At 52.7% G+C, this 67,668-nt stretch overlaps 5 protein-coding genes across 8 annotated transcripts in view; 3 read left to right on the forward strand and 2 right to left on the reverse strand.

The window, feature by feature from the left end:
* Positions 1–2,677: 2,677 nt before the first annotated feature.
* Positions 2,678–34,100, forward strand: BAHD1 (bromo adjacent homology domain containing 1). Of its 2 annotated transcripts, XM_027696371.1 has the most exons (7): positions 2,678–2,893; positions 19,574–21,205; positions 24,199–24,560; positions 26,376–26,535; positions 27,493–27,569; positions 29,503–29,594; positions 30,965–31,154. In XM_027696371.1, exons 2-7 carry the CDS (start codon positions 19,591–19,593, stop codon positions 31,152–31,154), a joined length of 2,496 nt encoding a protein of 831 aa, XP_027552172.1. In that variant the 5' UTR covers positions 2,678–2,893; positions 19,574–19,590. The 2 variants fall into 2 exon arrangements, with proteins under 2 accessions (XP_027552172.1, XP_027552171.1); XM_027696370.1 differs by lacking the exon at positions 2,678–2,893 and having other exon boundaries at positions 19,591–21,205; positions 30,965–34,100.
* Positions 34,101–45,029: 10,929 nt separating this feature from the next.
* Positions 45,030–47,159, forward strand: CHST14 (carbohydrate sulfotransferase 14). Its single transcript, XM_027696313.1, has one exon. It carries the CDS (start codon positions 45,030–45,032, stop codon positions 46,092–46,094), a length of 1,065 nt encoding a protein of 354 aa, XP_027552114.1. The 3' UTR covers positions 46,095–47,159.
* Positions 47,160–57,247: 10,088 nt separating this feature from the next.
* On the reverse strand, positions 57,248–58,540 carry LOC113973831 (prolactin-releasing peptide receptor-like). Its single transcript, XM_027696401.1, has one exon. It carries the CDS (start codon positions 58,421–58,423, stop codon positions 57,251–57,253), a length of 1,173 nt encoding a protein of 390 aa, XP_027552202.1. The 5' UTR covers positions 58,424–58,540; the 3' UTR covers positions 57,248–57,250.
* A 4,313-nt stretch (positions 58,541–62,853) lies between these two features.
* Positions 62,854–67,135, reverse strand: CCDC32 (coiled-coil domain containing 32). 3 transcript variants are annotated; one of them, XM_027696429.1, is made up of 4 exons: positions 67,072–67,135; positions 66,522–66,759; positions 65,626–65,782; positions 62,854–64,102 (listed from the first exon to the last, which is right to left on the reverse strand). In XM_027696429.1, the coding sequence occupies exons 2-4, from the start codon at positions 66,748–66,750 to the stop codon at positions 63,964–63,966; spliced, it is 525 nt and encodes a 174-aa protein (XP_027552230.1). In that variant the 5' UTR covers positions 66,751–66,759; positions 67,072–67,135; the 3' UTR covers positions 62,854–63,963. The 3 variants fall into 3 exon arrangements, with proteins under 3 accessions (XP_027552230.1, XP_027552231.1, XP_027552232.1); XM_027696430.1 differs by lacking the exon at positions 67,072–67,135 and adding an exon at positions 66,876–67,003 and having other exon boundaries at positions 63,694–64,102; XM_027696431.1 differs by lacking the exon at positions 67,072–67,135 and adding an exon at positions 66,843–66,995 and having other exon boundaries at positions 63,694–64,102.
* Positions 67,136–67,243: 108 nt separating this feature from the next.
* Positions 67,244–67,668, forward strand: part of LOC113973841 (protein-L-isoaspartate(D-aspartate) O-methyltransferase-like) — a 4,682-nt gene continuing 4,257 nt past the window's right edge. The window contains exons 1-2 of the mRNA XM_027696418.1: positions 67,244–67,271; positions 67,366–67,500. Of these exons, the coding sequence (XP_027552219.1) occupies positions 67,386–67,500 (115 nt within the window). The 5' untranslated portion in view covers positions 67,244–67,271; positions 67,366–67,385. The remainder of the gene's footprint in view (positions 67,272–67,365; positions 67,501–67,668) is intronic.

Genomic DNA, 67,668 nt, shown 5'->3' on the forward strand with positions numbered 1-67,668 from the left:
TAATCCCTGCTGGTTCCCGGCCCAGCTCCCCCCACAACCCCTTTTACCAACAGGTACCTCAGCAAGTTGCTGCCACAGCCCAAACTGTGAGGTGGGGACACAGGTCCCTGTGGTGCTGCTGTTCAGGCAATCCACAGCCCTGGATGTTGTCCCTCTCCCGAAAAACAGGCCAGGCTTTGGGGATCGTGTCGGGGCTTTGGTGTTTGTTCTTCCCAGTTAATGAGGGGAGGAAAAGCCCAACTGGCGCAGCACTGCCAGGCTGGAGCCCGGCAGACACAGCCATATTGTTCTGGAATCAGCAATTAGCTTCCCATTTTTCTCCCTCATCCCTCCGAGAAAGGGACGAGGAAAGGCCCCACTTCAGAATAAATTAGTTTCTCAAAAGAGAGGGAGCTCTGCAGATGGCTCCCTTGTGCTTCCCACCCTTGTGCAGCTCTGGAGGTACACACAGTGCCCCATCCTCAACCTGCCCGTGCTCCAGATGTTCTCCCATTCCAAACACCTGGAACAGGGAGGGTGGCCTCACCTCCACCTCCTTTCCCCAAAAAGCAGAATATTTATCATTAAACTTCTGCATGAATTTTGCCCAAGCGTTTCCCTCCAGAACACTATGGGTATATTGCTGAAGTTGTGGGGTGGATTTAGAACTTCAGGATTCCCACATTCTTCATTTTCCTGCTACAGATGTCACTCTGTTTAGCAATGGGAGTCCAAGGGGTAGACTTTGGAAATCACTTCTAATAACTGGAGCGAGTGTGCTCTGTGTTACACCAGAATTGAGCTCGCTCTGGTCTCAGCAGCGCTGTGGTTTCCCTCCCATTCCTGTGGCTCAGAGCAGAGGGAAGAACTCCCATAAAATATAATTTTTAGGGAGCACTTTGGCAGCAATATAAGCTGCCTTTGCTTTTCAGGTGGGGAGCAGCTCTGGTCTGAGGAGAGACAACGTCTGTGCTCGTGGAACAGCCCTTGGCGATGCTCGACTGCCTTAAATGGAGCCTGGATAAGTCTCATCCAAAGGTGGCATTTCTGAAGGGAAGCAGTGAAATGGGGCAATCACAGGATATCCTCAGGTGGAAGGGACCCACAAGGATCATCCAAGTCCAACTCCTACACAATATCAGGGTGTTTTTAAGGAGAGTTGCCCTACTGCACCTTGAGGGCTTCCAGGGGTGTCACCGTTAAGGATATTTATTTTTCCCTGCTGCTTCACCAGTGACTGGTATTTCTCTGGGGAATCACTATCTCCAAATAGCTGAAGTTTCATTCTGTCTTTCCCTGTGTAGCATCTGGATCCTGCAAAAATCATACCAGTGTTTGATCCTGCTCTCTTTGCAAGATCCTGATGGACCGAGGACCACCAGAATAAGGCAGGAAGTATTTCAGCTTCCTGGGTTTCCTGCAGTTTAGTTGGATTTCAAGCAGACCCTCAGGGTCTCACCCTCACTGTGTGTGCATTTAGCCCCATGGGTTTCTTGTTCCATGTGCCAGTTCCTCCTTGGAGGTTTCCCAGGTTTAAAAGCAATAGGACAAACTGGGTGCTGGAACAGGTTCCCCCTGGCAGTGGTCACAGCCAAAGCTCAGGATGAGTCTGTACAAGGCTCTCAGGACATGGTGGGATGCTGGAGCTGTCCCATGCAGGGCCAGGAGTGGGACTCGTGATCCAACTCAGGAGATTCCACGACTCTATGGAAAAACCCCACTCTACAACTGATGGAGGGGTTTCAGTGGCGAGGGCTGTATTGCTGCCAAACACATATTAAACAACTTCGAGGCTTTTGGGGTCTCCTTTAGGGTTTTAAATCCTTTTTTGAGGAGAATACGGAGATTTCCAGACGTTCTGGTTGGGAAGAAGACACGATCGCTGTCATGTCACACCTCCTGGTGAGACCATGGAGACCACGGTCACGGCGTGTCCCGGTGGGGACGGGCTCTGTGGGGAAACTCTGGGACACCAGAGAACTCCCTGTTGGCTTTTTCTTCCCTAAAACAGAAAGGGGTGTTTCCCCGGTGCCGGGTGACGGGGCCGCTCGGGGGGAGCCACAGCCAAGGGGGGCCCGTGGCCTTTCCAGTGCCCATCCCTGGGTGGGAATGATGGGCGCCCGGCCCCCCGCGCCTCGTGCCTCTCCTCCCCGGCAGCTTCCCGCGGGGCTCCCGCCGAACCGCCGTGACTCCCGACTTCCCCGGAGTTTGGATGCGGGGGCTCGGTTTAAGCGCGGCTGCCCCCGGGATGCTCCGGGCACACCCAGGAGGGGCGAGGGCGTCCCGGGGGGCGGGAGGGGGGTGTCCCTGACAGCGCGCGGGGCCGCCTCACGTCCCCGTCCTGCGAGAGACCCGCGGCCGTCGGGGGCCCCCGGGAGCGCGGCTATCCCGGTGTTCCCGGTTGTCCCGGTGATCCCGAGCCCCGCGCGGGGGGCGCGGGCTGAGGGGCTCCGTGAGGGGTTTGGGGGGGGCGGCCCGGGGGGCGCGGGGCGGGGGCGGGCGCGGCGCTGATTGGGCGGTGGCGGCGCGGGGCGGCGGCGCTGATTGGGCGGCGCGGCGGGGCGAGCGGCGGGCGGCGCGCGGCGATTGGCTGCGGACGAGGAAGCAGGAAGGAGGCCGGAGGCGCTCGCGGCTTGCGGGGAGTTCGCGGCGGCGGCGGCGGCGGCGCCCCCGGTCCCTTCTCCGCCCCCTCCTCCGCCCCCTCCTCTGCCCCTCCCGGCCCCTCCGCCGCCCGCTCCGGCCTCCGCCCGCCCGCTCCGCGACGCCCCGCGGCCAGGGGCGGGCGGCGGCGGCGCTTCGTCCCCATCCCGCAGCCGAGGAGGCGGCGGCGCTGACGCAGCAGCGGCGCGGAGCCCGGGACTCGCGGCGCTCCCGCCGCTGGATTTCTCCCCCCGGGGCCTGCGGCAGCTTCCCGGTGAGTCCCCACGCGGCACCGCGTCGTCCCTCCACCCCCGGGAACTCCGCCGGGCCGGGAGCAGGTGCCGCCGCCGCCGCCCCGGGGGTTGGGGTGGGGGGGGGCGCGGGGCCACCGGGAACTTCCCTGGCGGCGGCGGGGAGGGAGCGCCGGGAGGGCACTGCGGTCTCAGGCCGGGCCGGGCCGCCGTTATCCCGCGCGGTCCCGCCGGTGCGAGGCCGGAGCGGCCCCGCCGAGCCCCCCGGGCCCCCCGCCCCGGCCGCTCGGGGAGCACAAAGGCGGCGGGGGGGGACGCCGAGACTTGCGGGGCTCGTGGCCCCGGGGGCTGCTCACCCCGGCATCGCCGGTGCGGGGTCGATCCCCGGGAGAGCCGCCGCTGCCCGCGGCGCCGCCGGTGTCGGGGCAGAGCCGGCGCTGCCCGGCCGGGAGTTGGCACAGGACGGCCCGGCGGGGGTCGGGGTTTTGGGGGTCCCGGCGGCCGGGCGGGGCCGTGAGCCCCTCGGGCATGTGGTTGGTGGTGGAGCGGGTGAGTCCGTCGAGTTCCCGGTGTTTTCCCGAGGTGATGCCGCGTGAGCCCCGCGTCCCTGTCGGGCAGGTGCCACCGAGCCTCTCCGGGGCTCAGCGGAGCGGGTTTCGTTTCCATCGCGGTTTTCCCCACTTGCCGGGCGCTCCCCGTGGCCCTGGACACCTCTCCTTTCCTGCCGGCAGCCCCGGTGGCCGAGGGCTCGTTTCCTCTTCTCCTTTTGTGTAGCGGTGGCTCCTAATGGAGGCAGCTCCGTTGGCTCCCTCTTTTCCAGCTGCTTCTACGAGGCGCAGGAGCCAGCACATGTGACTGGGCAGAGCTCGGGAAGACGAGCAAGTGCTCCCCGGGCTCTGCTCGGAGCCAGCCCCGGCACAGGGACCCCCACACCCGGCACGGGGAGCCGCGGGGACCCCTCTGCTCCCCGGGAGCAGCCGCGAAAACTTAAAAAATACGAGCGCTCGGGATCCGTTCTGTTCGCCTCTCCCCCTCCCCTCTCTCTTTCCGCGAAATGCTTATCTGAGGGAGGTTGTGGCTGTGTTTTGTTTTAAGGGATCCAGCTGCCCCTCGTGCTCCATCTGAAGTCATCATTGTGAGGAGCAGGCGAAGCTCAAAGCGAGAGGCTCTGCCGGGCTTTTGCTCGCCTGGTTAATTGATCTGCCCATCAGTTCGCCACAATTAGCGAGCGCTTGCTACGCGCCGAGGGGATCTCTGGTGTGCTGGGGGGGCCGAGGGGTTGGTTTGAAGGCTTCCAATCCTCGTGGTTGCGGGAAAGAGTGCCACGAGCTGCGTGATAGACTGATGCTTTTGAAATCTTAATGTGATTTAAATACCAGCACGCCGCTGATCGCTTTAGCAGAGATATCCTGCTCACATATTCATCCCGAGCCATCCTTCACGTTTGGCATGGCCTGGCTACCTGAATCCTTCCCCAGCTTCAGCTGGAACTGTCTAAATATTTGCTGGCGATAGGAAACCGTGTGTCAGTCTGGTTTACCGGGACATTTTGGATTTAAACGTTGATTTCTGTTTGTTTTCCTCATGAATTCAGTGCAGCATTTCCAACAGAGCTTTCCAGCTGCTCTTCTGGAGCAGAGCAGGGAAGTGTAGCATCACTGATAGGTGTAAAACCAGCTGGGAAACAGCAAACCTGCGAGGGAAAATAATTCCCTGAACTTTGGGAGGGTGGATCCTTTCCAGATGCTCTGTTTGCTGGGCGTTGATGGTGGCAGTTGCACAGGACAATAAAATGCCACTTAGAAATGTGGGGTTTGGGGGGAAAACAGTCACGGCTTTGGGTCTTGTAGCAGAAATGTTATTTTGGAGGTCGCTGAGGTTTCTCATCCAACTTGGTAGTTCAGTTTAATGTCAGTGCTCTGTCTTTCCTGCCAGTCATGTCCATCACCTTTCTGTCCCCTCTCTAGCAGCCTTAGTGTTTATTTGCCTTTTTAACCAATGTCACAGAACCACAGGACTGTTAGGGTTGGAAGGGACCTCTGGAGATCATCCCCACCTAGAGCAGGAGACACAGGAACGTGTCCAGGTGGGTTTGGGATGTCTCCAGAGAGGGAGACTCCACAACCTCCCTGGGAGCTGTTCCAGTGCTTTGCCACCCTCCATGGAAAGCTCTTCCTCCTGTTGAGGTGGAACTTGTTGTGTTGGAGGTTTTTGCAGGTTAATTTTGTGTGCTGTGATGGTGTGTCACTCGGGGGCTCCATGGGACATGTGTGCTGGTCCAGCTCGGGGAGATCCGATTTAGGGAGCACCTGGCCAGGATTTGGGGGAAATCCACTCTTCAGCAAATGCTTTCCTAATGCTGCTGCAGCACTGAAAATAAGCCCTTAGCAGCAAAGCTGTCCAAAGTAAACAATTGAAAAATAATTAGGAATGGGAGGCAAAGGCACGTTTGCTGCTTGGCATTGCGTTTGGATCGCAGGGAAATGAGGGAATGACGATACCTGGCACTGCAAAAACAGGAGGGTGTGCCCAGTTGTGCAAATATCACATTCAGAAGGAACTGTGTGGGGCTTTTTTTGCCCCATCTCCCAGCTGGTTGTCCCCATTTGGACATCAGAAGGAGTTTCGTCAGGAAAAGGGTTGTCAGGCAGTGGGAGGGGCTGCCCAGGGAGGTGGTGGAGTCCCCATTCCTGGAACGACTGGATGTGGCACTCAGTGGTCTGGGCTGGGTGACAAGGTGGGGATGGGTCACAGTCTGGATTTGGTCTTGGGATGTCTTTTCCAACCTAAATGATTCTGGGTTTTCAGTTAACCACTTCCATACACCCCATGGAAGCAGGGACAGAACGAGCCCGGCGTCGTGCCCGACCAGCTGAACCAATTAAGTCAAAGCTCTCATGTTATTAATAATAAACAAGCAGTGGTTCAGATAACTGGGAAATACAAAAAAAACCCCAAAACAAAACAAAAACCAAAAAATAAACACCCCAAAGAAGTAATAAACCTAAAATAACTCCAGACACAAGCTGTGGGCTGGCAGGGGCCAGGGTGGCTGGTGTGTGACAGCGAGGGACATGTGGTGGTCCCGGGGGATGTCCCCCATCCAAAGGGCTCTGCTTTGCTCTCCTCCCTCACCTCGCTTTGTATTTACATTCCTGTTTCCAGCAGCTCAGAGGGGAGCTGCAGGTTATATTGGCAGCTGCACATTTGGGCTGTCTTCAGCTATTTCTCCCAGTTGCAAAGGCTGGAAAACGTTGCAGCTTCTGGATGCAAACTGTGTTTAAAGGGAGGGGAAAAAAGGGGTGTTTCGTGGAGGGTGCTCAGGATTTGTGCTCTGTGTTTCAGCACGAGGACTGGAGGCTTTGGGTCCTTCAGCAATGCTCTCTGTCCAGCATGGCAGCTCCTCTTCCATTCACACCAGAGACATGGATTTTAATGGCAAAAAATATTAAAATTCATGGCCAGATTGTTGCTCTGAATGCATGAATTATCTTCAACAAGACCATCACGATTTAACCCTCTTTTGCACTTGTATGGCACCTGATATTCTTTAAATAGGGAAAACACACTTAAATATAATACTACTGGTTTTATCTCTTAAAAGACAGAAGGAAATGTGGTGGTATGGGACAATGCCATAGGCCTTTGTCCAGTTACTGCCCAAATTTGCTATTTTAGCATGAAGCTTTATTATAAATAAGGTAGAGTCACAGTGATATTGCGTGAGAATAAAAAACCCCTTCTGTTAGAAGAACAGGGCACTGGAAAACTTCATCTTGCCATAAAGTAAAATGAGGGACTGGTGTTCTTAAAGAGAGAAACCCAAGGATGACATTAAGAAAAATAAATATAAATCTGATTTAAAAGTAATGTATTTGGCCTCAGTATTTGTGCCATTGGAGCTTAACTGATCTGTTCCATGTTATTTTTTTCTCTTGCTGTGCGGGTGACATCCTTGTAACATCAGGGTATGGAGAGCTGGTGGGGTGTAAGAAGGGCAGTCAGCTGAGGGAACCGGACCCGAACCTCTTTGTAAAATCTCTGATCTCTCAGTATTATCCTTTGGAAATTATGCAGTTGTAGTTTGAGTTAAATCACGGTGGAAGCCTCTCGGTGGGGACAGCAGGTCTGCTCTGCTTCTGCAGAGAAGCAGCTGAAAATGAGGAAAAAACAGCCTGTTTTCCCTTTCATCAGCCAGGTATCTGTGTACATGGAATACATTGTATACATGCTGCATACAGGGTGGGGGGTTATTAACCCACGTGGGTCAAAAATAACACGATGATTTTTGCCTGGTTTCTGAGTAGTGCTTTTTGGCAGTGCTGAGCTCTTGGGGATGGGGAAAGACACGAACGTTTCCTTAAATTAAAAAATTGTGGGAATGAGCCGTGTAACAGCCTGTGAGTCCAGTGGCACCAGGCAGTCCCCCTGGGAGTCCAGCTGAGTGTGCAGCTAAATAAACACCTATTCCCTGGGAGGGATGTGTGTCAGCTCCCCCGGAGCACGGCGTGCTCCAGCACTTTTCCCACGTGGCATGGCCGGGAATGCTGCTTTTATCACCTTTTTATAAAAGCCTTGCCTGAGATCATAGGTGGGTACGTGGTTGGGTCTTATCGAGGGCTTCTTGGAATCGTTTGGTTGGTGTGCCCTTTAAAACTCCCAGTGCCTTTGGGGCAGCCCAGGAATTTGGGGGTTGTTTGCTGTCACACGTGACAGGAGCCTGGTGGATTAGCCGGGTGTCAGAGCATTGGGATCCGTGTGCCTCGTGTCTCTCCTTGCCCTTCCCAGAGGAGGGTGGTGCAGCCCAGGTGGGATTTTCCTGCTGCTGTATTCCCTGGGCACTGTCCTGCCGTGGATGGAAGCGCTCTGGGAAGCGGCACGTGGCGCAGGTGGGATTTGTGTGAAACGTGGCGTGCTCAGGGATGAGATGCTGCTGCCGGGTGCTGCATTCCTCGTGTCCCAGTTCTCCGGAACAAAGGTGTGACTGAAGGCAAGGATGATTTTTAGCCTTTCCCCCTTTGTGAGGCACATCCCAGGAGCGCTCGCTGGCACCCATTGTTCTTCCAGCAGTTTTTCCTCATGCTCGGCTTTGAAACTCTGCAGCTCAGCAGCCTGGGGTTTTTTTTATTTTTTTAAATGAAAGATCTTGGCTTTTAGCAGCTGCCCGTATCTCAATATTTCAAATTATTTACGATGCTCTTAGGAACAAAAAGCAGGCGTTTTCCTGGCAATAATTGGAATAAAGGCCCTTCGCTGGCAGCTGATTTTTCAGTGTCTGGATTATCATCCTTGAAATAAAACCCCGGTGCTGGGGAAGCATCGAGATCCCGGGCATTGCTTCCTCCCTGCACCGTGCCTGGCCTTCTATTGTTCCTGCCTGTGGCCTGTGGGAAGCTGGGGAAATCGGGAGCTCCGGCTGCCTTCCCGCAGCACGGCTTTATCCGCCGCTCGGCTTCATTGTGTCTCCCGGCGCCTGCAGAATACCTGGAACGGGCTTCCATTGGCAGCGGGGAAGGGAAACAGGGAGTCCCAGGGATGGGAGGAAAAGATGGTTGAGTTGAGCTCTGGAGGCTGGAGGGAGCGTGGCTGAGTGGCCGTGGAGCAGGCGGATGCTGCCGGAGCCGGGAGCACCCTTGCATTCCCAATCCTTGGATCCTCGCCGGGGAAATTCGTTACCCAGCGTAGCCCCTGGAACGGAGCAGGATCCACATCCCTGGAATAACTTTGGGATGCTTGCTGTGTTAGGGCAGTGGGTGGGTTGAGTGCATTCTCACTGGCTTAGGGTTGGGAATTCCAGAAAAAAAAGAACAGGATTTGAGCAGGGGTGGAGAGGAGGCATCTGTGGAGGGAGGATGGAGAGCACCTGGGGGCAGTGGGGAACAAGCTGCAATAATCACATATTGATAAACATGGGAGGTTTGGAAGGAGGAGGAAGGTGGGAAGGTGTAGGATTGTGGAGGGAACTAGTGGGGCAGCAGGAGGTTTATTTTTAATTAAGGAAAAACTCCTCAAAAATAGAGGCAAGAGGCATGTTTGGGTTTGTTCCTTTGTTCAGCTCAGCCAAAATCAGTGGAAGGATTCGAGACTAGAGGTGGCTCAGAGTAAGGAGGTCCAGAGCTCTCTCCAAGGTGAGCAGGAATTTTAAAGGAAAAGGACTTGGCAGCTCCAATCACTTGTAGACAGAGAAAAAAGGAGATTTCCCTCAAATGCTGGCTGAACGCCATGTGGCAGAACAGGTATGGAAATCCTGACTTGGACAGGTAAATCCCAAACTGGGAATTCCTGAGATTTCAGCAGATTGCACAAGCAGCAGAAGTGAACCAGGTGTTTTGGGGATTTATTCCTTACAAGTCCCCTGGTAACCCCAACTCTCTGGTAAATCCCTAATTCCCGGGGGTGGTACCTGCAATAACCAAGCACCTGGTGAGGGGGAATGTGCAGTAACTGCTGGCTGCCCCCCTTGTCCCCTGTGAGAGCCCTGTCATCCCATCTTTCCCTTTCTTAAGTACTGGATTTCATCAAAGATCTCTAGGAATGTAGTTATTTGGGGTTTCTCATCCTCCCTGTGTTTTGGTTGGAAAGAGGTGAATCCTTTCCAATCCTGTTAGACAATGTGATTGAGAAGGCACTGTTTAGCCAGCCTTCAAAAAAAAGCCATTTCTATTTCTTCCCACTTCCATTTCTTCCCATATAGTGGAAGAGGAGCCAGGGAGTAATTCCCACTTGAGAAAAAATGATCAGCTTTGCTGGAGGTGCAGTCCTGGCACCTCTGGGGCTGTAAAGGCGTGGTACAAACCCTGTCCCTCTCAAGGGCCCGTGGGTCAGCACCAGTTGTCAGGAATGACTTCAGCCCAGGGATGAAGTTAGGGACGCGAGTGGCTTAATTCCAGTGCGGATGGAGCATCGCTGTCTGTGCTCAGCCCACGTGTGATCTGCAGCAGTTTCTGCTGCCTGAAACCACTAATGAGCTTAAGAACTTCCCTGTTTTCTCAGTGCTTAACAAAAATTAAATCCTTCCCTCCCTCCCGACACAGCTCGTCGCGTGCTCGGCCGGTGCTTTCAGGCAGAACAATGGGTGGGCACTGACCCTCCTGAGGTGCCACCTCGGAGCTCTTACGGAATAATTAGGGGATCCTTAACCTTCCCACGAGGTTTAGGGGGTGGTCTTTTCATTGATAACGTGACGTATCCCAAGACTCGGCCTTGAATTTCAGGCTGTTCCAAACTCCATCTGTCCACTAAGTGAATGTCAATCCAATTTAAGCTTGCGTACGTTTCCAAGGAAACCATGGGAGGCAGTGGGGAGAAGTGGATCGTGGAGGGGCAAAGGGGGAAAGCACAGCAGCAGCACTTTTGACTTTTCACTGCTTAAATATGATTAAACCCCAGTTTGCTGTAATAACCCTGCATAGAGCAGTGCTTGGAGGCCTTGGGGGTCGGACAGTTCCTCTCAGAGCAGCTTCTGTTGTGTGTAAATGAAACAGTAAAATAAAAAAGGGGAAAGTGGTTTCAGGTGCTGCCCCCAAGGTCTCAGTCCAGCTCATAGAGCTTTGCAGTTTCCCACAGAGATCACAGAATCCCAGAATCACTGAGGTTGGAAAGGCCCTCCCAGCCCATGGAGTCCACCCTGTGCCCAATGCCCACCTTGTCACCCAGCCTGGAGCACTGTGAGTGCCACGTCCAGTCGTTCCTTGGACACTTCCAGGGATGGGGACTCCCCCACCTCCCTGGGCAGCCCATTCCAATGCTTAAAATCATGGGTTTGGACAGTGAGGTCCTAATTTTCTATGTGTCAGGCTGGAAAACTCGTGGAGCTGTATGAAAACTTGTGCAGTCCCTCAGCTGAGCAAAGCAAGCTGTGAATGGACCCAGAGGAGTCTTTATATGCATATAAAGAAGTGTTTGGGTAAATTTAAGATCAGACTTAGTGCTTGGTTTCTGTTCAGAAGAAATGAGGATTTCCCCCCCTATTTACAGGAATTCACCTTTAATTGAGAGTTTAAATCCTGCAGAAGCTAAGACTGTAAGTGTGCCTGGCTTTCCAGAGAGAAGTGTATTTCTACCTGTTAATACAACTGTTAAATAAAGTGTTTGTCTTGGTTATTGAAATGAGGAGTAAGGATCTCACTTTGGAGCTCTAAAATGGGATATTATCTGTCATTTTAGTTTAAAGAATGCTGCTGGCTTCAAATGTTTTACTGTGACAAATAGTTGAGCTGGAATTCTGGTATCTGGGGATATCCTGCGTGGATACATCATCTCCTTGTGCATTGTAACTGCAATGTGAGGCACAGACTCCCCAGCTCAGAGTTTTTTGCAGCTGTTGTCCGGCGTCAGATCCTCTTTGATTCAAATCCCCCCAAGATTTGGACCGGCAGCAGGAAAACTGGCTGTGGGGAGGTGTGTGCTGGGCACGGGCACTGGGAATCGTCCTTGGTCCGAGGCTGCGGGATAACAGGGGGGTTCTGGCTGCTGGGGGGGCTCTGCAGCACATTCCTGCTTATCAGCTGTTTACCCTTCCACGCTGGGCACAGCCTGAGAAAGCAGAGCTGGCTGCAGCTTGCTTGGATCTTCCAGCAGCTCCTGGAAACTTCCTACCAGTTCCTCCTCTGTTCGCCCGGTAGCTGCGAGCGGCTCCCGCTGCCACTTTGGCTCTGCTTCAGCTGGCAGCTCGTGCAGCTCAGGAATCCCTCTGGGATCGCCTCTCTGGTCACATTTGCTGTGGTCTGGCTTCACATGTTTTCTCCTTGTACCCCTCTCCTTGGAGCCTGGAGCTCCAAACCATTTGCATCTTTTCCTGTGTGGGTGCCTGGGATGTGTGATTGTTCCCTTCCCCATCCCTCTGCTCCACGTGTTGAACATCTCAGTGTGCAGTTAATGTTCTCCAATCCTGTAGCTGATAATCAAGGGGGTGATTCTGATTGTGTTTTGTTTCTCCACTAGGCAGTGCTAAGAGTTCCTCAAAAGTTTTGCCCTTTTTTTTTTCTGTTAGGAATATTCTTCTTGAAGTTGGAGGAAGCATGTGGTGGTGGTGGGAAGGGTGTTATTGAAGTATCAGAGCATCATTTGCGCAGAACAGCTTCTGTAGCACTTGTAGCAATCTTCTCCCCAGTACTCACCACACCTGGATGTTTTGAAGCCACAGCCTGACTTCCTGAAAATCCAGTTGGAGGCACCCTTGCCATTTCCATAAAACTCTTTAAAAGCTTTGTGGTCCCCAGAAGGGAGCTGTATTTAGGCTCTTTTGCCAGGGATCCGATGGTTTATCCTCTGAAGTTCCCACTGGCTCCATGGTGACCTGCAGTGATGTGAGAATGGAAATGTTTTCAACCCCCCCTGCCCCGAATTCAACCTGGAGCTCTGGGGACTGGGTGCGTGGCTTAGTCATTGTTCTTAACCAGTCCTGATTTTTTCAGTCCATTTTTCCTCCCGGCTGTAGAAGATGGAACAAAATCCAAGCAGTGTTTTGGTGACCTGGAGTTGATGTGGCCCAGCTGATTGAAGGTGTCCCCTCCCTGTGCGAACCGGGTGTGTTTAATCGCTGCCTCTCCGAGCAGCCCAGGGCTGTCACGCATGTGTGGGTCCATTAATGCACCTTAATGAGTGGATATAAACCAAATCACTGCCAGCGTGGGCTGCAAACCCTGTCCAGTCTATTTAAAGGTGATATTTGTTGCCACGACTGATCAAACCCAGGGCACGAGCAAACGTGTGTGTTTAAATACACCTCTAATGATGTGGGGAAGGGATGAAAGAGCTGGGGCAGCTCCTAATGGGAGTTAAATGGGCTCTCCTGGAAGCACTGTTCCAGTGAGCGGGATTCTCCTTGTCAGAGAGAGTAGAGTGGCTGAATTGCCTGTGTTTGGCTTGTGGTTCCTGGTATTTTAATGTGTCACAACATCCAGCTCCTGCCTGAGAGTTTTCTCCCCAGGTTTCTGATGGCAACACCGTGCCTGCTGCTGGTCCCTAGAAATGCTCCTCTGACTCTGCTTAGGACCTTTGGCAACGCCGAGTCCCTCCACTTCCTGGGCTTAAATTATCCAATTTGATCCAAATTTCAGTGATTCTCTGCTTACACCACCTTAGGAATGAAGGAACTTGTTGTCCTTTCAGGCGTCAGCACCATCCCTTGGACTGACCTCACGCATGAAACCAGTCGAGTTGTGACATTTCCAGTGGAACTTCTTTGCTTGCCTTGCGAGTTACGCATTTGTAAATACTGTCTCTGGCATTAATGAGAGGGAGGAAAGGTTTAAAGCAAGTTTAGTTAGGCTTGGCAGTTCTACCTCGGTCATAGCCGTGTCACCAGCAGATGTGTGAATATACATTGTAAGTGTGGTGGTGATTGATGCTGCATTTTGTGAAGGAAAAAAGAATTGTTTATTTTAAAGCCACATCTGGACTTTTATTTCAGAAGTTCCCAACCCATTCTGTGATTCATAGCATGCCAGACTGATTTGGCTTGGAAAGGACTTAAAAATCATCTTTTTCCACCCCCTGCTATGGGCAGGGACACCTTCCACTAGCCCAGGTTGCTCCAAGCCCTGTCCAACCCGTGGACACTTCCAGGGATGGGGCAGCCACAGCTTCTCTGGGCAACCTGTGCCAGGGCATCACCACCCTCACAGGGAGGAATTAGATTTTTTTAATTCTAAGTTCAAATCCAACAAAATTGGCTTCAGATTTAAGCTCTGCTCAGGGTTCAGTGTGGCACTGTGGTTTATGAGGCATGGGGAAAGGAGAGGGTTTGGTTCCAGGGATTCCAGGGGGAATGTGAGAGTTGTGTAAAATCTTTCCTTGACTTGAGTTCTGGGTTGGGATTGAAGCTCTCAAATGGACAAGTGCTCAGCATAAGTCGTCCCGTGTCACCCTTGTCCTCAACCGGGGCCGTGTGGGGTTTTAATTCTGGTGTTTCAAGTGATGGTCAGAAAGTGAGAATAAAGAAGTAGAAAGTCTGTTTTCTTTTGAAATGTCTGTTAAACTTTGAATAGAAAGAGGAATCAAAACTTTTGATGGAGGAAACGTGAAATCCCAGAGAGCTGTTCTGCTGCATGGGCAGCTTGTAACCCAGCTGAGGGTGAAGTGACATGCCACTGCTTTCAAAACCACATAAAAACAAAAGGTATTTGCAGATGAAAGCTGATAGTGCCTGAAGGACTTTATTTTAAAACTGAAAATAATCCAGAGTGCAGTTCTAGTCTGAAAAGGCAGTTCTGGTCAGGATATTTCAGCTGGGAATGAGTCAGAACACAAGAATCCTCGAAAATACGACGTGAACTTGTTCTTTAACAGAGCCTTGTTTTGCCTGCTTGGGCTTAAGGCTCCTTTAAATTCAAGTCGAGGTTATAAACACACATGTTAGTTAAATTTTAAAATCCAGGCTGTCCTCTCAGAGATTATAACTCCTGGAGTCCATACCTGGAACTGCAGTGCCAAGGATTAGGATGCTAAGGTGGGGCACAGGCAGTTTGGAGGGACACTCTGAGGTGGGGAAAATAAGATGAACATTATTTAAAGGAAACAAAAAAAGCCATTGAAGTTGCACTTTGGGTCAGAATTCAGGATGATTAGTGGAATGTTGTATTGAAGGGATGCCTTGCCCTTCCCTGAATTTCCTGCATTGTTTTTTTTCTCCCCTAAAGCCACTTTTGAGCTTGTTGAGTAGGAACATGTTGCCTTTGGATCCCGAGACAGTTCCTACTGGAAAGAGAGCGAAGGGAGCATTTTGTGGGGGGAGATGTACCGGAGAGAGGAGAAGGGAAATCCTGATCCAGGGATAGGATGGCAGTGACAGCTCCATGGCATGGAGAGGAGCTGGCAGGGATGCACCTGCCCTTGGAATTCCCACCGGCAGCACAGTTTGCAGCCACACGTGTAGTACACGGAATCACGGCACAGCCTGAATTATTTAGGCTGAGCAGCTTGGAGGAAGCTCCTAAAGCAGCCGTGGAAGGGTGTGAGTGTAATATATAGAAGAGCTTTAATATTTACTATAGAAAAACCTCACACCTTGTTCTTCAAAATAAAGCCTTGGGAATAATGTGTTATTCCGTTTTGTCTGCAGAACAGGAAGGGTGCCAGAGCTATCTGAGCAAAGTGACATGTGATTGATATTTTACCAGACTCAGCCTTCTGCCGCCGAGGAATCCAGTTTGCATTTTGCATGTATGAAAAATCAGATGAGCAGGGCTCGTGTGGGTTTTGGTTTTGGGGTTTTTTTTAAACCTTGATTAACTTGATTGGCAAAGCTGGTGCTCCTTCTATAAACACGACTGCGAAACCTGTCCCGGAATATTTTCGACTTGTTTTTTCAAATTAGTTGTAGGGATCTTTTAGGCTGTTGTTTGTGTAGCTGTCATGCGGCAGCTTTACACAGAACCTATTTAAACTTGTAACAGGCAATTCTGTGTGAACGGGTGACGCTTAATATATCTGGTATTTTATAGAATCACAGAATCCTGGAATGGTTTGGGTGGGAAGGGACCTTAAAGACCATCTCATTCCAACCCCCTGCCATGGGAAGGGACACCTTCCACTAACCCAGGTTGCTCCAAGCCCCGTCCAACCTGGCGTTGGACACTTCCAGGGATGGGGCAGCTGCAGCTTCTCTGGGCAACTTGTGCCAGGGCCTCCCCACCCTCACAGGGAAGGATTTCTTCCCTGTATCCCATCTAATCCTGCTCTGGTCCAATGGTCAGGGCTGTGGTGATGAGTGAGAGAAACCAGCCCTTTCTGCAGCCTAATGAGCTCTGTATAAACAATTTTCTCCGGAGCGTGTGGATGATGGAGCTTTCGATGGGTCTCCGGAGAAAAATCAGGCTGGACCCAGGGAAGACAAATTGCAGGCTCCAACAATGACAGATTTTCTGAACATTTGAGATGGAAGTGGTGTTTCCACTCTTGGGACGTGCACGGTGTTTGGGTAATTCAGCCGGGGATTCCTGATGCTGCCGAGATTTATCCGGATTTCCCAGAGCTCCTGGGAGGCTTCCTCCGTGCAACACATTCCTGAGAGCACTGGGAATTAGTCTCCTGTAAAAGCAGCAGAGAGAAAGGAGCCAATCCTCCAGATACCCACAGTTGTAGGGCTGTTGTCACAGCCTAAGCTGTTCCAATGGAAGTGGATAGATGGGATTCAAGCACATGGGGCTGGGAGTCGTCGGAGCGGTGCCGTGCACGGAGAGGAGGTTGGTGCTGTCGTAACTCTTTGTGTATCACTGAAGTGCCAAATGGATTAGGAGCTTTAAAAGCTTTAATTTCTGTGCTTTTGGCACCGTCTCCTCGAAACGTGCGTCTCCGTGGTGGAGCTCTGGAGAGGAAATGGGGCTTGAAGGGGTAGTCCCAGACTAGTTCCTTTAATTTCCCTTGCAATCAAGTGCTGGAGAGGGAGAGACAGATGCTGCAGCTGCGTGATTACAGAACGTGCAGCTGTTATCACACTTGCTCCTTTTCCTGCTAATGAGGCATCAACTCTCTCCTGAGTTTGCTGTTTGGGTCGTGGTTTTATTCTAGCAGAAAATTAGAAGTGTTTTTAATTTTTCTTCATCCTGGTCTGCTTTGGGTTCAACAGCTGTCAGAGGCAGTTTTTCAGAACTGTTTGAGGTTTAGTCCAGTTTGAGGAAGGAGTTGCCAGGGGATGGTTGCCCAGAGAAGCTGTGGCTGCCCCTGGATCCCTGGAGGTGTCCAAGGCCAGGTTGGATGGGGCTTGGAGCAACCTGGGATAGTGGAAGGTGTCCCTGCCCATGGCAGGGGTTTGGAATGGGATGAACTTTAAGGTCCCTTCCAGCTCAAACCATGCTGGGATTGTATGATAAGGAGGCAGCAATTCCAACTAGCTTGAAAATTCCTGGTGGGCTTTGGATGCAGCTGCTTGGAACTTTAATTTCCCACAGAGTTACACCTCAGTGTCTTCTCAGCATTAATCCAGCTCCTCAGCCACGAGCAGTAAACGGGTGGTTCTGGCTTCAGCACATTCACTTTCAGTTCTCCACATTATCTTGTGCTTTCCTGGAAGACTTGTGGGCACAGGCAGCTTTCCTTTGCTTTGTGCAGCAATACAAAGGTGGAGAGAGGATGAAGAGCTCTGCCACTCTCCCTTCCCAGCTGGCAGGAGCACAATGCTCGCTGGAAGGAGGCTCGGCAGGGCTCTGATTTGAGGGATGATGCACTTGCCTGTCAGATGGCTGAGTTTTGAGCAGCGTTCAAAAGCTCTGTGGCTGTGTTGTGCCGGGGGGAAGAGAAGGGATTACTGCATCACAGGTGAGCTGGCAGCAGGAGCATCCCAAAGCAATCCACGCACTGCAGGTAACTGGGGAGGTGTGGAAAGACTTCTGGGAAGTGCAGCATGCTAAGGATTGTTCAGTAGGTGCTGGCAATGAATCCTAGAATCTTGGAATGGTTTGGGTGGGAAGGGACCTTAAAGTCCATCCAGTTCCACCCCCTGCCATGGGCAGGGACACCTTCCACTGTCCCAGGTTGCTCCAAGCCCCGCCCAACCTGACCTTGGACACTTCCAGGGATCCAGGGGCAGCCACAGCTTCTCTGGGCAATCTGTGCCAGGGCCTCCCCACCCTCACAGGGAAGGATTTCTTCCCAATATCCCATCTAACCCTGTCCTCTGGCAGTGGGAAGCCATTCCCCCTTGTCCTGTCACTCCAGGCCCTTGTCCAAAGCCCCTCTCCATCTTTTCTGTCAGCCCCTTCAGGCACTGTAAGGCCACAATTTATGTCACCCTGGAGCTTCTCCTCTCCAGACTGAACAATCCCGATTGTCTTAAACTGCTTCCCTGAATCTCCCCCAGGCTTTTCCTAACTTTAGAGCAGCCGTGGTGTGAACGAAGTCACATCTATAGTGCCCAGTTTTTAATGAATGTTCCAACTGATTTGGGCACTAAACCCTCAGGATGTTGTGGTGCCAGGGCAGGTCAGGCTCCTACCTGCGGAAGCCTAAGGAGAATGAGGCGGCTGATGCTGGGTTAAGAAAAGCCATGGCTATTTATTTTGGGGTTTTCACCTCTGCCAGAGGCTCAGGCTCTCATTAAGGATAACAGGAAAATAGGATCAGAGTTGCAAGGAAACCACTGGTCCATATAGCCTGGGAAGAGCTGTCCTCCCCAGGGCATGGATCTGCAGGATGCCTGGTGTGCCACTGCCAAACCCTTCTCTGCCCGAGCCAGTTTTTAAATTACAGTCCTCTTCCAAACTCCAGAGGTGGTGTGTGCTCAGTTTGGCCTCTTGTGCAAGAAGAATTCCAGTTGTGGAGGGAAATCCGTCTGACTTGATCCTCCTAATTCCCTAATTTCTGATAAGAAAAACACGCACGTGCATCAGTGTTTGCTCCCCCCTGTCGGGGCACCAGCCTTGGGAAATATCCCGTGTTTAACAGGGTGGAAGGACACGGTCACCCCAAAACACTCCAGGAAGGGCCTGACATCCAGAAAAGCACTGTGCAAACCCCAGTGGGTTTCAATCCCTGAATTTCCCTTAGTTAACACATATATAAGCAAGTCAATTAAAACACATCAAGCTTATTTCAAATAGATAATCTAATTATCAGCTTGATTAAACCATATCAAATGAACAGTTCTTGTAATTCGGGAGCTTTGTTCTAATCACTGCCAAAGCAGTAGGAGCTTTAATTAAACGCCTCAAAAGTGGCAGACTAGTGTCAATTGAGGGGAGTTCCAGCCCAAATCCTGATTCAGGGACAAGCAAACCCCTCCTAGGTGGATGCTGCTACAAAGATCAGCTCTTTGGTGCCAATAAATGGAATTTGACTGTTTCGTAAATACCATTGAAGGCAAGTAATTGTCCTTTTCTGCTATTTCTGATGCTCAGAGACAGACTTAATTAAATCTATTCCACTATCACTCATTTACACTGACATTTTTAACGTTTATGGGTTGGTATCACCCACTCATATCCTGTCTTAGCGTTGGACCTGCAGCTTCTTATGGGAACGTGTGCTCCTTTGCACCACAGAATTCTTGAATTCCTTAATTAAAGATCAGTTTTTGGTTTGCTGGATAACTCGGGAAGCTGGGGCTTCTTTTTCCTCCCGTGGATGTATCTTCGAGGCCTCCCTGCCCAACGTGATTTGGTGTTTAATGTCCCCAATTTTATAAGACTCGACGACAGGAGCAGTGTGCAGCCAGGTCCCAACCTGCACAGGGATTTGCATGGATTTAATTTATTAATGTTGGCAGGTCTCTGTTTAATAGCCCAAGTTTTCTTTTCCCCCCGAGTGGGTGGACTTTTTGTTTTTCTTTTGCCTAATTGTCTCACAAAACAACACTGGAAGAGCCTGCCTGTATCAACATGCAGGAAATCACAGGCTGGGGTTTATTTCTGCTCCATGCCCTGTACCAGCCTTCAGATTTCGGAAATTTGATGGGAATTTGTGAAGTGTTGGGAACAGCACCAGTGTAAGAGGGAGCTGGGTGAACAGCTCCCTGCTTTTCCCAGCTGCTGTGGCATTTGTCATCACCACCTTGCTTTTAATTACTATCATGTTCCGCGGCCTGATATTAAACCACATCTAATTGCATCCTTTTTCTTAATTGGCTTAACTGGCCATCACCCAAACAGGCTGTGCTGTATAGAGACAAGCTTCCCCAAATATCCCCTAATTGGCAGTGGGTGCTGTGTGCGGAGCCGGGTCCCTCTCGGCGACATTAATGGCTGTTTTCTCCTGTCCGTTCCCAGGATTGGACATTGATCCTATGACGCATGCCCGGAAGAAACAGCTTTTCCTTCTGAAACACCCAGCTGGTTGTGCTGGCCAGGCCTCGGGCGGCAGGAGGATGGACAGGGCCGGCACGGAGCGCGGGGAGCAGCGGGACGGAGACGCCTCCGAGGCTCCCAGCGGTCCCGGGGGCTTCGTGGGGACTCACAAAGGCAAGAGCCCGCGTGAGGTGCGCAAGACGTACCCGCTGCGCCGGCGCCTGCTCCCCTCGGTCAGCAAAAAGACCTGCAAGGTGCTGCTCACCCGGCTGGAGGATGTGGCCGGGTCTCTGTCCAAGCAGAGCCAGAGCTGTAAAAAAAAGCACCTTCCCAGCTGGATGGAGGGTTTGTTCTCTGAACAAGCACAACCCGTGGGAGCGGGGAAGAGCGATCCGCCCGGGGAGAAGGGCCCAGGGACTCACCCAGGGCCGGAGCAGGACCTCGATGCTGCTCCGTCGGAGCCCAGGAAGCGCCGCCTGGCCTCGCTGAACGCGGAGGCCGTGAACAACCTGCTCTTCGAACGGGACGACGGCTTGTTATCCGGCAGGCGCTTCCGCAGGGACTCCGGGAAACCCGCTGGGGACTGTGCCCTGAAGGGCTTGCAGTGCAAAGCTGGGGACAACTGGCCCGCGCTGGAGAAATCGGCTGTGAAAACCGGGAAAGGAAAGAATCGGCCCGAGCCCAGTCAGAAATGCAACAGCTGCGAGCATTCGCTGGACGAGGTCTTTGACGATGGGACAAAGAGGGAGGACGGAGCCGCCTCCTACCATCCCACCCCAAAGAGACTGGCCAGCCTCAACGCCGTGGCCTTCCTCAAGCTGACCCACGAGAAAGACCAGCCTCTGAAGCCGCGGAGTAAATCGGACGGAGAGGGCAAGTCCGAGAACCACTGCTCGAAATCCATGCTCAAATGGGCCAAAGCCGGGAGGAAGAACTGTGTCAAATCCAAGAAGGAAGCGACCAGCTTAAAAATGGACGGACAGCACGGCTGGCAAGGCCAGACCCTGGGCACCTTTGGGAAAGGGGAGCAGCGGGACTCCTCCAGGCTCTACGGGACGACAGAGCCCGTCCCCTACGAGTCACTGTCCGGCTCCTACGCAAGCACCGAGGGCTTCTACCACAGACTGCCTTTGCTCATGGGAGGACAAGCTTCCATGAAGCCAGAGTACGGAAGACCCGGAGAGAAATCCCCGACCCCCAAACAGGAGTTTCATCAGCCTTCCTTTCCCGTGCAGCAGTTCCCTCCCTTGCCCGTGCCCGGGAATCACGCGGATTGTGGATGTCTCTACGAATCCTCGGATCTGACCCCGTTGAACGGGTTTTACGTTTATTATGGCCAAAGCGGATACAGTGGCTACTCCCCCTGCTCCGTTTACCCCAAGGACGAGCTGTCGCAGGCCGCCACCTGCGAGGGGCTCCTGGTGTCTCCCGGGGCGCTGCCGTCGGGCGCGCCCCTGCAGCCCCTGCACTGGTGCAGCTCCCCGTACTGCTGCGGGCAGGGAGCGGCGCTGAGCAGCTTCAGCGTCTGCGGAGTGGTGCATGTGCCCGAGGGCCGCGTCGGCAGCGTGACCGCGGGACGGAGCAGCTTCCCCTACAAAATGCCTTTTGCAGCAGGTAAGGTGCCGAGGGCAGGCGAGTCCCGGGCGGCGTTCCCGGGAGAAAGGAGAGGGATGGCGGTTCCCCCTCCCGCGCGCGCGGTGTCTCGTTGCAGAACTCGCCTCCCACCTCCCCTTCCCTCGTGTTTAGCCCGGAGGGTTTTTCCCACCGGAAGGTCTGGTCGGTGTGGAAAGCGGAGGATCGGTGAAAAGGTTCGGGCGGCGAGAAGGTGACTCATGGCTTGTCGTGCCGGAGCTGCCGCCGAGCTTTGATCTGTGTAAAACCAGCGGGGTTCAGTTCCTGCACGCTCCGGGAGGCGCAGCCGTCCCGCCGCGCTGCTCCGAGCCGAGGGTCGGAGCACGCCGGCCAGAGTTACTGCTGCCATCCCAAAATCTCGCTCTGGGGGCTGAACATCCTCACAGAGCGTGTGAAGAAGCAGGACTTGTTAACTCTTATGGTGTTGGCTGGGGGGATGCAGGATCTTTGGATTCCGTGGATCAGAGCTGGCAGGGCTGCATAGGGAGTTTCACTCAGGGGGTCTAAGTGCTGGGCACGCTGTTAGTTTGGGAATTCTTGGTCCCATCTTTGTTCCCAGCGTGGGACAATGAAGCCCTGAAATGAGGAGGGGTGAGGGTGCCCAGTGAGTTGTTACCTGCCCGGCTCTCCTCTGTCCCCCGCCTGCTTTTCAGACTTCCTGCTTTACCTCGGAGCTTTGCCTCTGCTGCTGCTGAAAAATAGCTTTTTAAAAATTTAAGTGTGTTGTGTTGTGTGGGGGTTATCAGACACCAGCACTTTGTATAAAGCCATCAGGGTGGACAGTGCTGCGAGCAGCCAGTCTGTAGAGGAGGCTGCTTCTCCAGCTACTGGGAGTGCCAGCGCCGGATCTTCCCGCTAAAACCTCGTGTCCCAGCCAAGAGCTGGCACGACTTACCCACTGAAAACAGATTTTCAGGTAGGTGGATGGCATTTTGGTTCGAGAAAGGCTTTGTCATCCTCCCTTGTAGGAAGCTGCTGAAACTCTGGAACCTTTGGTTGAAGTGTAATTTCCGTTCTCCCGAAATATCCCCGCTCTCATGGTGCTGCTTCCTACGGCAGCAGCCAGCCAGGGTTCGCTGGTGGCTTCAGAGCTCTTGGAAGTGGAATGCTCACAAGACAAGCAGCTGAGCAGTGTGTTCTGGCCTGACAGTTTCCGTGTAGTGCCCCGAGGTCATACCAGTCTGCTTTGTTCCTCACGTGTCGCGCGCTGGTGCCTCTGATTTTGTGCAGCCAGAAGGATGCAGACGGAGTGTTTCCCAGAACTCAGCCCTCCTCGTGGACTGGTGGTTCCTCACAGTGCTGGCAGGGGCAGCAGCAGTGGATACTTACTAGTGTGTCACTCCACTGCTGTAATTTCCTTCCTGTGAGCAGCTTGGATTTAAAATCCTACAACACCAGAATCATTTAGGTTTTGGTTTGTGGATTGGAGCCTATAAGGAGGTCTCTGAAAATATTAACAGGGACTTATGCCCAGGGGTTGATTTTTATATGATTGTGCACCTCTGAAGTATTTTCCTTCCCTAGAGTGGGGTATTTTAGTGAACTAAAGGAGCACTTTGGCTGCAGGAGCAGGCTCCCATCGGAGATGGGATGAGGGATGAGGGATCCAGCTTGACGTGCCGTGTGTTACATCTGTCTGACTTGGTGTGTTCCAGGTGTTCATGTGGGAATATCAGTGTCTGTGTGGTCCAGATTGAGGCTGTGACGTAGGGCAGTATGGGAGCAGGGTGGTGGGGATGAGGCAGGACAGGCTGTGAGAGCTGCTTTAGGCTCAGTGCCATCGGAGAGGCTGGAAGGGGTGCCGGCGAGAGCAGCTCTGCACCACTGACTGCCCTGACCTTCAGTACGTATTCTTGTGAAGCTTCATCCTGCTTTAGCTCGAGCTTAAAAACTGCTTTTTTAAGCAGAATACCTGAGAGGTGATTCCCTGCTCTGTGGTCCTGTGCCTGCCAGTGCCCACATCCTGGTGTCCATGCTCTCCAGCGAGTTCCTGTGGCGTTTGCTGCTCAGGGTTGGTGACAGTGGCAATGGTCCATGGCATCCCTCACACAGCTCCATTGCAGCCCCTCAGGGAGGGTGAGTGGGGAGACAGGAGACAACAACTTCCCGTCTCTCCGAGGGCTCTCAGCAGTTTTTCAGCTTGACTTGGGATGGATTTTCCCCTTCCCGTTTGTAAGCAGCTCCGCAGGGACATGCTCCAGTCTGAGGCAAATCCTGGAGCCTGCCCGGAGCTGCCCTTTGGTCACCCCAAAAAGCACACTCAGGGTTAGGGAACAGGGAGGCGTCACACATGGGTCCAGGAGGCTTTTTCCTGCTGACAGGAGATAATTCCAATCTAACTGGCTCTTCCATCGGCTTGGGTTGAGGCTTGTTTGTGACTCCTGAGCGGAGCGAGGCGCTCTGGGATGCTCCGAGAGGCAGCGTCAGCCAAATTCCAACCTGTTGTGGTTCCTGTGTCTGCTGCAGGGACACGGTTTTGCTGAGGGTGCAGCATCTTGCAGTTCTGTTCCACCTTGTTTTCTCTTTCTGGACTTAATTTGGAGAACCGTCTCAATTTTCCCTGATTAGTAGAATTTGGCCTTTTGGAAGGAGCTGGCTGCTGCTGCTACTGCGACTTAATCCTTCCCATCGTTCCCATAAACCTTTTATTTCTTTTACACATATTGACAAGCTGGAGCTGCTTTGGGCACTGGCCAGCCTTGTGTGTATTCCTGGCTGGCGTTCCTTGGGATTCAGCTGGGTTTATTGTGGTGCAGTGTCATCGGCAGAGCACTGGAGCACGCAGGCTCGGGAATGGCTTTGCTGTTAGGATCCAGTGACAGTGCAAAATGGAATTACAGCGTGGAGAGTCTTTACTGCTGTAATGCAATACGGGGAATTTCGGGGGAACGCAGCTGTGGTTCGGGGCGGTCTTGGTTGTGTAGTTGCTTTATGTTTCAGATGAGATCTGTGTCTCTTTTCTTCCCTCCCGTCAGAAGGCTGCAAGTCTCTGGACCAGCTGAACCTCACAATCCCGGTGGCAGGACACCCCGCCTCTCCTGCCCACCCGCTCTCAGGATGTCCCGTTCCCAGCGTGCCACCGGCTGCAGAGCCCGTCCCTCACCTGCAGACCCCCAACTCTGACCCTCAGACCATGGCCCGAGAATGTCCACAGAGCTCCAAGCCTCCCAGCGGCTCCAAGTCCGGGCTGCGGAACACGCCGGGCTGCCTGCACGCCTCCAACAGCAAAGCGGCGGGAGCGCATTCCCACCCCAAGCAGCAGCGGATCAGCCGGCGCAGGGCGACCAACGGCTGGATCCCCGTGGGCACGGCCTGTGAGAAGGCCGTCTACGTTGTGGTAGGTGTGGAGTGCTGGGCCTGGGGGGGCTTGTGCACCCTCAGAGATTGAGGGCACAAAGGCTGGAGGGGTCTGGGTCTGGGTTTGGGCTGGAGATGGTCACTGGGTGCCAGCCGGAACCTCTCGGAGGAATTCCAAGTGGGAGCAGAGCTGCTGCTGGGTTTGTTCTCTTGAGTGCTCCGGTGCTGCGTTGCACAGCGTGGCAGGGGTTTGGAAAGGGAGGAGAACCTGCTGCTCCTGTGCTGGGCTCAGCTGGAACGCCGAGCTGCCGGATCCTCCCGGCTCTGGCATGTGCGAGGGTGGCACCTGTGGCACGGGGGAGTCCCTCCTACAGGGATCGTCCTCCTTCCTCCTGGGTAGGGCAAACCTGTCTGAGAAGGTAAGGGATGTTTTACCCTCATTATCAGGGGCAGGCATCAAGGCAGGTGGTTCTCACTGATTGGCCTGTAGCCCCACAGGAATATCCCTGAGCACAGAGGACTGAGGTAGTATCCTGGCTCCCAGATGGAATTTTTCCAGCACCCCAAACTCCCCTTTCTTGTAACATACATGGTGGCACAGCCTGTCACTCCTCCGGGGATTACTTGTCTGTACTTTCCCATTTGTTGTGTTGAGGGGCAGAGGCTGGCTCCTGTAAGATGGGAGATTTCCTGCCAGGGAATTCAATTAACTCCAGTAAAGTCCACTTCAGTTGAGGGAGAAGGCAATATCCTTCATCTTATTAAAACATAAGAGCTTGAAATGCGGCCCCACGTGGTGTCTGGGAAGGTGGGACGAGGTTGGATGTGCAGTAAATGCCAGCAGGAGGGAGAGGAGGGGAGAGCTGCGGGCCAGGCGGGGTCTGTGCTGCTGCTTTGTGGTGGCCCAGCCTCGGGCTGCTGAGAGCATCAGCCAGGGCAGGTGTTGGAGCTGCAGCTCTTGAGGCTGATCACAGGTGCCAGGATGAAGCTGTGAAGGGCAGGGACTGGCCTTGTGCCTCCATCCCTCAGGCTGTGACACCCCAAAGGAGCAGCGTGGCCTTAATCTCCTTAAAATGCTGCCAGTCCTGCCGGGGAGATGTGGCAGGAGGTCAAACCATCCTGCTCAGGTGTTATGAAATGAAATTCAGAGCAAAAACAAACTGAAAGCCCCCAGTTTACAGTCCCAAAAGTGATTGCTTTGTACTGTCAGGGGGTACAATGGAATATTTAGTAATCCCACTAAGGAAAGCTCTGTGCCACGGCCTCCCTGCCAATCCCTGCCCTGTTCGTGTCAAATATTTCATGTTTTATTGGTTTATTTGTGTCAGGCAAACACACAGCATTCAAAACACACCTAGTTGTCCATGCCTTCCAGACAGGCAGGTGAAAAGGTGATTTTCCTGAAGATGGTGTTTTTTTATGCAGAATGGAAGGAGCAAATGTGTTTTAATTTGAAATAAGAGTGTTCCTTTCAGTGAGAATGGCTGTCCTGCTGATGATGTCCTGCTCCTCCAGGAGCACGACGTTGGAGGAATAGCTGGGGTTTGGTTTGTTTGGAAGCAATGGCTGTGTGTGGCCTGCAGCACTTGGATGCTGGTCCTCGGTGACCTCCCTTTACCTGTGAGTGTCCAACCCATTGAAAAAGTAACTCCTTTGGCCTGATCTTTGGTGTTATGAACCAATCTGGTGGGAACAGAGACGCCACAAGCGGCATCTTACGCTGCATGACTTCTCCTGGAGATCTGTTGGAGCGGGAGCGCTGAGCCCTGCAGAGGCTTAGGTTGGAATTCACAGGAGGAAAAAAGAAGTCTTGGGCTGGGGGAGCAAACCCCAGGTTGTGGTTTGTGTGTTGCAGAACGAGCCCGAGCCAGCCATGCGCAAGAGCTACCAGGCCGTGGAGAGGGACGGGGAGATCATCCGGGTGCGCGACACTGTGCTCCTCAAATCCGGGCCCCGCAAGAAATCCATGCCCTACGTCGCCAAGATATCGGCGCTGTGGGAAGACCCCAAGACAGGTAGTGTGCCAGGAGAGAGTCTGTGTTGCCTCTGTGCTCAGCAGAGCGGGCTGGAAGCAGGGAAGGGATGGATCTGGGGAGAGCTGCCAGGCTTGGGAGGGTACCAGGGGATGGAGAGGAGATGAGCTCTGTGGATTCTGTTTGGATTGTTCCAGGAACTGAAATGCTCCTTAATCACTAATCTGGGACTGATAATGGAAATCTTGCTGGATGTGAAAGCACATAATATCTGCCAAGTGCCCATCTTAGCAGCCATCTCCCTTATTATTCCATTGCAGCAAACTTTGGGGAGCTGCTGTTTGCTCCAATCCAACATCTGGGCTGGGAGCTGATGGGAGCAGGGGCTGTTCCACAGCAGCTCCTGGTGGACCCCCGTAGAGGTGGTGATGGGAGCAGTGGGGGTTTATGCTGAGGACTGGCAATACCTGAGCCAAGGAGAATGAGCTAAATGTTGTAAACTGCAAGTCTTCCTTAAAAAGGAAATAAAAAAAAATCCCAAGAAATTCCACGTAAAAGACATAAATCCAGGTGTGGTGAGGCCCATCCTGGTCATGTCATCACAGCAGCAGTTCTGGCCTGAACCTGGGATTCAACGCTGCGAGTTCCCACCTTTGGATGAGCATCTTTTCCAGCTTGTGTGCTGAATGGATTCTTTTTCCGGGTGGAAACATTTGATTGTTTTGGTTTGTTGGGTTTTTTTTAATCCCTTGGGATTTTTTTGGGCCCAACTGACCCCTTTGGGATGTTGTGACCCAAGGAGGAGGAGGTGAAGGTGTAGTGGGAAAGCCACGTGACCGACCCCAGGCTGTAACAAAAGGACATCTCGTTCAGCATGAAATATTTATCACTCACAGCTGCCTCTCCCTGGGCACTGTGGGAATGGAGGGAGCTGGGAATTGGTGGGAAAACACTCCCAGAAAACTGCAGGTTGACGTGTTTGGATTGGTGTTGTTGCAGGGGAGCTGATGATGAGCCTCCTGTGGTATTACAGACCAGAGCACACTCAGGGAGGCCGCAACCCCAGCATGCACCAGGTGAGTCCGGATCCGGGCCGGGGGCATCCCAGCATGGTTGTGTTCCTGTGGGAATAAGGGATCACCCCAAGCATCTCCCTGCATTCTTGGGTGGCCTCAAACTGAGTACAAACAGAGCTCTCTTGGCTGTGGTGCAGCTGTTGCCAGATGTGTCCAGTGATGGTGTCCTATAGATGGGCTTTTCCCCCAAATTTAGTGTCCTGTGGAGAAACTCTGGGCTCTAACAGAAGCTGTTGTGTTCCTTACAGTGTTTCTCTCTTTAATCTGAGAAAATTCCGTGTATTAACTGAAAAGTCACTTTGGCTGTTACCTTAGGAGTAAGGAAAAGTGAGTTTCTACTGAATCAAGATCAGATGCTGTTCCAAAAGGCTGTTCTAATTCCCACAGAGCTCAATGCTCCTGCTGCCATTTTGCAGGACACTGGAGTGCCTGTACATGTGCTGCCTTTTAATAAATCACTTAATCCGCTTCTGAAAAGCGAGTTAGTTTTGTGCAGGAACGTGGGTGCATCATCCTTGTCCTGTAGAGGTTTATGAGGAGAACTAAAGTCTGGCTCAAGGATGCTGTGGCAGGATAATGGGGTTGCTTTTCAAAGGAAAAACATGTGAATCACTGTGACTTCAAGCCTTGCTCTGCTTTGCATGGGCTTGTGTTGGGTGACAGAACAAGCTGGTTTTACCTGGGAATGGAGAATTTACTGCTGTTTTCAACACAATTTTAAATACTTGGTGCTTTTCTCGTTTTTATTCCTTTTTTAGATAGAGAGGGAGGGAGGGGGTGAGAGCAGGACTGGGGAGCAGCCAGGGAATTGCACCTGCCTGGTTTGCAGGGCACAGGTGAGTTTCTAAACCAAAATGTGGTACTTTATAAACAAAAGGTGAGTGTATCCAGTTGCACTTTAGTCCAGGGAGAATGCCAGGAGCAATTAAGCCAGGTTTTTGCAAACCTGCTTAATTACACAGGCCTTCAAATGAGAGCGAGCTTGAGCTGAGGGCTGGGCTGGGCTTGCCAGAGGTGGCTCAGGGAGTTTTAATTTAAGGAGCAAACCAGAACCCCAAGGTGCAGAAAGAAGGTGTGTCCCTGATCAACCCTGTCCCCAAATGGTCACCCTTTCGTGAGTCTTCCCTTCCAGCCTCCTTCCTCGGGGCTGGGAGCAGAAACGGAGCCTGCAGGGAACCCTTATTCCCAGAGATCATCATCTCTGCTGATCTAACCGCACCTGGAATTCTTTCCAGTGGCTCCATCCAAGTTGCCCCATATTTAACTAATCCTGCCTGCTGCAGAGCCAAGTTCCCTAAATTAGTCTGGGAAAAAATGAAGGGGAGTTTGCCCAGAGAAGCTGTGGCTGCCTCATCCCTGGGAGTGTCCAAGGCCAGGTTGGACAGGGCTTGAAGCAACCTGGGATAGTGGAAGGTGTCCCTGCCCATGGCAGGGGGTGGGACTGGATGGGCTTTGAGGCCTCTTCCAACCCAAACCATTCCAGGATTCTATTCCGTGATTCCAGAAAAGACTGTTGCTGCTTCTCTCACTAAACCAGCCTTTTTAATTGAACTGGGATGAGGAAGGGATTCCTTTAGCTTTGATACAGAAATGGATTAGAAAATCCAGGAGGAAAGGGGAGGCTGAGGGGTGCAGCTGGCTGTGGCCTTGCTGCTGGAGAGCTTTGTGACTTTGGAAATGTGTGGGATTTGGGCACTAGGCAGTGTGCTGGGCAGGGATAAATGCTGGGAGACTCTGCTTTGCTCTCATGTGGCTGGATAAAATTCTGGTGCACAGGAACATGTGGAAGGTGTCCAGGTTGTGTGGAATATTAGCCCTAAATTTAGTGTTCGCTGTGGGCATGCTTTGACTCCCCAGTGAGGTGCTGGGGGAATGTGTGGGGCCGGTCCTGGCCAGTGGGGTGACCTCTTCCTTCCTTCCCTCCCTCCTGCAGAACGAGATCTTTGCGTCCCGGCACCAGGATGAGAACAGCGTCGCCTGCATCGAGGAGAAGTGCTACGTGCTGACCTTCGCAGAGTACTGCAGGTAGGTGGAGCTCTGGACCTGCTGCTCTTCCAAAACCTCCCCTGCCTCCAGCTCCTCTCGCTCTCCCAGTTTCCAGCCATCCCGACTGTCCGTCCCAGCCATCCCGACTGTCTGTCCCAGCCCTGCAGGCTGTGGTGGGGCAGAGCTGGGGGAGTGACACTGGCTCTGCTGCAGGCTGAGGGCTTCTCCCACTGCGGATTCTTTGGGTGTGGGTTGTGTAGAATCATGGAATCGTTTGGGTTGGAAAAGCCCTTGGAGGCGGTCAAGTCCAACTGTTCCTCCACATGGCTTTTAAATCCCTCCAGGGATGGGAACTCCACCACTGCCCTGGGCAGCTGTGCCAGGGCTGGACAGCCTTTTCCATGAAGGAATTTTCCCAGTATCCAACCTAAACCTCCCCTGGCATAGCTTGAGGCCATTTCCTCTCATCCTGTCCCTTGTTCCCTGGGAGCAGAACCCAACCCCCCCAAGCTCCACCCTCCTGTCAGGGAGTTGCAGAGCCAGAAGGTTCCCCCTGAGCCTCCTTTTCTCCAGGCTGAGCCCCCCCCCCCAGCTCCCTCAGCCACTCCTGGTGCTCCAGCCCCTTCCCCAGCCTCTCATGCTCCTGTTGAGGGGCTCCCAAGCGTTGGTGTTTGTATGTGAGCAGTAAAAACAGGGGGGTTACTTGTCGTCATCTTTGGTGCTGTACAACATGTGCCAGGATGGAAATATAAACTTGTGCTGCTTCCTGCAGCTCAGGGGGGATGGAAAGCAGGAGTTCTCCTTGAACACTCCATCCCTTCCCCCTTATCCTTGGGAGCCATGGTTGTGGCTTCCAGTAGGTCACAGACAGCAGGAGCGGGACTGAGTTCATGGTCCTCAGCACAGGAAGGATGTGGACCTGTAGGAGCGAGTCCAGGGGAGGCCACCAAGGTGATCAGAGGATGGAGCAGCTCTGCTGTGAGGAAAGGCTGAGGGAGTTGGGGTTGTTCAGCCTGGAGAAGAGAAGGCTCCATGGTGACTTAATTGCCCCTTCAGTACCTGAAGGAGCCAACAGGAAAAATGGAGAGAGACTATTTACAAGGGCCTGGAATGACAGGACAAGGGGGACTGGCTTCACACTTACAGAGAGAAGGGTTAGATTGGATATTAGGAAAAAATTCTTCCCGGTGAGGGTGGGGAGGCCCTGGCACAGGTTGCCCAGAGAAGCTGTGGCTGCCCCATCCCTGGAAGTGTCCAAGGCCAGGTTGGACAGGGCTTGGAGCAACCTGGGCTAGTGAAAGGTGTCCCTGCCCAAGGCAGGGGGCGATACTGGCTGAGCTTTAAGGTCTCTTCCAACCCAGACCATTCCAGGATTCTGTGATAACTCCTGTGTTCCTATTGCCCTGCAGATTTTGTGCCTTGGCAAAGCGTCGAGTCGAAGGGATCCCAGGCAGGAAAACCATCATGGTTCCTCCCTCGGAGGAATATTCCACCCCTCTGCACCGCAAGGTGCCCGAGGACACGGACCCCGAGCTGGTTTTCCTCTGTCGTCACGTCTACGACTTCAGGCACGGGCGCATCCTGAAGAACCCCCAGTAGGAGCCTCCTTCCGCCGGAGCGCGGCGGGAATGAGCCGATGGTCCGGGACACCTGGGCACTCCCGACTCACCTTGTGCTGCTGCAGGTGGGAGCGCCCAGCGCTCCGTCCTGGGACTCGGGAGCGCGCGAGAGGAGCGGAGCCCGCGGAGGGGAGGCAGCGGTTGAAAGCACAGCACTTCGTTTAAAAAGCATAAATGAAAATATATACGTATAAAATAAATATATGTATATAGATATAGGGATTTGCATACGTAAATCTATATCTATATATGTATCTAGAGATGCATCTATTGGTAAGGTTTGCAGGGGATAAAAGGCAGGAAGCGATGCAGAGCCACGGTTGGGAGAGGCGGGAAGGTGCAGGAGGGATGTGGCGGGGCAGCGTTGAGTCCGGCTGGGACAGGTCGGGGGGTTTCGGTGGGAACTTGGCAGAGCACAGGAGAGTCTCCATTGTCCCACAGGACAGACTCTGAGGATTCCCAGTGGGTGAGAGCTTCTTCAAAATACAGCTTTGGGAGCTGCCTGGATGCAGAGTGGCCTTGTGTCGTGCTTGGATAGGTGTTGCTCCATCAGGGGAAGAGGTGGCCCCTGTTCTCCCTTGTCTTTCTCCTCCCCTCACCTCGCTGCTCCAGGATTCACCACCCGGACTGGGGCTTGGAGCAGAGGGAGCTGCCAGGGTCGCAGGTGTCACACCCCAGTGCAGGGTTAGAGCTGGGCCTGTCCTAGGTGTCCTGACTGTGCCCAGAGGGTCTCGTACCCTATTCCCAAAGCCCAGTGCCCACCGGTGCGCGTCGCTCAGAAGGTTGGAGCTCACAAAGTGGGCTCTGCCAGTGAGAACCACGTTTCCTCTTCTCTTCCGAGTGTTGCTCTTCCTCTGATGGCTCAGGGGGCCGTGGGTTTTCCCTTCCTTCCCAGTTTGTTTCCTGTAATGTCATTTACAGTCCCTGCTTATCCCTGTGTGTGTGCAGTGGGAAGCAGCCAGAGGGGGAAGTGGCAAACCCTTTTTTTGTGTTTTTGGCTTGTTTAACTTCCCCTCCCTCCCCACGTGACTGTCCTGATCCTGGGCCTGCTGTTGAAGCCATTGGCAGCCTCCCTTCTCCAAACTCATCCTGGTGTTCGAGCTGGCTCACCAAAGTGGCTCTGTGGCTCCCGAAAGGACCTGAGCATCGGGAAAGGTTCGCATGGACCATGCGGCCCAAGCCCCGCAGGTCCTGCCTCTTGCCTTACCTGTACAGATCCCAGATGGCACTTAGATCCCAGACAGCCCTTTAGCTTGTCTCAACGCAAACTTGGAGTTAATCCCAAAGCAAACCAAAGGACAGCGTCAAATCCCGGGGAGTCCCTGCCCCAAGCTGGGAGCCCAGCCCGAGATTGCACTACTGGACAGAAGGAGAACCAAGCCTGTGTCACCCAATTCCTGCTGGCGGAGCAGCCCACTGAAATGAGGGATCTGTGTTTTCCCAGTCTTCTGGGGCTTTTGAAATGGTGTTCCATGGTGGAAGCGTCCATTCTGCTTTAGTGTTGTCCTGTCAGTGGAAGCAGCATTCCCTGTATTCCCTTGGGATGCCAGGCTGGTCTCCTGTCTTGCTCCGACAGCCACCCGCCTGCCCGGCCTGAAGAGAGAACCCCACAGCATCCAATCCCTTACATGGAATAGTCTGGGAATGCAGGAGTTCTCCAGAGATTTGCTCTACATACCAAAGAGGGGACTGTGTCCAGAGATGATGGTTTGAGGGGATGACAAGCCTGGAACCCACCGCGGTGGGCAGGCATCTCCCTGCTGCCGGTGGGCGATTCCCGCTGGAAAATTCCTGTTTATTCCCTCCTGCGCAGCCCAGGAAGAACACCTGGCTGTGGCAGGTGGGATCCCAGGTGTGCAAGCAAAAATTGGCAGGTGAAGCATCTTCTCTCATACCTCAAGATACTGTTGGTGTCAAAGGGATCACCCGGATCTCTCCTTAACAATTCTCTTGGCACTGGGGGTCTCTTGGAATGACTGGGGGGGCTGTGCTGGGGTGGGAGGTGGCAGCACTTTGAGGACAGTCGGATGAAGGGGTGTAAGGAGGCGTTGGAGGACGTGGTCTCTGCTGTTTCTGGTGGAGGATATGGAATGGTTTTCCCCCGTAGCTGGGAGGGAGTAGGCTGGAGAAGCGGAGCTGCTCCTGCCTGTGGCATGGAGGGAATGGGCAGAGCAGTTAGGGCAGACCGGAGCAGCTGCACCCCGGGGTGGGCGGGAGGTGATGGGAAATCCTAAATCCACAGTCTGGCTCCATGGGGACTCCTGTGCCCCCCAGCCTGAAGCAGGTGAGCTGCCATGGCTATTTCCCTCTGGCGGCGCCATTGGACATGGAATGCTGCGAGACCCACCCGCTGGGAGAACCTGAGCACTGCTGCAGTCAGGGCCTTGGAACCTCTGAAATTCCTCCTTCTGCCCCCTCTCTCCCTGCTCCCACCTTGCCCTGGCTCCTCTCCAGGTAGCAGAGAAATTATCCTTGCCCTGGGTCCAGAACGGGCTCCGACCTGGCTCTGGAAAGGACAAACCTGACTCTTCTCATGCTGAATCTGCTTCAGGCCATGGACATTGAGGTTCACGTGGTTGCTGATGCTGTTGTGCAAACAGCATGTAAATGAATTGAAATGTCTTATCCCTAATGAAAAGATTTCCTGCTTTTTTAATCTATTAGATATGGAAATATTTTTTGAAACTGAAAAAAAAATGCAGTCGGTAGAATTTAAATCGAAGCGTTAATACATGTAAAATATATTTTAGTTGATAATTTTGTAAAATGCACTTTTTTGTGTCTCTTCCCTGGTTTCCCAGATCTGTATTTCAGTGTTTACAGATGGAATGAGAACATTCCCTATTCCCTCCTTCTGTGAAAAAGATATATTAGAAGTAATTCTTAAAAAATAAATTTGAAAAATCGTATTGATTTAGAAAACAAACCAGTGCTGGGCTGTTATTCCCCTCCCTGCCTGAACTTCTTCCCCCTTGGATCCAGTAGTTGCAGGAATTAGGAGTGCTTGGGAGCAGATTTGGGTGCTCCAGGCCTTGGGGTGAACAATCTGTTGGGTTTTCCAAGGAAATAGAACAAGTGGCAGCAGGATGGGCAGGGACTGCTGTTGACAGCTGCTGTCAGTGGAATATTTGAGTTTTCTCAGGCAGGGAAGGTGGTGGTGGCGACGCTTGTTTCAACTAGGCTTTAGGAACCCTGTGGGAAGCATTTGGGAATGTTGCTTTGGAAAAGCATCTTGCTTGGAGCGCTGTCTCCATCAGCGCTTGCCATTGGAGTGTCCCAGCCCCGGGCACCAAATGCCACAGGCACCCCAAGGACGAGCATTCTGCACAGACATCCCAAACAGCCAGGAGGATTCCAAGTGGGAAGAGAGCAGAGAGAAGTCACCCCGCTCGAAAAGGCACAGCGAGGAGCGGGATAACAGGGTCGGAATTGCCTGATGGGAATGTCTGCAGCTACAGCCAGGTGAGAGCTGTCTGGGGGTGCTCACGGCCAGAGCACCTCCTGTGGCCCTGGATGGTGAATACCCAGGGAATTCATCCCAAAACCGTGGAGACCTTGGTCGGGGCTCGGAGCCCTTCCTGTGACCAGGCTGTGCTGGGTGTCCCTATGTGTCTAAGCGGTGGGTACGTGACCCTTGGAATCAGCTATTCCTATGAATAATGCTGATGGATGCCTGGGGAGGGAGGGGATGAGTTCTGGGAACAAAATGAACAGAAGGAAAGAGTAATGTCTGGCATGGAATTAGCTCCTAATTACAGAGAAGTGAGTGAGGGGCACATCCGGCTGGTGGGGTGGGGATGGGAACTGCATCCATAACGTGCCTCAGATCCTGGCTGCATCCGGGATTTGCAGCATCTTTTGTTCCCAGGTCACCTAGAGCAGGAGATCCTGAGGTGGTCCCGTGGGGTGAGCTGGGGCCACTCCGTAGCTGCCTTGATCCCTGTCCCATTGCAGCGCTGCCGGCATCACACCAGTTCTTAAATTCCCGGTTGGATTTCTTCACGGGATTAGGGATTTTGCTAGATCCCTGTCTTTTCCTTCCTGCACCCAGTTATGTCACAGCACAGCTCCTTGCAGGGAACTGCCAGCAGAGGTACAAACCTGGAAAGCCAGATAAAACCAAGAGAATTCCTGAAAAAGGAAACCACCGCAGTGATGAAGCGAATTAAACTGGCAATTATCCTCCCAAGAAGAGGAAGGAGCTTTTCTGGGGACATTTATATTTATGAGCCAGTGTGGGGTCACTGAGCACAATATTCCCAAACCCGTGGCCTGAGATTTCTGCTGAAGAACCAATTTGAGATTTTCCAGTTGGATTTAATGTGACTCAGCAGCCTTGAGGTGTCAGTGAGGTGGGTGCCAGGAATGGAGTGGAAACCTGTGCCCTGTGCCTGCGCCACGGCCGGATCTGGCACTTATCCAGGTGTGGATGTTCCCTTGGAGGGGTCTGTTGGAAAGAAAACCGAGAAAAAGCTTTTCCTTCCCAGCTCTTCCCGCGTGGTGAGCCATCACCGAATGGATAATCTGTGGCGGGCTGAAAAGTTGGGATTAATGTCAAACAAAATTGGATTTACTGTTGAAATCTGCCACCCGAGGGAGCTGCGCGGAGCCATATCCGGCTCTCCTGGATCCTACGTTCAGCAAACTGCTCCTGTATCCTGACTGATGCTGCCAGGAGTGTCCTGCTGCCACCTCGGCACGGTCCCGCTGGCCACAGGTTGTCCTTGGAGCAACGTGGAGCGTTGGGAAGGCGTGGGCTCACCCGGCTGGGAAGCGGGAGGTGTGTGGCCACCGGAATCCCACCCGGCTTTGGCCAGCTGGGGATCCGCGGTGGCTCTGTGGCTGGTTTCCATCACCAGCGGTGGTTCAGGTTCCTGGCAGAGCTGACCTGCTGTGTCACATCTCCCTCATTTCCACGTGCAGTGTCTGGAGGTGACAGAGCATCACCAGCCTTGAGGGAATTGCAGGGAGAAGGAGACGCTTGGGGCACTGGGAAGGAGCGGTCGGGGCTGTGGGCACCTCTGGAGGCTTCAGATAAGGTTTGGGCACTGGGATGAGCACACTGGGGGGTAGGAGATATTCCAAGGTCCAGGGGCTTCCCCACCTCACTCCCCACATCTCCCAGCCAAAGCAGATCCAGAGCAGCATCCAGGACTGGCTGGAGTGTCTTCCCCCTCCGGAGCGAAAGCCACGAGCTCCTGGTTGTGTTTAAGTGCTGCTTTAATGCCACTAATTATAATTGAGTGTAATTGTGCCAGAATCCATCGGAGCCAAGGGACGGGAGCAGCTTGGAGCATCCCATTAAGGTGACAGAGCACTCCAGCGCTCGCCTGGCTCCCTCCCTGCTGATGAATGAGCCCTGCCGAGCTCTGCGAGGACTTTGTGCCATCACCAGGGGCGGGACCAGCCCTGGCACAGTCAGTGTCACACAGGGAGAAGGGATTTCACATCCTCATATTAACCCGGTGGCTCCAGGGACCCGAGCGTGGGCAATTCCCGGTTTTACTGTGCCCTTCTCACCCCATCCATATGGGATAAACGCTTGGCTCGCCGAGCCGGGGGTTTAGGGGGAGATAAGGGATAAATGCTTGCTAATCTCTGCATGCCAGTGTTGGCTCTGCTGCTCCAAACACTGCACTGGCAGCACAGCGAGCCCCTGATGCCACTGGCACGGGATCCATCCATGGGAAACCAGCCGCGGCCTCACGGAGCCACTCTTGGAATCGCTCCCTCACTGCCTGTGTCACTCAAAGCTAAATAAAAATGAGGTTGAGCTTTTCACGTTCCACCCCAGCTGCTGCTCCTGCCCTGACTGTGTATCCCTGTGGCTGCATTCCTGTGACCTTGGGATCCAGGAGCAGCAGGACCCACAGCTCACCTGCGTGGCACTGTTTTTCCAGAAATATCCAGCTGGACATTCCTGGAGGCTGTTTCCTGTGCTAAAAACCCTCAGCAGAAAGGTAATTCCCATTCAGGAAGGGAGCTGGTGCTGGGGGACTGCATGGTGGGGACTGGCTGAGATTGCAGTGCTCCAGCCTCCTGCAAACCCCCAAAATCCAGCTAAAGCAGCCCTTCGTACATGAGTTTTCCTTGAGTTCCAAATGCCAGCCTGGAGCATGGATTGAGAGCTCTGCAGGACCCCTGCAGAGCTTGGGGGACAGCCACCACCGAGGGCAGGTGCCACTGGAGCAGCACTGGGCAGTGTGAGAGACTGAGGACAAAGGAAGGAATAGAGGAAAACAACGAGCACAAAATCAGGGGAACGGAGGAGGAATCAGGTGAGCACTGGGTTGCACTGGGAAAGGTATCCAGATGTTATCCATGTGTTCTGTATGGGATGGGACCCACCGGCGTGGTGCGAAGTCACAGCACTCAGTGCTGGCCTCGGGGTTGTAATTAGTAATGGGAGATGGTGATTATTAATTAGAGATGGTGATTAATAACAGGAGGTGCCATAATGGGGATACCTGAACCGGGATGAAGCCCACGGCCTGGCGTGGAGCGAGGGGCTGTCGGAGCGCAGCGTTGCCATAGGGATCCAGTGGCTTCTCCGTCAGAGCCTCCAGCGAGAGCAGTTAATCCATTTTTAAGAGGAAAGGATATTTAATAAAGGGAACCATTTAAACTGGATTTACAAGACACGCTGAATGGAGGCACCATTTATTCCGTGGCTTCGTATTTAATTTTAATATCTCTATAAACCTCTCCGGAGCGTTCCACAAAAACAAGCCAGAGCCCGAGCGGTTCGACCGCCCAGTGATTCTTAAAAGAAAATCAATTTAACAAGGCTGGAAAAAACCTGCATCTCCATGAATATCTTTCCGCTCTCGGAGCGGCAGGAGCACCGGAATATCCGTATTAGAAAACAACAAACAGGCTGTTCTGATGGAGAGGGGCTTTTGGAAGGATATGGAGCAAAAGCTCGGCGAAGTGGGGCTGGGAGTGTCCAGCTCTCCCACGGAGCCAGGCTGTTCGGAGTTTTCTTTGTTACTCTGCTTTCTCTGCACTCATAAATAATGTAATTAATATAATAACTTCATCAATAATCCAGCTTTTTCCCGAGCTGTGCTCACTGCTTTTCCCAGGCTGCTGCCAGAGCAGGGATGCAGCAACTATAGGAAGCCCACAGGAAAGCCAGGATGGGGACGATGGCACCTGGCAGCATTTAGCACTCCATAAATGAGAAAATCCCAGGAACTCAGCCAGATTTCCCACAAGGAAGCAGTTTGTGACTGTTCCCAGAGCGTTTCTGCTTCCCGCACTGGGAATGTCGTGGTTTCGGAAGCATCAAGTGCTCTGGGAAGAGCCGGTGAGAAAACTCCCCTCCTTCCTGTGCAGCAGGTAAACTCCTCTGCTCCTCAGCGCCTGGCTCAGGGCACAGAGCAAATTCCCTGGAATTCCCTTGTCCCTGGAACATCCCATTCTTATTTCCCTTGTAATACATTGGGATTGAGCTGCACAAAGCCGGCTCCGGTTTCTCCTGCATCTTTTGGGTGGTCCCTGAACCTGGATTTAAGGAGCAGACGAGATGCGTTTGGCCATCCCATCCTGCTCAGCCCAAGCTGTGGTTTGTGGTCTACAGATGTTTCCTCACCTCTGCTTAATCCCTTTTTCCCTCTTTTTTTTCTTACACACAAATGACCCTCCCAGCAGGGAACAGCATCCTCTGCTGTCCATGGGCCAAGGAGATGGATTTCTCAAGGAGAGGACTCTGGATTGCTCAGGATGAAGCTGATTTAGCAATTAGATGTTATTCCCTGTCCCAGGCTGGGGGATGTTTCTCCCTATCCCAGCCAAAGATCCGTGAGTGGGGTTGGATTTGTACCACATCGGATAATTAGTCTATAAAAAGGGAATTATACGGCACGTTAACGAGCACGGTTGGGTTTTGTTCTCACCTCCCTGCGAGATGAAAGCTGGGACACCCCATGGGAGTTGATTTCCCAAAGGGATCTCCCTGTTTCGGGAACATGATGTCACCCGACAGCAGCCGCAGGGAAGCGTGTGGGTTTGGGACCAGGGATGCAGGCAGGCAGCAGCCCCCCTTTTCCAGGGACAAGGACAGACCCCTTGCTCCCAACTAATTTTTTTCCTAATATTTGAGCAAATTTTCCTGTAATTTAGCTTTCCTAATCAGTTTTCTTCCAAAATGTGGAAATAATGCAATGTTTTTTTAATGGATAGAGAAGGGGGAAAAACCCTTTCTGTGGCTTTCCTGCAGAAAGCCTCATTCCTCCACAGTCCGGAGCGAGAGGAGGCACAAACCAACTGATTTATTTCGTTCTTCCTGATGTTTATTTTAAATTAATCCTGTTGGGACAGATGTCAGGCCGGAATTCTTGCTGGAGTCCCTTCTGCTCTTTGATATAATTAACAATGGCTCATGTTTTATAATAACTCATTTTTCTAGTAATTAATTTTTCATGAGGGATGGGATTCGCTTGCTCTTTGCTCTTTGCCTTTCCCTCGATCCTGAGTTTCCTCCCTCATTTTTCATCCCTAGGACCCTGAGTTTCCTCCCTCGTTTTTCTTCCTCTCAATGCTCGTTTTCCAAACCACCTTTATGTTGATACATTTAAGGCTTGAAAACGTTGGAAACAACCTTGTAAATATGCTGCATTTGGAGAAAATTTCAGATTAGTTGTACATGTTTGTTCCTTAAAAGCACCAGGAGGATCCTGCTGTGCACAGACAGGGAATTTAACATGGAAAAATGAATGGAGTGTGTACATCAGCAGTAACAAAGCAGGAAGGAGGCTGCTGTAATTCATGGACTCAGGATTTCTGACTGGCATTTAAAATGGGCTTGATGCTAAACTCTCAGACTTTCCTTGGAAAGTGCCTCTGGAATACTCAGGAAAATGCTTTTTAGGGATTACACAGCAATTTAAATAACATGCTGCCCTTGTATGGCCTGAAGGCAGAAAACTTCCAGTTCCTATAAAATCCGGGTCACACACAGAAAACCATATTGACAAGAACAACAAAAAAAATCAGGATATTGGGAAGTTTTCACAGACACCACAACTGAAGATCAGACTTGATGATCTTGGAGGTCTTTTCCAACCTAAATGAGTCTGGGATTCTGTGAGTCAGCCAGCCTGGGCTCCACAGAGATGGCACAGCTCCTCCAATGCCTGACTGTCCTCTCAAGGATGAATTTCTCCCTATTTCCAGCCAGATCCCACCTCTTTCAGCTTAGCCCCCAGATCTCCCGACACCCATCCACCACCAGTCTCCAACACCCCCCTCAAATAGTTTTCCTGGGGCAAAGCACATCCTTCACAGGCTATTTGTTGTTCCTGACACATGCAAGGATGTTAAAAACCTAAACAGGGCTCAGGCAAATGGGTCCTTATTAGTCCCTTCCCCTTTTTTTTCCCTCGGAACAGTGATTTGTGGTGTCAGGGACAAGATGCTGCAGGTTTTGTAGGTGTTGGAGCAGGTTCAGTCCTCGCCCTGCTGCCTGTGAAACCACAAAAGCATTAATTGGACAAATTCCAGCAGGAACCTCACACATACACACTCACAAGTTCATTACAGCCCCGCAGGAGCCACCTGGGAGCCTCGGGAAACTCCGTGTAAAGAGCAGGAGATAGACCTGGAATGAGTTAAGAGACTTGGAGACTCTCCTGCAACACAGGTTTGAGCTGTGCTGGATTTAGTGTGTGTTTGTACTGAAAACTGGTGGTAAAGCCCCAGCTGGCTCTGACTCCAATGGTGTGTGAATCCAGTAGCCCTGGGCTGAGAGGGATCAGTGGGATCAGGGATGGGTCAGCGGGAGGATAAAGGGTAGAACAAGGGAATTGTGGTTGTTACTGACTTAAAATTGGATACACTCAGCTTGGGATGGGCTTTGCATGACATCCTGGGTTTTCTGGGGAGCAGGAAAACACCAGGAAAGCTCCGACTGAGGCACAGCCACCGAACTGCGTCCCCATTGTGCCAGTGCCTGCGGTATTCCCAAGTATTCCTGACCTCGCTCCAACCCCCTGCCCAGCTGGAGCATGTGGAGTGTGCTCTGTATGGAGTGTGCAGCCCGGGGGAATGTGTATCCATGCAGTGCCTGCCAGCTGTGCTGGCTCCCTGCCCTGCAGCTTCCAGGGCCGTGTCTCACTGTCCGTCCAATCTCTGGGGACCAGGATGTGCTCCCATCCCCCTCCACGCATCCTCATCCCAAATCCAAGGGGGAAGAGCTGTCATGGCCCCTGCTGAGCATGTGGTGCTTGGTGGTTCTCCTGGTATGGAAGAGCTCATCCTCCCAGGATGGCTCCATTCAAAAGCAATTCCAGAGTCATGCCCAGTGGAGCGGGGAGAGCGGAACTGAGCTCATAGTGAGGAACTGAGCTCGGAGTAATGTCTTTGCAAGTTCAGCCAACTGAATATCCATGAATTTATAACCAGGTCCTTCAGCACAAAGTTTTCCTTGAAAACAGGGATTTTTGTGTTCTGACCGAGCTGATCGTGACCATCTCCTTGGAATTATCCAGCGCATTCATTTGGAGTGTTTGACTTTGTTTAAAAAGGCTTTTCTCCCTAGAGATAAGAAACTCTGCCTTGGTCATGAGCTGATTGTGGAGCGGCTTCTGTGCTTATCCCCTCGGATAAGAGGCTTTATTATACCAAATTACGGGATAATCTCTGGACACGAAGCCACAGCATCAGATCTCTCCTTCCTTTGCTTGTTTTACCTTTTGATCCAGAGCTGCTCAGACCCATCCAGGGGGTCTTCTTTTCTAGGAATCGCCATCCTGGTGCTTGTCTGGAAAGTTGGCATCAGCCCAAACTGGTTTGTTTTTGGTGGGTTTTTTTTAAAGAACCCTCTTTTCTCCGGCTCAGCTTTTCCAGCGGCCTCACACATTCTTCCTTTTTGCAGTTCCTTAGCCCAAAATAAATGTCTGCTCTCAGCCCAAGGGGCAGAAGAGCCTTGGCAGGGCACTGGTGATGACATCAGTGTCCAGCCTCGGTCCGAGAGGGATGGACAAGGGTGTCCCTCAGCCTTTTCCTCCATCCCCTCTGGGGGGAACTGGCCCTTTCCTTGTCAGACTGATAAATATTCCTGATCTCTGACAGCCCAGATGAGTTCTGCAGCCTGTCTTAAACCTGAGTGTCCATAAATGCTGCTGGGAGACTGCCTCAGTGTAATGCAGATGATATTAAAATGTGATATAATAATAATAATAATAATAATAACAGTAATGTATTTTAATGTTGGTTTTTTGCTTGTGCAAGTAAACAGTGAGGAAAAGGCCCAGAAACTTACTTCTCCAGTTACCCAGGGGTGGAGGCCGTGGTGCTCTTAAGGTGACTGTTGGGGTTTGGAAGCATCTTGAAAGGGGCTGTGAGTTACAAAAATCCTGCTTTTATACCTGTAAGTGGGAACTTTAGGGATGAGGCCTGGCAGAGCATCTGTGTGGGTTTCCCTTCTCCCTCATAAGAGAGAACCAAACCCTTCCATCGTTGTGGTTTGTTGTATAAACAAACCACAGGAGCCTGAAGATTTGTTTCCTCTGTGACATTTTATGTGCTAAATATACCTTTCCTGAAGGAATGGATCTGTCTGGGAAATATGTTGCCGGAGTTTTGCACACTCTGAACGTGAGGTGGCTTTTAACTGCTTTGAAAATCAAATTACTGCTCACTCTGGGTGTTAATTAGGCACATTGAGTGTAACCACAATTAATTTTCCTCAGCGACACAGGGTTTAACCCTGCAAACCACCCCTGAGCCGTGTATTTGCTTGGCTGTGGTTTTCTCATAGGGTCTCTGCATCCTACCCTATACCTGTGCTCTTCAGACCAGTCCTTAAATCCAATTCCCTTTGGAAAATAGCCCCAGTGACCTCGTGGGCAGCCTCCTATTTCTCTCTATTTCCAGAACCACCCTGTTACCACACGCAACTGCTCCTGACCTGGAGATATTGGGGGAGAATAGGAACAAAAAGGGATGAGTGGTGCCAGACTAATAAATAAAAATTCCCCTTGGCTGCTTGGGAGTTTGCTGCAGTGAGGCTTTTTCTCCAAGAGGAGGGATTTCCAAGAAGGCCTGATTTTTTTACCTCAGTGATTATATATGTTGGCACAGCTTCAGTTTGGGCTGGTGTTGAGATCAGATCAGGACTTGCCCTCTGCAATCGGAGCAGGAATCTGGTATCACCTCGTGTGTGCAGCTTTGCTGGTGGCAGGGTAGGATATCCGTGTCCTCTTAGAGCTAAAGCTGTATTTACATCCAAATAAAACCGGGAAATGTGAAATAATGTAGCTGCAGGCTCTGGCACCGCACTCCAAGGGCTTTGTCTGCCTTGGCTGACAAAACGCTCTTGGCTTTTGATCAAAGGAAAGTAAGTGGAAGCCGGTTTTCTCTTGATGTTAAAAAAGCTCCTGACAGAGAGTCCCTGCAAGGCTGGTTGAGAGCCCAGGCCCCGTGGTACGCTCGGAAAACTCATTGAAGGAAAACAGGGAGAACAATGGCAGTGTGGAATGATTTCTGCTGGATGAGGAAATGGCATCCTGATGGCCAGGTTAGTGCTTTGCCTTAAGCAGAGGTGGTGGAACAGCTGCAGTCATTCAAAGAGGTGGTTTGGGGGAAATGCCTACAAAGTGTTGGAAAATCCCGTCCTTTGGCTCTCAGGTGGTGGCACAGCATCCTCGGCTCTGCAGGTAACGGGTGTCTGCTCCTCCTCCAGGTGCTAAACCTGTGCAGGGATTACAGAATTAAAGAATATTATAAAGTGTGGCACAATGACTAATTATGGCTGGTTTGGCCTGGTATTGCAAAACCCATCCGTTATCACGGGGTGCTGGTGGGGATCTCATGGGTGGCTCTGGGCTCGCTCCAGAGGGATGGTCAGTGGGAGTCAGTCCTATGAGGAGCAGCTGAGGGAGCTGGGGTGCTCAGCCTGGAGAAAAGGAGGCTCAGGGGGGACTTTCTTGCTCTCTGCAAATCCCTGACAGTAGAGGGAGGGCAGGGTTGGGCTCTGCCTCCAGGGAATAAGGGAGAGGACAAGAGGACACAGCCTTGAGCTGTGCCAGGGGAGGTTTAGGTTGGACATTGGGAAGAAGTTCTTCACAGAGAGAGTGATCACACATTGGAATGGGCTGCCCAGGGAGGTTGTGGAGTCACCACTCCCTGGAGGTGTTCAACGAACAACTGGATGTGGCACTCAGTGCTCTGGGCTGGGTGACAAGGCGGGGATCGGGCACAGGTTGGACTTGATGATCTTGGAGCTGTTTTCCAACCTAAATAATTCTGGGATTCTTGTGATTAGAGGGCTGGAGCAGCTCTGCTCTGGAGACAGGCTGGGACAGCTGGGGGTGTTCAGCCCAGAGAAGAGAAGGTTCCAGGGAAACCTTAGAGCCCCTTGCTCCCCCTGGAGCTTAAAGGGGCTCCAGGAGAGTGAAGAGGGACTTGGGACAAGGGGCTGGAGTGACAGGACAAGGCGGAATGGCTTCAAACTGAAAGAGGGGGCATTTAGGATGGATACAGGGAAGAAATCCTTCCCTGTGAGGGTGGGGAGGCCCTGGCACAGGTTGCTCAGAGAAGCTGTGGCTGCCCCATCCCTGGGAGTGTCCAAGGCCAGATCCGATATCGCTTGGAGCAACATGGGCTGCTGGAAGGCGCCCCTGCCCACAGCAGGGGCTGGGACTGGACGGCGTTTAGGACCCCTCCCACCCCAAATATTCCGGGATTCAGTGACTCCCCTCTCCCCGCCCCGGCCCCGGGCGGGGCGGTCGCAGCGCGGGGCGGTCCCGCCTCCTCCTCCTCCCGCCCCGGCTCCGTCAGCGCGGCCGCCCCGCCCGCTGACCCCGCGGGCCGGACCCCCCGAGGCCGGGCCGGCCCGGGAGTCCCCCCGGCCATGCAGCCCCGCGCCTCCGGCCCCGCCGAGCCCCGCCGGGTCCCGCCGGGCCGCAGCCGGGCGCGCTCCCGGGGCGCGGCGCTGCTGCCCTCCATGCTGATGTTCGGCGTCATCCTGGCCTCCAGCGGGCTGCTCCTCATGATCCAGCGCGGCATCCTCGCGCAGGTCGGGCCGCCGCCGCCGCACCCGCCCGCGGGGCCGCCGTCCCGCCGGGAGCCGCCCGCGGGGCCGGGGCTGGAGCTGGAGGTGCTGCGGGACACCCGGAACCGCACGATCCGCGCGCTGTGCGGGCAGCGCTCCATGCCCCGCACCGTGTGGGACCTGCCGGCCGGGCAGCGCCGCACCCTGCTCCGGCACCTCCTGGTCAGCGACAAGTACCGCTTCCTCTACTGCTACGTGCCCAAGGTGGCCTGCTCCAACTGGAAGCGCATCCTGAAGGTGCTGGACGGGGCGCTGGAGAGTGTGGACGTGCAGGGGAAGATGGACCACAAGAGCGACCTGGTGTTCCTGGGGGACATGAAGCCCGAGGAGATCAGCTACCGCCTGAAGCACTACTACAAGTTCCTCTTCGTGCGGAACCCCATGGAGAGGCTGCTCTCGGCCTACCGGAACAAGTTCGGGGAGATCAAGGAGTACCAGCAGAAGTACGGCGTGGAGATCGTCCGGAGGTACCGCAAGAACGGCGGGAACTCGGCGGGCGATGACGTGACCTTCTCCGAGTTCCTCCGGTACCTGCTGGACGAGGACGTGGAGCGGATGAACGAGCACTGGATGCCCATCTACAACCTGTGCCAGCCCTGCGCCGTCAGGTACGACTTCATCGGCTCCTACGAGCGGCTGCGCGACGACGCCGACCACGTCCTGGAGCGCATCCAGGCGCCCTCCTTCATCCGCTTCCCCGAGCGCCAGGCCTGGTACAAGCCCGTCACGGCCCAGACGCTCCACTACTACCTGTGCAACACCCAGCGCCGGCTCATCAAGGAGCTCCTCCCAAAATACATCCTGGACTTCTCCCTCTTCGCCTACCCCCTCCCCAACATCACCAGCGAGTTCTGCAGGCAGTGATTCCGGTGGGAATTCCGCCCTGGCTGCAAGGATTTGCTAGCACAGCCGTTGCTGCTGTGTGAAACACGCTCTTCTATGCATTGTTTCCTAATTTTATACTTTGCAAACCCTGTTTTATATGAAATATTCTATATTGCCTTTGCTATTTAGGATACTTTTTGTACGGCTCTGACTTTCCCGTGTACATTTGCCGCTGACTTGAGCACAGTAGCTTTTGTATCTCTATCTTGCTCCAAATCCTTTTTTTAATGGCACAACGTGGAAAACACCCGTAAGGAACCTGAGAAATTCGTATATTTTAAGTATTTTTTCCTCCTTTCCCACGTTTTGTATGAAATGGTGTGTGGTTGAATTGAAATCATAACATGGCAGTTGATGCACTAAAAATCAGCACTGTTAAACTGGTCCTGGGTCAGACAGCAGATGGGGTTTGGGTATAAGCAGAAAAAAAAAAGGTTATTTTATAAACCAGGCCCCATTTATCCTTTGTTTTCTCATTGTAGATGGTGCTTAAATGAGGCTGGTCTTTTTTTTTCTGTGTCAGTAGTACCTCTGGGTTTTATTATTATTATTATTATTATTATTATTACTATTGATAATTATTATTATTTACCATTGAAATATAACTAGGGATAGGATAATACTCCTTTTCTGTGTGATTTTAAGGTTTGAAAGTACAACTATTTACCCAGCATCACGTATCAGATGCAATCTCAAACCATCACACTCTGCTCTTCCCTTTGAATTAAAGCAATACAGACTTGGGATAAGATCAAACCCCATCCTGGTCCTTAGGATGGAAACCAAATCCCATGGGCATCATGCCAGCTCGCAGCCTCGTGGGCCCTGCGTGGAAACCACCGTGGAAAAATCCTTTCCCCAGCCGTGTTTGAAACAATGGCATTTTGGGGATTAGTTCTCCTTCCTTTTATAGCTGTGCACACCCTTTTTGTAGCTCTTGTATTTAATTATGGCTCTGAAATTGTACAAGTTCGGGAGATAACGCAGGATGTTGTTCCTGGGAGGCCGTGTCCTCGTTTCTAATAAAGTTTTTATATGAATTACCCTGTGAGTGCCTTTCCTTGGGATTATTTGTGTTCTTGGAGAGGCCTCTGCCCCTCATGGAGGTGTGATGAATTGGCTGTTGCTGTTGGGATTAATTAGTGTTCTAGTTGCCAGAGCAGCAGTAACAAATGGAGAAGGGACACATCGGAGCTGAACATGGAGAAGGTTATGAGACACAGGGAAATGGGATGAAAAGCAGCCAAATGGGCTCCTAATTGCTGTGGAGTTGGTACAAAGTGGCAGGGATGGGTTATGGAGCTGGTGGCTTCCTGGGACTCATCTCTTAATTGTCCTTCCCCCTTTTTAAGGTGTTTCCTTCAGGATTTGTAAAATTGTCCGGAAGAAGGGCCTGGAGCCGTATCCAAACCCACTGTTGGATTGAGTAGCCCAGGACAGTTTGGGCTGAGGGATTTTTACCTTTCATAAGAGGGATCATGGCTTGGCACGAGAGCAAGGACTGCTGCATTCATGGATTTGAGCTCCTAGCTGTGTCCTGAATCTGCAGCCACCAATCCTGGACAAAAATGGGTAAGAAATTGGCTTTGCTCTCCTTGTGCAAACATTCCTGTCTGTCCCCAGGGGTTTTGGTGCCTGGTGCTGGAAGAGCTGGAGATCTGTCCTGTCCTCCAGCCACAGGCACCAGATCCAGCGGGGAATCGGATTTTATTTCATAAAACAGATGCCGGTGAGGGGGTGTGCTGAGCTGTAATTAAACCTGACATCCAGGTCTCCCTAACTAGGAATAAACCGGTGAGACTTCACTGTCTGTGCTTCTGGGAAGCTGAGGGAACATTTCCTGCTTGTTTGGTGATTGAGTTTTTAATTAAATGTTTATTTCTCAGTAGTTTTCAAGGTTTATGCTGCTTGTTTGTTTATCTGCTGCAACTTCTGTTCCCTATATTAAATTTCAGTCTCTTGTCCCTTTAATCTAATTTATTGTGCACAGAAGGATTTCGCTTTTCTCTGACTCTCTCGCTCCTTTTCTGGGTATCACTGGTCGCTTTTTTCTCTTTAAATAAAGCAAATGGACTCCCACCTCCTTTTACCCTCTGGTAAGGAGGATTTAAATGCGGGTGGAACCTTGTAGCTTGGTCAGAAGTTTGTCTGTAAGTCAGCAAAAATGAGAAATCCATCAGGTTTCCATCACTGGGGCTTCACTTTATCCGTGGCCAATGGCACAATTCCCCAAGGAAGCTTTGGACAAGCAGGAAGAAAAATAAAAGTCACTTCCCTCGGCAGCTGTATCATTTCTTTCCTTTGTCAGGTGTTTCTCCAGGGTAGAATAAATCAGGAGATTCCACAGCTGCCAGCAGGTGCTGGAGGTGGGAGCAGGATCCAGCCATCCTCTGGAGCACAGGGTAAGAGGGGATGGCTGCTGGAGCAGGGAGGAGGGGATTCACAGCAGCTCAGGTACAAACGTGGAGCCAAAGGAAAATGTCTCCAATGGATCTGTTGTGTGCAGAGATATTTTGGTATCCATAGAATCATGGAATGGTTTGGCTTGGAAGGGACCTTAAAGCTCATCAAGTTCCATCCGCTGCCGTGGGTGGGTTTGACAGAACTGTGCCCCAACACACGTGTGGTGGATCCCAGAGTGTCCCTGGACGGGGCTCCTTCCTACTGGAAAGGAGGAAGGCTGAGGTGAAGAGCCCAGCTCTGCCCCTTGAGCTCTGCCCCTTCGCCGCACCCCTCGGCTTTTATCGCGGCTGTTTTGCATGTGAATGAGAACTTCCCCACTTCCTTCTGGGACTTGAATTGGCAAACGGGGAGTTGTTAAAAAACCTCCGCGTCTTGAGCCCCGACAAAGGATGGTTGCCATGGAAATAATGGAAGTTGCATCTCGAGCAAAATATCCCCAAGGCCCAGCGCCAGCGGGACGGAGGAGGGGACACCTGTCGGTCACGCACCTTCTGCCAGGGCCCACGTGCCTCCACGTGGTTTTCCTTGGATACCCTTATCCTTGGCAGTCGGTCCTTTGGGTTAAAAGAGGAGAAATCAGAAATGCCACGGTCGGGTGGGAAGGTTCTGTAGAACCTCAGCTGCTCTCCCTGCAGCGCTGGTGCCACCAACTTCAGCAGGGCTGCCCCACATTTGGGATCCCAAAGGATGTCTGTAGCAGGATTGGGAACCACAGCTGGAATCCCATCTCAGGTAACAGGCAGGAGTCTCCTGCCTTGGTTATATCCAACCTCTTCTCCATGTCAGGGCATTTTCCAAGTCTGTTTTCCATTTGCCTATAAAGACATCGGTGGTGGCTTCCTTTTCTTTGGGGGAAAAAACCACCTTTGGATTTAAACTCACCAAAAGCTTTTCCTTTGCAGACCCAAAACTGCGTCTTCTGTTGCTTTTAGCAAATCTTAACGTGATTTCCAGGCAAGAAACTTGAGGAATTTGCTTTATACCTCCCCAAAGTGCTAATGGGAGCCACAGAATCCTTGCTGAGCTATGAGAGGGGCTAAAATAAATCTCCATCAGGGTTTATCCTCACTGAGCTCTTCAGCGAGGCCCAGGATCAGCATGGGAACTGCACTTTTCCATGGCTCTGGTGAGTGCTATTTGCTGGTGGGAGCTTGGAATGGGGAACAGCAGGGCACTTTGGGGCTTAAACACATCCTTCTGCACTCCTGGAAGCACCGAGGGTTTGGGAAAAGCTGCCAGCAACCAGCAAAATCATGTTTATTGGGGAGCATCAGGTGAGGAGGAAAACAGGGGTGTGGGAACCAGCAGCAACATGAAGGTGCCTGAGGAAACCCCTGCTGAAGGACTTGTAAGGTGCCAGAGTGAGGAGTAAAGGATAAAGGGTGTGGCTGGGCAAGGGCTCAGATCTTCTGCTGGCAGAGGGGTGGAATTGTGGCGATCCAGGCCCGTTTCTAACCCAGGAAAGAGCTGGGCAGGGGGAAACAGCAAAGGCTTGAGATTAAAAATGTAAAACCACAACAAATACATATAAATAGCTGGATCCCCATGCTGTTTACTCATCCCACAACCCCGTCCCACTGCCTGATCATTAGCAAGTCCAAGTGGAGCTGATGAGAGCCCAGTGAGCCCGACTTTGGGGAGAATCCCGGAGTGATTTGGGTGGGAAAGGACCTTAAAAATCATCCAGTTCCACCCCCTCCCATGGGCAGGGGCACCTTCCACTAGCCCAGGTTGCTCCAAGCCCTATCCAGAATCAAGTTGTTCTGTGGGATTGAGGGAGGTGTTCTAGGGTTGGGGGGTGTTTTGGGGCTGGGGGATTGGAAGGAACCAAGTGGCAGCTGCTGGGGATGAGGAGCTGGAGATGATCTGGGTGGCCACAAAAACATCTGGTTTGTGGCAGAGTCCTGTTGGGAAAGCAGGGCTGGGGGCTCTTCCCTGCTGAGTGCTCACAAAGAGCTCCTTGGAGCCAGGACTGGCTCCGGCAGCAAATTCCCAGCACTGACAGGACCGAGCTGCAAAGGCACAAAGTCTCTGCACAGCCCCATCCCAGGCTGTCACATCCCTCCATTCCCTGCTCCAGGCTGGGATGCTCCTGCACAGCCCATCCCTGCCACCCCTCTGCTCTCCCAGGGCTTGGATCCGCCTGGTTTCACGGTGTTTAACACAACCCCATCCCCTCCCCTTGGCTCCAAATTCCAAACCTGCTCTGCCAGAGCGTTATCCTTCCAGGGGGGGAGCTCTGCCAGCTGCTCCCTCCCATCCACAGGCAGCCCCGGAGGGCTCGGCAGAATTCCCCATCCCACAGGGACTGCCGGCAGGAAGCAATCTGGCAGACAACATGTTAAGAGGAGACTGATGTCTCGGAGCCACTGAACCATTTAATTGCCAATAAACACAGCCCACATGTAAATAATTATGGAGACCCAGGAAGGTGGAAGGAAGGAGCTGCCAGCCTGGAAACGCCCCGTGGCAAAGAGAGAAATTAAGATTTCCTGTTAATACAGGAGGGATGAGCATCAGTAAACCTGCCTGGATACCTCCAGGCGTTGCTCTGGGCTCGGGGTGGCCCAGGAGGTGACAGTCCCTGCTGTGGTGAGAAGGACCAGGCTGTGCCCTGGGCTGAGTTTGAAGGTAAATCTTAAAAATTCATCTGTTTGCTTCTCCAAGCTCTTGTTGCGAGCCAGTGGGATTGTTGCAATGCCTTTTTTTGCTGTGTTCTTGGGATAAAGAGCTGCAAGGATCCTAGTCCAGAACTTTGGAGCTTTATCAGCATCACACAGAGGCCCAGCAAGACAGAGCAGCCCATCCCATTCACTCCTTGCCATGGGCAGGGACACCTTCCTCTAGCCCAGCTTGCTCCAAGCCCCGTCCAACCTGGCCTTGGACATTTCCAGGGATGGGGCAGCCACAGCTTCTCTGGGCAACCTGTGCCAGGGCTTTCCCACCCTCCCAGGGAAGGATTTCTTCCCAATATCCCATCTAACCCTGCCCTCTGGCAGTGGGAAGCCATTCTGCTTTGTCCTGTCACTCCAAGCCCTTGTCCAAAGTCCCTCTGCAGCTCTCTTGGAGCCCCTTTAGGGACAGGAAAGGGCTCTAAGGTCTGCCTGGAGTTCTAGGCATCCCCACCACTATGTTTCACCCCCTGAGGTTGCCCTGGTTCCATTCCTGGTTCCTGGAGCAGGAGAGGTGTCACCAGGCAGAGCCCTCCCTCCCGCCACCACCGAGGGAGCCGACTCGGTCCAGCAATTTGGCTTTTCCCAGGGGTTGATAGGTTCCTATGGCAACCAGGAGCCGCTCGGCAGCGCTTCCCTCCCCGGCAATCACAGCGCTCGCCTCCTTTATGGAATTAGCGCCCGGCACCCGGACGCTGCGCGTGGCCTCGGCCTAATTACCCTAATCAGAGCCGGGAGATGGGCTGGAGTGATCTGGGGGTGCAAACAACCACCCACCACCCCCTGCCTGGGACCCCGCTGTGGTGGGACCCCGTGGGGGGTTCTGGAGCATCACCCCGAGGTCTTTGCTGCCAGGGGATGTGAGATGACCCCGTCCCTGCTGCAGGAAATGTCTGGGTCTCCCTCATCGCTCCCAAAACTGGATATTAATACACAGTAAAAGTGATGCTGTGGGTGTGGGATTTTTGGGATGTCTCCCAGCCCTGCTCCATCCTTGGCCTGCGGGAGAGCCCTGGGCGGTCACACCGAGCTGGGATGTGGCTGTAGGTTTTTGGGACTGGCATAAAGCACCCCATCCCTCATCATCAGCTCAGGGACAATGTTGAATTAAGTCTGGCAAGTGCCAGATTTGTCCCTGAGCGAGGGCGCAGTGACTGTGGCGTGTGATTAAGGAACTTCTTGGTATCGGCTGCGGGAGCGGGATGATGGATAAAACTGATGGATGAGAAGTAAACTGGGGTTTAGGAAATCTCGGTTCATTTGCTGCAGCGAGAGCCTGCCACGCTGACAGAAATTAAAATGTGAGTGCTCCAGAGTGTCTTACGGTGAGTGGAGGCAGCGGGGGAATACGGGATGAGTCGGAAGCGGGCGCGTCCATAAATCAGCTGCGGCGCTTTCAATAACTCACCACTGCTGAAGGATCCAGCGGTTCACAGAGAGGTGACATCCATGGGGAAGTGTTCAGTCTGTCTGATCCCATGGGATCCAGCCCCAGAGCGTCCAAGGCCGGGTTGGACGGGGCTTGGAGCAACCTGGGCTAGAGGAAGGTGTCCCTACCCGTGGCAGGGGATGGGACTGGATGAGCTTTAAGGCCTCTTTCAATCCAAACTATCCCAGGATTACTGGGGCCTGAGCTGTAGCAACTGCGTTTTTAGCCAAAATAAGTGAAAATAAGCCTAATTTACTCATGTACATGTTGCAAATCTGCCTCTTTAGCTGGAGCCAAGGCCCAGGAAGAAAGAGTTGGGCACAGCTGGGCACAGCCCACGGAATCTGCTCAGAGAAATGTGAAACGTATTTTGCAAGACCTATCAAGGAAATCAGAAGCGATGGCTTGGGTTGGAATATTATTCTTAATAAACCAGGAAATAACAGTAATGAGACAAAATGAACCAACATTTTCTAAGCATTTTCCAGCTCCACAAACAAAATCTGCCCGACAATCCCGGCTCAGCCGAGGAGCTCCTCTGTTCTGGCTGTTTTGTCATCACTGATGACATCCAGACAGAACAAACACAGCGAGGGGGGGCTAAAACCAGTGGAAAATTACCAGGCTAATTTTGTTTGCTGTGCTTGATTAGGAGACAAAGGAGGAAATTTCCAAGAGTACACGTGGAAGCAGTGTTGATCCTTGCTCATCACAATTCATTCTGCAGCGCCAGGACAAAGGGCCTCATCATCTGCAGCCGTGGGAGAAACCTGGATGGGGATCAAATAATGGGAATAATACCTTGCATGTAGGTAAGCTCTTTCAAATGATAATCTCTCGAAAGAACAGCACCATAATAAATTACATTATCTGCCCCTTAGAGCTGTAGACATCTAAACAGGCTGAACCTAAAAGGCCCGGGTGCTTCCTGCTGTTAAATCCCACTGTTGGTCTCCAGTATTTTCCCTTTTGGAGGTTTCTGATGAGGAAAACCCCATTGGCAGGGTCATTACACTGAGGGAAGTTTTCCAACTTTCTAAACAGCCCAAGGCAGAGAGAGATTAGAAATGAGATGAGAAATTAGGAGGTTTGGGGAGGACGTGTGGTTGTTCTTCCATGCCAGGGGCTAAGACACAGAATCATGGAATCTTGGAAAGGTTTGGGTTGCAAGGGACCTTAAAGCTCATCTCATTCCAGTCCCCTGCCATGGGCAGGGACACATTCCACTCTCCCAGGTTGCTCCAAGCCTGATCCATCCTGGCCTTGAACACTTCCAGGGATGGGGCAGCCACAGCTTCTCTGGGCAAATCTGTGCCAGGGCCTCACCACCCTCATAGGGAAGGATTTCTTCCCAATAACCCATGCCCTGTCCTCATTCAGTTTAAAAATTCCTGCCCAAAGCTGATGCTGGAGGTTGTCATTCAGAAAGGTGGTCCTTGGAGGTGCCCTCACACAACTCAGGGAAGTGTCAGCATCCTGCGTTCCTGAGTGTGAGGAAGAAGCCACCGAGTCACCAGAGGTAGGAGGGTGGTTGGAGGGTGGGCATGGGGGACAAAAACAAACAGGGAGGCTGAAGTCACATATCTGGGCTATTGAAATCACTAATTATAATCAAAGGAGGATTGTGTGAGCAAAAAGCAGATGGAGATCCACCTAAATGCAGCGTTCCCAGTTTCCAAGTCAATGACAACTGGAAACAGATGATCTTGGATGTTCCTGGGCTGTGTCCTGGCAGGTGGGAGAGCTACAGGCACCAAATCCCAATAGAAAAGAGGATCATAGAATTATGGAATGGTTTAGTTGGGAAAAGAGCTTTAAGATCATAGAGTCCATTCATTATTAACCACTTTTCAAACAAGAGAGTTTGTGAGGAGGAAACATGCTCAGGCAGAATATTGGGCAAAACTATTAATAACTGAGGATGATATAACAAAAATATCCCCTTTATACCCACAGGTTCCTGGTAGAAAAGCTCCCAGCGGGCTCCTGAGGAAAGCTCTGCAGAATCAGCCTTCAAACATGTTTTTCTCCCCAGTTTATCTAATTATTTACTTCCATTAAGAAAACAAACGCTGCTCTCCTTTACGTATCCGGTTTCTGTGAATCGGAGACGGCGGCTCTGGGATTTCTGGGTTTATTCTCAGAAGTCGCTCAGCTTTTAGTCCACCCCTCCAAAATAGTGTTTTCCCTTTTCCTGCAGGGTAATTTGGGGAATGAGCAAAACATCTCAGCAGGGGGACCTGAGGGTGGGGATTTGCTCTCCTGGTGCTCAGTAACTGCAAATTCCAGTCTAGTCTGGAAACATGGAAGAGGAAACCTCATCCTCTTTGTGGATCAGTTCTCCAGGATGGATATATGGATTTTTAAATGGTCCTGCAGATAAATGGTTGCAGTGATGGGGATGAGTGGGGGGGGATGTCTCCTCTTCCCAAGCCACCCACCTTGTCACAATAATGTCTCTGAGCCAGAGCTGGGGGGAGAAAAAAAGGCAAGAAGAGCCATTTAGGGCAATTTAGGGGTTTTATTTAAGAGTGAAGTAATAGAGGTTGTGATGGGAGGAAATGAAGAGAGAAGGAATCAAGACTGGTAGTGAGAGGACAAGGGAGAATGGCTTCAAACTGACAGAGGACAGGATTAGGTGGGATATTGGGAAGAAATATCAGACAAATATGGGGACAGAGCTAAATATGTCCAAGTCAGCATCCTCCTGTGATGTGACTGAGCTGCAGTCAAGGATTTCTTGGTTTTGTGGGATTCACACCAATACACACACACAGCCTGAGCTTTTAAAGCCTTTATTACAGGAGGGACAATCAGGGCTTTGCTTGGTTCCTCTGGGATGAGCAGCCCAGCCCAGCCCCAAGGAAGATGCAGGAAGCCAAGGAGGGAGCTGCTCTGTGGGAACGGGATAGAGGTCACTGGAATCACATTGGATGTGTCCCTGTCTCCGCTGGTCACTCCACAGCAAGATCATATGGTCCTTCTAGGATCACCATGGAGGTCTCAGCAGGAAGGTGAGCGAGCAGCAGCTTGTGGATGGGCATAAGGGGAGCGGATTAGGGATCCTGTTGGGATCCAGCCAGCTGTGTCTGCCTGGGGGAGCCCGAGCTGCTCGCTGAAGCAGGAGGGATGGCCAATGCCAGAGTGGTTTCCATGCAGGGGTGAGGATGTGCTGCCTGGGGGCTTTAAAGTCCTCAGCCCCACAGAGCACAGAAGCTCACAGTAGCCAGGAGCTGCTGGGCCCCCGAGACATGGTGGCTGTGGGGGTGCTGGTGTCTGGGGGCTGTTCCCAAAGGCTTCTCCTGGGAAATCAAGAGGTTAAAACCGAGCTGGGCAGTGGGTGCAAGGAGATGCTGCTTTCTGTGTGTGCTGCTTGCATGGAGCAGCCTTATGGGCCTCGGAGGCACCTGGGACACCAAGGAGCATCTGACAAGAGAACCCACCCTTTATCCAGCAGTTTCTGGGATAGAGCAGCCCAGCAGTGGATTCCCACCTCCACCACAGGAGCCTGAACACAGACATGCACCACCTAAACTGCCCAGGGAGTGGAGATTGAGGCATCACCCCCAGAAAACTCATCACTTGGGATCTTTCGAGTTCTACTCAGTCGTGCAGAGCAGCGATGATTTCGGGGATGAGCCTGGCTGCATCTGCACATCTGGCTGGAGAAACTGGGATGCCCGGTCTGGTTACAGGGGTGGCTCCTCCAGCAAGCCAGGCAGGTTATGGAGTCCTCCCGTTCCAAACCAGCCGCCTGCTGTCGGCGGCCACGTGTCCCCATCTCCACCTGCAGAACACACATTTCTGAGCCTCCTTTCTCCTTCCACTAATAAACCACAATTTAAAAGAATAAATGCACAGCAATTTCACAGCTCCCCGTGCGAGCCGACCTCTTCCCACGGCACAAAGTGCTGCCTGTTGCTTAGGAACAATCTTTATCCTACAGAACGAAGACGTGCGCTCTCCAAAGAGTTTTTCAAATGCGCCCAAGGGGTGTTTGCCTTGCTCAGACGCTGACCCACCTTCTAAATATACCATGGGGTGAAGTCTTTGTGCTCCAGATATGGCACTGGACACCTACTACACGCAGCCAAGATTTGGGATAGAGGGATATGCCCCATCCCCAGCCACGATACTCATCCATTGCACTGTTCCAATGAGCCAAGAAACTGCTGCTTTGTCAAAACCTTTGCCTGGCTCAGGTGTTTGTTGTTGCACTGGTTTGTTGTCCCCAAAAAACAAAACATCCTTGAGCTGTTCAAGTGATGAGGACACTTTCTCCATCCCTGGAAGTGTCCAAGGCCAGGTTGGACAGGGCTTGGAGCAACCTGGGCTAGAGGAAGGTGTCTCTGCCCGTGGCAGGGGGGTTGGAATGAGAAGAGCTTTAAGGTCCTTTCCGACCCAAACCATTCCATAATTCTAGGACACAAAGCCTGTCAGTTTTCCAGGCATGAGAGACTTTTCTGGGAGCAGCAACAAACTAGCCCAACCAGCAGCCACCTCCCACACCCAGTGTACAGCCAAGTGCCCGCCAGGTCCGAAAGCAAACCCCTTCCCTTGAGGTCCTCCAGCTAAGATAACCTGGTTTGCAGAGCTATCTTATCCGAGACGCTGGTGGGAGCATCTGCCAGGGTGGAGCAGGTGTTGAACCGGGAAGCCTTGCAGGACATGGTGCCAGAGCTCCTCTTCTTGCGGTAGAAGTAGCTGCTGAGGTGGAACCAGAACTTGTCGTGGAGGGAGGCGTAGATGAAAGGGTTGTAGCAGGCGGAGCTCATGGCAATCAGGTGGCACGAGACCTGGACGACGTTGACGTACCTCTTGTCCAGGATGGTGAACTCCTCGTCGATGTCCCGGATGAAGTTGACCACCTGGAGAGGGAGCCAGCAGATGGCAAAACAGACCACGGAGACAGTGAGCACCCGGAAGGTCTTCTGCTTGGTCCTGGTCCACTTGTCCTGGCAGCGATAGGCAGCGCCCGGCACGTTCCTCCTGCGCAGGCGGTAGGTGATGGCACAGAAGGAGACGGACACAGCCAGCAGCGGGAGCATGTAGGACAGGAGGAGCATCAGACACGAGTAGAGCAGCCGCTCCCTCTCCTCGTGCTTCCAGAACTCCTCGCAGATGATCATGTCGTGGCCGATGGCGTTGAGGTCCAGGTAGTGGGTGTGCAGTGAGGTGGGGACGGAGGCCACGATGGAGAGCAGCCAAATGCAGGTCACGAGGCACACGCAGGCCCTGCGGCTGATGCGCCTGCGGATGGGATACGCCACCACCACGTAGCGGTCGATGGCGATGGCCGTGAGGGACAGCACGGACACGAACACGGTGGCAGCCTGCAGCAGGGTGACAAAGTGGCACATGAACACGCCGAAGAGCCACCCCCGCGCCTCGAAGGCGTAGGACACAGTGAGGGGGACGCAGGCCAGGCACATGATGAAGTCGGCCACCGCCAGGTTCCCGATCAGGAAGTTGGTGGTGCAGTGCAGCTTCTTGGTGAGAGCGATGAGCAGGATGAGGAAGAGGTTCCCGGTGCAGGCCACGGCCACCAGCGTGGCGTAGAGCGGGATGAAGAGTGGCTTCAGCTCCAGGAGCAGGTCCAGGCCGGTGAACAGGGGGACTGAGATGTTGTGCCAGGAGTTGTTGGGCAGCTGAGCCATGGGAGCCCCTGTGGCCAATGCAGCTTCTCCACACCTCGAAGTCAAGCAGAGATGATCCTGTGAGCCCTGGAGGGGAGAGAAACACATGTGGGTTGAACTTCTGGGCAGAAGGAGCCGTCCCCAGCGTCCAGGTCCTCCTGCACAGCCCCCGGTACAGAGCAAAGTTGGGAAGCTGGCTGTGAAATGGTTAATCAGCCAGTCCAGATCTGCAGGGAGCTGCCAGTTTGGGGCAGCAGGACCCGGAAAGCAGCTCCGAAAGCCTCACAGAGAGTGGCCTGGGAGCTGCGCTGCCATGAGGCAGAAATAAAAGGCACTCCTGCATTTCTCGCTTTTCATTTACCCCAGTTAATTCCACCTCGACCCACCAGCATCCGCCCCCCCGGCTGGGCAGGAGGGTCCTTTCCATCCCCTGCGCTTCCATGTCTCTGCCTGCCAGCCCACCATTCCCCCATCCCGCTGGGTTATTTCACCCCCTTAAGTTATTTCTCCACCATCCACGGAACTTCGGCTTCTCCTGTGTTTCCCTGTAGCAGCTGGGCTGGGAGGGACAGAAGGAGGAAGGGAATGCCTGGCTGCCTGGGAACCTCCACAAACCCGCTCACAGAAGCACAGAGGGGATGCGGTCAAATATATTCCAGCAGAAAGTGTATGGAAATGAAGAATTCCCCTCCGGGACCCTTCTCTTGGACCCCACGGTGCCAAAATTAATGTTTCATTCCCCTCACTAGGATCTGAACAGTCTCTTCCCCCCAGTGGAGAGTCAAACCAGCATTAATTAAGTAACCCCTGTAATTAACCGAGGGATATTGTGGTTTTCTGCACCCCGGCTGCACAGGCAGAGCGCACGCTGTGGTATCACAGCTCCGGGTCCCCGTGCCCTGCCCGGGGCAGGAATGCAAAAATCATCCGGAAACTTGCAGCCGAGGAGCCAAAATGCTCATTAACTTGAAGAATGAAAATTCTGAAGCTCAGCTGAACTCTTTAATTGTGCTTCGTGCCCCCGCAGGAGTCGAACCAGCCCTTCTGTGCTTCGCCAGGGTCCCGCTCCCACTCCGGCACAGGCTGAACCCCGCGGCTCTGGCTGGGTTTTGGGGTGGTCCCGGTCTGTCTGAGGGACCCCGATGTCCCGGTCCCGGAGCGCTCTTACCTGCCGGGGGTCCGGGATGCTCCGGGCTGGGAGCCGCCCGCTGCCCGCCGCTGTTCCCGTGAGGATGAGGAGGAGCGTTCCCTTCGCGGGGTGTTTTTCACCGGGAGGCGCCGGCACCGCCGCTCTCAGCGGGATTTTTGTGTTGTTGGGGTTTTTTTGTCCTGTTTTGTCTCTCTTTTTTTGTTTCTTTTTTTTTTTGTTTTTGCCCCCGCTTCCTGAGCCTTTCAGTCCCGGAGGAACAGGACGTTCCCACCCACGGCGCTCGGTGTTGCAGGTACTGGGGGGGACGCGCACATCCCTCCGCCCCGCATCGCGCGTGGAGCCGCATCCCGCCCCCCGGCCCGGCGGGGAGCCCCGGGAGAGGCTGTGGGGCCTTATCCAGGGCATTCCCCGGGCTGCAAAGGAGGGGGAGGCGCAGGGGGGACGGGGCGGGCGCAGGGACCGCACGGGGCTCCCGGGGGTCGGCAGCGGCCGCCCCGTCGGGGGCTCCCGGGGGCGAGCGAAAAGGGGGAAAAGTGATTGTGGGGCAAGGGCAGGGTGGGCTGAGGGTGGTCCACCCATTGGGAATTGCCCCACATGAGAACGGGAACCAGGGCTGGCCACTGTTAGTCATTTTTGCTCTCCTTCTTTTCTTTTTCCATTGAAGGAAACCCAAACCTTTGCTTCTCCACAGGCATCTCTTTGAAGCCTGAGGCAATAATTCCGATTTTCCCAGGGATAAGTGTGCGGTCCAGGGCTAATGGATTTTTACCGTGATCCTGATCCAGAGCCAGTCGCTGCCCGTCAGCTCCATTTCCTATAGAAGCCGCTGATTCCACGCACAAGATCTCTTCATCTTTTCCCTCATATCTTACTTAAATAGGGGAAAATTAAAAATACTCATCATCCATTGGTATTTTTGGGGGGGTAAAAGGGGTGGAAATTGTCAGAGCAGTCACTGAAGTTCTGCAAAATTGAGTATTTTGGTGCGAGGTGGTGATTAATTCATCCCAGTCTGATGGAGCTGGGCTGGTTATTAAAGCTGCCCGAGCTGAGCCAGGGGCTTGTCCCTGTCAAATAATCAGCAGGAAAAAAATCATCTTTGTCCTGTATCAGCGCCTGGTGAGAGCTGCTGTTAATTTTAAAGAGCAGAACAATCAGATAGGGAGAGCCAGAGGCTGGTTTGGGAGGAGAGCTGGGCTCTGGCGCTGCCAGCAGGATGAGGAGTCGCTGGGTGCCTGGGACAGGGCATGTGCACCCCGAGGCAGCCACAGGCTCCATCCCTGTCCGGCTGTGCCATGGCCAGAGTGACCTGGCTGCAGTACTGGGAGCTCTTCCCTCTGCATGGGCTTATCCTGGAAAAACCTTCTTTGACCTAATCTTTGCTGCTTCCAGACCCTGCAGGAAAAGTCACTTTTATTCCCAAAGCTCGTAGGCCCTGCACCAGGGTCTTGGCTCAGGGGTACAAGAATGGGTTGGAAAGCTGCAGCCTACCCTGACGGTTCCTAGTTGGAGAGCTGGAGATGCTGGAAGCATCCCAGTGTCCCTCCCACCCTGTACAGATGATTGACAGGAATCAGTTGGCTGTGATTTTATCCTTTCCTTTGTCACCAGGGTGGTTCTCAGAAAGAACCGCAGGTTTTCCTAACCCAGATCCTCGAGAGCTTGTCAATTCCAAAGCAGGATGGGATATTTAACGGCCACAAGCTGAAGGAGGGAAGGTTTAGATGGGATATTGGGAAGAAATCCTTCCCTGTGAGGGTGGGGAGGCCCTGGCACAGGTTGCTCAGAGAAGCTGTGGCTGCCCCTGGATCCCTGGAAGTGTCCAAGGCCAGGTTGGACAGGGCTTGGAGCAACTTGGGATAGTGGAAGGTGTCCCTGCCCATGGCAGGGGGATAGAATGACATGGCCTTTTGGGTCCCTTCCAACCCAAACTATTCTGGGATTCTGTGATTCTCAGCATCACCACAGGGTGCTGCCAGCTCATGCTTCTGTGGGATCGATTCCCTCAGCCCCAGCTCATGGTGAACCCCCTTTTTGCCCCTGTTTGGGTGGGCGGGAACCTTTCCTGGCTGTCCAAAGTGCTCCCCCAGCCGGGCAGTACCTGCAGCCCTGCCTTCACCTTGCTCTGATGAGGCAGCAGGTGAATTGGGTTAGATTTCACTTCATCGTGCCCCATTTGGAAGGCAAAGCCCCGGCAGGCTGGGGCTGTGTCACCACACCGGGGTGATCCGAATCTCCGTGGGCTCTGAGGGGGCACAGAAAAGCAGCTTCCTGCGGAAAAAAAGGTAAAACATTGTCTTTAACAGGTACAAAGAGGGGGGGGGGGGCGATGTTTCCTTTGTGATTACTCATTTCTCACGCCTGGGAAATCATGCCCTGTGTCTTGCTGGCAGGTCTGTGCTTGTGCCTCGTTGGCCGGATGTGATGCTTTCAGATACCAGTGCTGCAGATCTGCCTGTACTGGCTGAGAATTGCCCTTTTCTGCCACTGATGGCTCTTTTGGGTTAAATTGTTAAAAACAGGCTGCCCAGGGCAGTGGTGGAGTCACAAGCCCCAGGAGGGATCTAAAAGCTGTGTGGATGTGGCACTTGGGGAGATGGTTTAGTGGTGGGCTTGGCAGTGCTGGGGTTGGACTGTATGGTCTCAGAGGGCTTTTCCAACCTAAATGGTTCTGTGACCTTCCTCTGTGGGAATTATTTCCACAAACAGGAAGGTTGTGTTGCTGTGGGAGCAAAAACCAATCCTAGTGAGGCTGCTGGTTGTACCCAAAATTTGTTTGAGTTTGGTTTTCCTAAAATAAACCACTTTACTTGGAGGTAAAGTCCTTGCTACTCAAACCATGTGTGGCATCACCAATTGCAACAACGCTGCTCAGACATACCACACTGCTTTTCACAGCTTCAGTGATCTTGTAAAGAAGTTTTTGAGGGTTTTTTTAATGGTGATGTAAGTACAGACCCACCCCAAGTCTATATTTCATATTATCATTTAATGATCTATAATTAGGAGTTCTATAATTCTAAATTATATTTATTATATACGGGAGGTGGAAAAAAGCTCTATCTAAGGAATGAATTAATTTAAGGAAATTATTGTTTACTCTTTGCAATGATCAGTTGGATTGATTTTCTTTTGTCCTACATGTTTCCATAAGTGCAGGTCAGAGAATCCTGGAATGGGTATTATTTTTACAAATGAAATGGTAAGAGCTGCTCCCTCAAGTCCTTTCTCCAAAGGAAATTGTCGGTGATGTGGATCTGGAGTTCTTTCAGGTACAGTTCTTTAGGATGCACTTCTTTCTCAGGTACCTTTAGGAATATATAAAATAACATAAACTGTCCCATGGTGACCGGGAGAGCAGCACCATTTATGCACAGAGACAGGAAACTGGGAAGGTCTAGAAAGAATTTACTCTTAAAAATGTATTTCCAAACAGGTACATAATGAACACGGGATGAATCTGGTGTGGATAAACTCCTAGAACCACAATTTCTCTTCAGGAGCTCTGACAGGCGTGTGCTGCTTCCCTCTACCGACCCCCAGTGTCGGTGCCGAGGTGGAACACACAGATCAACCAAAAATCAGCACAGAAATTACAGATTCTTCGATTAGTAAAGGGAAAAAACCCTCTGCAGAGCTAAACGGGGTAAAAAACTAAATTAAATACTAAATATACTTCAATTCAGAGAATTCTATGCACGTCTGTGATGAAAACCAGCTGTTTGTGGCCTCCCTGGTTATCGCTCTTGGTCTCTTGATACAGAATCTCAGCTGATCCTCTTTGGGAGAGGCTGAAGGGATAAAGAACAGGTACAAAATGACAAACAAGAGGAAAAATACTCCCCTCCCAGTCCATAATAGAGAGTTTGGGCAATAAGGTAGGCTATTAGGGGGTATTAGGGAATGTGAAATAGGTACAACATCAATGACACCATCAATTTATTGATTGCAGTGAGAGCTTCCTGCAGGGTCCCAAATTCACAGGGGTGAAAAGGATCTGTCTTCCTGGGCCAACTCACACTGAAACAGGGAAGATCTGGAGAAAACACCCCAGTGACTTGGCAGGAGAGGAAAAAATGCCCAACTGAGTAATAAACAGGAAGAAGACAGGAAGAAGCGACTCAGTGGTTTCTCTGCTCTGCTCTAGACCGTGGTGTTTTCTGATCCCTCTCAACAACTGCTTTGTTTTTTTTGTTTAATGTGTCTCCTGGTGGATTCCAAACAATCCACATCCAGGCTGGAATGATGAGGTGGCTGCAGGCTGGGAGAAGATCTGGAAGGAGCTGGGGTTTCACTTCAGCTGTGTCACAGGCGCTCCCTCTTGTCCTTACCAACGTCAGTCGCTGTCTCTGGAGCTCCAGAGCTGGAATTTCGTGTGTTGGGGGGTTCTTTTTGCTTCTTAAACCACTGACAATTTGCTCTGTGCCCTCCTCCCTGTTATCACTATGGCTGGGAACGACTTCCTGAAGGCTGGGGCAAGAGGCAGCTCTGGGGGCCCTCACTGCTCTGCAGCCGGAGGCTCTTCCTCGTTCTCCTGCTTCTCCGGCTGCGGTTCCGGCGGGATGAGGCACTGCACCTCCTCGGAGCTGATGGCCACCTTGTCAGGCTGCAGCCAGCGCTTCAGGTGCTCCAGAGTGCTGGGGGACAGAGAGACACACGCTGAGACCAGGCAGCAACAAAGCCTCGCAGGAACACGCGGAAGGAGCGACGGGAAAAGCCTCCACAGGTAATTCCTGCCCCTCTGTGGGTATTCCTGTTCCCACAGGCGAGGTCTAGCATTGGATTGATCCATATCCCAGAGGAGCAAGCAGATTCTGGCATTCTACAAAGCCATTCTGCGGCAGTTGGGCTTTATACACTCTGGTTAGGAAAGCTTTACGCTCTGATTTTTCTGAGTGTAAAGGATTCTTTTCAACCTTTGCACATCTGGAAGTTCTCTGTCTCTGATGCCAAAGATTCCAACTCAATCAAACTGCCAGAGGACAGGGTTAGATGGGATATTGGGAAGAAATCCTTCCCTGGGAGGGTGGGGAGGCCCTGGCACAGGTTGCTCAGAGAAGCTGTGGCTGCCCCATCCCTGGGAATGTCCAAGGCCAGGTTGGACAGGGCTTGGAGCAACCTGGGATAGTGGAATGTGTCCCTGCCCATGGCAGGGATTGGAATGAGATGGCCTTTTAGGTCCCTTCCAACCCAAACCATTCTATGCATTTCCAGCTTTCTGGGCTGGAAGAAAAAAAACCTTGTGTTCAAACCAACCAAGCCCCCAGCTGCCTCTTTGTGATGAACATCAGGAAACACAGGGGGGAAGGGAAGGGCACAAAACCAAAGCAGGAAGCACATCCAAAACTGTGTGAGTGTTAATAACACCAGAAGGCTAAAGAACATATATAACCCTAAAAATCTAATAACGTAGTTCTGCGTGCTTAAAAGTTAAGGCTTGTTTAATTACATTGGTGGGTGGGACTCAAAACTTCAGCACCACTCAGGAGTGACCTCTAACTTCATAGTCGAATTCTAGGGATTAAAATTCTTTCATGGATAACATCCCCAGCCTTTAAAAACAGTAGAAAGAGCACATAAAGGCTTGGTTTTAAATATATATCCCCCTGAAGTTAACTGGCCAGAGAAAAACTCTGAAACCTCCTTATAAACACGGATTATTTTTCATAGTTAATTCCCAAACTGGCTTAAGTAGATTTTCTTCAAGGGAGAGATTGTCAGGCAGAAGCAATCATGGAAAATGTCAGCTGAGAAAGGAGGAATTTGGAGAACGTTCCAAGTGATCGGGAATGGGAGATTGCTGAGGAAGAGGGCTCTCATCTTAATTCCTTCATGATCCATGAGAGGGTAATGGGTGGGAGAGCAGAAGCACTGTAAGAGTGGCATGAATGGGAAATCTCATCCCAGGACTGGCACCAACCCTGTAATGACCCCCAAATCCCAACCGGAGACACACGGGACACTCCTTCATCTGCTCCAGTCCTTCCCTACCCCACTTGCTCCGTGTGTTCCCTCTAGCCCAGCCCAAGATCCTTCAGAAAGCCCGTGGCAGCCTCTGGGAGCTGCAGGGAGGTGGTGTTTCCGTGTAATGCCCTGACAAACCCTTACTCTGGGTTTTAAGAGGTGAGTATTGATCCCTTCCCCCCGACTCGCCCGTTACCTCTCGTCAGCATCGTGGCCCTCCACGTAACATTCCGCCTCAAACTTCTCCTGCAGGAACCTGTCCCAGCACTCCTTCTTGGCCTGGGACAGCGTGCGCAGCATGTCCTTGGAGGTCACCTCCTGGGACAAGCCCTTGATCCTCATCAGTCTTCTCTCTGTGAAGAGAGGAGGGGTCTTTGTTTAATTTTTGTTGGTGTTTTGTTTTTCTGGTTTTTTTTTCTGAAAGGAAAGAAGAGAAGGATCTGGACTTCTCTATCAAAAAAAAGTAAGTTGGATTAACTTTTCAAGGCTAATTTCTATTTTAAAAGTCATTTCCACTCCTGTATTTCAAGCCTGCACGATTCTATTTCTTACACACACACAAGATGATATTTTTAGGTGATGTTTCTGAAGAAAATAAGGCTTATGCAATCAGTTAACTCTGCCCATTTTGGATTTTAATAACAGTTACTGCTCAGTTTCCATGAAATCACACAGGAGGGCACAGAACTCGCAGGCACCGAGTTCCTGTAATTTTCATGCAAACTGGAATATAAATCACACTCATTGCACTGCTTAGTGCACTGTATAACAGCAGTGAAGGCAAGATGGAAGCTTTAGCAGAAATAAAAGCTTAAAGATCCACTTCTGCCACCCCTTTCTCCTGCCTTGTTGCTGTGTGTGCAGCCTCTGACTTACTGAGGGGGGTAAAGCCCAATTTTTTTAGCTTTTGCTTGATAAAAAGTTGCTTTCTGTGGCAAAGCTGAAGAAGCTCTGAGTGAGCTTCACATTTGCTGCAAGTGCAGTAGGGGAAAGGAGTCAGATTCTCCATGAAACAGCTGGGGGACCTTCTGACCAGAGCACTGCCACGCAGACAGAGGTGTCCCCAGGCCCTCAGCGGTGGGGGACACTCACCCAGGGATGCCAGATACACCTCGGAGTCGTTCAGGGGTGCCCAGGGCTTCAGGCTGGGGCGGGAAGAGCCACCGGATCCGCTGCCCTGGGCGTAGGAGTCCATGAAGGAGTCCGTGAAGGCATCGCCGCTGTCCTTGAGCTCGGGATGGGGCAGACAGGAGCAGATCTCGGCCCAGAGGTCCTCGCTGGACCGGGGCACCACGGAGTCCGCGCTCTCCATCATCCTCATCCTGGAGTCCTGGGATGGGGGAATAAACGGTGAGCACCGAGCAGAAACCCCCGCCCAGGCCTCCCCCGTCAGCCTCCCTCGGCCCAAGTCACATCGGCGGGCGTTTCAGGGAATTCTCATCCCACTGGGAAGCCCGGCCGCCCTCCGGGAAGCGGTGACACGCTCCAGGGTGTCGCACCCAGGGAGACCCCTTGGGGGACAGGCGGGCGGTCCCCCCGCCGGCACCGCACCCCCTCCGCCCTTTCCCGCGGAACACCGTGTCCCCGCCGCTTTCCGGGCCGCGGAGGGGACACGGAGGGGCCGCGCCGCTCCCGCACTCACCGCACCGCGCACACGGGAAGCCGCGGCAGCTTCACCCCGCGCGTCACCAGCGCCCGGGGCTGACCAATCGCCGCGCGCCGCCGGCAGGGACAAGGCGCCCATTGGTCCGTAGCGCGGGGGATCGGCAGGGTGGGCGGGGCGCGCTGAAGCCGCCGCGGCGCCATGTTGGAGAAGGGCGGAAGTTGTGCCGGGCGGCGCAGGTGAGCCTGTGTCACATTCCCAGCGGTTTAGTGAGGGCAGGACGGCGGGAAAGGGGGAGTTTCGGGGTGGCTCTGAACCCCCTTCTCTCCGCAGGCCGCTACTGTGCCCGTGGGATGAGCCGCCTGCCGCGCCGCGCGGTGCTGGCACTCATGGGGCTGCTGTTCGCCCGGACCATGGCCTGGACATCCAGCGGGAAGACACACGCGGAGCTGGTCAACAACCTCTACAGTGAGTTCCAGCAGGATCCTCTGGAATGCCAGTGTACGGATATTTAATGCCAGTGTATGAATATTTAGTGTGACACTGTTCACTCTGAAGGGCTGGGGTTGATATTCCTGAATTTCGGCCTTTGTCCCAGCCTGAACTCGTTCTATTTATAACCAGAGACGAGGTGTT

This window comes from Neopelma chrysocephalum, unplaced genomic scaffold (genome assembly GCF_003984885.1).
Source record: "Neopelma chrysocephalum unplaced genomic scaffold, ASM398488v2 Primary Assembly neopelma1_106b, whole genome shotgun sequence".
NCBI classification, from domain to species: domain Eukaryota; kingdom Metazoa; phylum Chordata; class Aves; order Passeriformes; family Pipridae; genus Neopelma; species Neopelma chrysocephalum.

Excerpts from the sequence above, each read along its gene's own strand:
- BAHD1 (XM_027696371.1), top strand. The coding sequence starts at position 19,591 with ATGACGCATGCCCGGAAGAAACAGCTTTTCCTTCTGAAACACCCAGCT. Across the intron at positions 27,570-29,502 it reads GCAACCCCAGCATGCACCAG|AACGAGATCTTTGCGTCCCG; the intron begins GTGAGTCCGGAT and ends TCCCTCCTGCAG. Across the intron at positions 29,595-30,964 it reads ACCTTCGCAGAGTACTGCAG|ATTTTGTGCCTTGGCAAAGC; the intron begins GTAGGTGGAGCT and ends ATTGCCCTGCAG.
- CHST14 (XM_027696313.1), top strand. The coding sequence starts at position 45,030 with ATGCAGCCCCGCGCCTCCGGCCCCGCCGAGCCCCGCCGGGTCCCGCCG.
- LOC113973831 (XM_027696401.1), bottom strand. The coding sequence starts at position 58,423 with ATGTGTTTCTCTCCCCTCCAGGGCTCACAGGATCATCTCTGCTTGACT.
- CCDC32 (XM_027696429.1), bottom strand. The coding sequence starts at position 66,750 with ATGAGGATGATGGAGAGCGCGGACTCCGTGGTGCCCCGGTCCAGCGAG. Across the intron at positions 65,783-66,521 it reads GGTGTATCTGGCATCCCTGG|AGAGAAGACTGATGAGGATC; the intron begins GTGAGTGTCCCC and ends CTCTCTTCACAG. Across the intron at positions 64,103-65,625 it reads GGCCACGATGCTGACGAGAG|CACTCTGGAGCACCTGAAGC; the intron begins GTAACGGGCGAG and ends TCTGTCCCCCAG.